At 38.6% G+C, this 63258-nt stretch overlaps 2 protein-coding genes across 10 annotated transcripts; both read right to left on the bottom strand.

Moving 5' to 3' along the window:
• Positions 1-2576: 2576 nt before the first annotated feature.
• LOC109168191 lies at positions 2577-20935 on the bottom strand. 9 transcript variants are annotated; one of them, XM_019317231.1, is made up of 15 exons: positions 20526-20935; positions 19056-19160; positions 18925-18943; positions 17646-17756; positions 17444-17572; positions 16536-16582; positions 14816-14873; positions 14466-14579; positions 14136-14255; positions 13050-13161; positions 12254-12351; positions 11945-12034; positions 11551-11762; positions 3108-3182; positions 2577-2810 (listed from the first exon to the last, which is right to left on the bottom strand). In XM_019317231.1, the coding sequence occupies exons 2-14, from the start codon at positions 19071-19073 to the stop codon at positions 3153-3155; spliced, it is 1158 nt and encodes a 385-aa protein (XP_019172776.1). In that variant the 5' UTR covers positions 19074-19160; positions 20526-20935; the 3' UTR covers positions 2577-2810; positions 3108-3152. The 9 variants fall into 9 exon arrangements, with proteins under 9 accessions (XP_019172776.1, XP_019172777.1, XP_019172775.1 ...); XM_019317232.1 differs by having other exon boundaries at positions 2577-2813; positions 19056-19155; XM_019317230.1 differs by having other exon boundaries at positions 19056-19155.
• A 10215-nt stretch (positions 20936-31150) lies between these two features.
• On the bottom strand, positions 31151-32788 carry LOC109168233. The gene has a single exon (XM_019317274.1). It carries the CDS (start codon positions 32786-32788, stop codon positions 31151-31153), a length of 1638 nt encoding a protein of 545 aa, XP_019172819.1.
• Positions 32789-63258: the final 30470 nt, after the last annotated feature.

The raw sequence follows: 63258 nt of genomic DNA, 5'->3' as shown, positions 1-63258 counted from the left end.
GAGCCCACGTGTTATTCGCAGGTTGTGCGGCATCCCGAGTGGCGTGAGGCCATGGATGCGGAGTTTAATGCTTTGCTACAGAACCATACGTGGCGTCTTGTTCCTTACACTCCGGGTATGAATGTTGTGGGGTGTAAGTGGGTGTTTCGGGTCAAGCGAAATGCTGATGGATTTGTTGAACGGCACAAGGCCCGGCTGGTGGCTAAGGGTTTTAATCAGGTTGCAGGGAAGGACTTTTTCGAGACCTTCAGTCCGGTTGTTAAGCCTACCACGGTTCGGCTTTTACTTTCCTTAGCTTATTCCCGTGGTTGGTCCATCCGGCAGCTGGATGTTCACAATGCGTTTCTGAATGGCTCCCTTGCTGAGACTGTGTATATGCGTCAGCCGCCTGGCTATGAGGACAAGTCGAAACCTGATTATGTGTGCTTCCTGCAACGCTTTCTCTATGGCTTGAAGCAAGCCCCTCGTGCTTGGTTCACTCGGTTACACGACTTTCTTTGTTCTGTTGGCTTTGTTCCTTCTAAGACTGATGTGTCATTGTTTATTTATTCTGATGGTGATGTGCAGTTGTATTTTTTGGTATATGTCAATGACATTCTGGTCATGAGCTCGGATCCACAGCGGGTCTCATGTATTGTGGCCAAGCTGGCTGCGGAGTTCAAGATTCGGGATATGGGGGCTCCGTCGTTTTTTCTTGGCATTGAGATTGTGCCACCCTCAGATGGTGTTCTGCTCTCCCAGAGGCGTTATATTCAGGATATTCTTAAGCGTGCCGGCATGGTGGATTGCAAGCCGGTCTCGACCCCGATTTCAGTTGTTCGGTCTGATGATGTTGACACCACCCCTTATGCCGATCCCACTCACTATCGCAGTATCGCGGGTGCACTGCAGTACTTGACTGTGACTCGCCCTGATTTATCTTATGCAGTTAATAGGCTCTGTCAGCACATGCAGTCTCCTACCACGGCTGATTGGAGTCTGATGAAGCGGGTGTTCCGGTATGTTAAGGGCACTCTTGGTCTTGGTCTCTGTATTCGCAGGTCTCTGTCTTATGCTGTTCATGCTTTTTCTGACTCGGATTGGGTTGGCAACCCGGACGATAGGAAGTCTACCAGTGGTTTTGCAGTCTATGTAGGCAGCAATCTGGTTTCCTGGTCGTGTAGGAAGCAGCGCACGGTGGCGCATTCTTCTACTGAAGCTGAATACAAGGCCTTAGTTGATGTCTCGGCTGAGGTTACGTGGCTCGTTTCACTGCTTAAAGAGATTGATTTTCTGCCAGTTTCTGCGCCAACTCTGTGGTGTGACAACTTGGGTGCCACCTATCTGTGTTCAAACCCGATGTTCCATGCCCGAACGAAGCATGTGGAGATTGATTATCACTTCGTTCGTGACAAGGTTGCCAAGAAGGAGATTCAGGTCCACTTTATTTCTACGAAGGATCAACTGGCAGACGTTTTCACCAAGGCTCTTCCGTCTACTCGGTTTTCTTTCCTACGAGACAAACTCAATGTTGCAGCTGCCCCGTCTTGAGTTTGAGGGGGAGTAGTAGGACTCTTATACTAGTAGTTCGTTAGGACTCTTTATCTACTCTCTATATCATTGTTTGTACAGACTCAGTTACGATTGATATTCAATAATCAAATCCTCATCTTTTGAAATATCTCTTCATTTGCAGATGAACCCAAACCTTCTCTCTCCTACCTTCTCTCTCCAATTTGTAAATATCTCCTAAATAACTACTGGTATTGATGTTCTAGCCTCTAAGGACAAATAGTCCTATCATGTGATACTTTGTTCCCAAATTCCATAGAATCAAACTACCATCCCTCCCCTTGAAAAACTTTTTTCTCAACTTTCAAGAATTCATTTTCCAATGCAAAATGAATTCCACGAACCAAAAAACATAAAACATCATTTTCCTTAACTTTTAGGAATTTTTTTTTCTTAAACAATATTTTCCATCCAACCAAATACTCCCTTAGTAAATAGAAAATTATCAAACTCCTCCTAACCAATACCTCAAGTAGGTAAAATTATTGAAAATAATGAGCCAATTAAACACAAAAAGAAGTTTATAACTAAATAGAGAAAATGCACTATAATTAATGACTAAAATGGGTATTAACTCATTTATACATTTAAAAATGTATAAGTTTGGTGACGTATCCAAGTCCCAAACATTCATATGTATTATGATATGATGATAATGAAAAATAGAGAAAATACTAGTAACAACCCATAGAGATGAGACAAGAAATATTAGGTGAATGAATGTTTAAAATGCTGCAAATGAAGTCTGTATCTTCTTGTGTGAACTGTATTGGAAGGAAATAGAATATGGTTTTGAATAAAAGCACTACATTTCCACCAAACAACCCAACCCAATATAATTGATGAATAATTCCTTATTTCCAGTAGCTGATATGATATGATAGGATAGGCCACCACTAATTGAAAAATACTGAAGAAGATTGAAGATTGAAGATTGAAGAATATACAACTAAAATGCCACCTAATTATAAATTGGAACCAGCTTGTTACTTTTTCCCGACCACAACACAACAAGATAAGCATTAGAAGAACCAAGTGCAAAACAAGAAACTTTTTCAGTAAATTGTACTAGTCTCTGCCATAATATTTCGTACGAATTTTATATAATTTTAAAATAATAAAGGATGACGCAAAATAGCTGCAAGCTGACAGTTGTTTGTACATTATGTCTGTCAAAAGGTAAAAATGACAGCAGTTCACTACCATCACCCAATCATGCTGGCTGCACCGCATGTCCAGGGAAAATATGTATGTACATCCTACTTAAAAAGAAATAGCAAGTGTATCAGTTAGGTGATCAAATAAGAAAGCACATTGTGCTCAATTAGCACATATGTGGCTCTCCTTGAGGAAGTCACAAGATCGAACATTGACTCTTTAGGTTATAACTAATAGAGAAAGTATATTGAACAGATACTACACTGTAATAGAGTCGATAATACTCAAAAAATTAAGAAAGTTGAAGAGTTTCATTACAAAAAAATGAAACGACCCAGTATAGTGCTTCTTTTCTAACTATTGTGCGGGCATACAGGAATGATGGAACACATACATACCTGACAAAACTAGGCAGATGCCACATACCCATACCCTTCCTTCATCTAATAAAATATATTCTCACTTCTGTACAACTGCAAAAAAATTTTCAACTCCGATCCCCCTTAGCTGCTTGCCTGCATGAGCATGGAAAGCCTAATAAGTAAGTCTAATTGCAAGCTCAGATTAGATGTTACAATAGTCCAAAAAAATAAAGAGACAGATATATGTTTAAATTTCATGCCTTCCTAAGAAACACATAAAATCTAGCTCCCAAAGTGATCGAATGAGACAAGTTACTTTTTCAATTATAAGAAAACATACGTACCCTTCACCTACAGGCTTTAACTACACTAATAAATCTAACTGCAAGTTTAATTTTCTACCTTATTTCTTCCCAAGTAGTAGGTAGTTAGTTAGTTTACAGGTAACTTAAAAACTATGCTCAGAATCTGGCAATCTACCATATATAGTACATTATGCAAACAACAAACTCATTGACATAAGAATTTGGCACCAGGTTGCAGAAAACTACATGAAATTGACCGGAAACAAATAAGAATATTAACACTTTCAAATCATCTCAACACAAGTATGAGGTTACATTGTAGGGCAAAATTCACAACATATATACTGAGATGAAATGAGCATGGCAGCCATATATAGAACATTCAATTCACTAGAGTTACATTGCTCAAAGTATGGTTCTCAACTTTAATTTGTCAAAGAAATTGACAAGGCTATGGAGTGGGTATAAATACATATACTAACATAGATACCAACAGATGGCAAATGTTTCATTATTCATCAGGGAAATGACAAGGCATTACAAGGAAAAAATGGCTTACATGTAAAATTCATGGTTGAAATAAACATACATATTACAGTTAAAAATCAAAGTCAAGAATAAAAATATATAAGTGATCAAGTATTCTACAACTGAAATTCAAGCTAATTAGATTTCCATGTCCCTGAGCCTAGAACTCACAAATCAAGAGCAGAAACAATAAAGGCACTCAAGAAGTCACCCCTACACTTTACATGTGAAGGGGGAAAGAGGTCAGACCTTCACAAACTACAATGCCTGCAAAAGTAAAATCTTATACAAGTTCATAATTTCTAGTAACAAAGAGAATGGGATAAACATGATTTTGCAAGTATGGTTTCATCCAATACATTCCCCTCAAGCCAGGATCCCATCAAAGACAAAACTGGTAATAGACTAGTGTAGCATATATCCTCAATGGGCATCAATACTGAAGTTCTTACATGTAATTGTATCCTTGAAAAAGGAACAATACATTGCTAGCTCATTGAGGAAATTTCCGAAAACAGTTTAGTTCAGCCACATTGAAACATAAACTAACATCAATGAAATGTGACATTCAAATTGCAGTCGCTTTCCTTAAAATGATAGGATTTTTTTTCCTTCTTACTTGTTCCAACACAAAGGTATTTCTCTCTCACAACTCACCTATTTTTCTATCTCCTGCCAATCTGACGTTAACTACAAATGCAGAGGAGAAAGAAGCTGAAGATTGGAATCAACAACAGAATCAAAGGCAGCAAAAACAAAGGGCTTTCCTTATGTAACACCAAGGACTTCCACTTTGTAACTTCATGTATTTCATATCTTTCAATAAAATGGAGACACCTATTTATACAAGACTACATGTACTAACTAAGGAAAATAAATCACTAAGAATATACTTTAGAATCCCTAAGATTAGTCAAATATAATCCTATCAGAATATACACACAATCCTTAAGATTAGCTGAATATAATCCTATCAGAATAATGTCTAACACTCCCCCTCAAGTTGGAGCATAGATATTGATTATGCCCAACTTGTTACACAAATAATTTACTCGAGGCCCATTCATGGCTTTTGTAAAAAGATCTCCTAATTGTTCTCCTGTTTTCACAAACCCTGTAGAGATTAAGCCTCGTTGTATCTTTTCACGAATGAAATGACAATCAACTTCAATGTGCTTGGTTCGTTCATGGAAGACAGGATTGGCTGCAATATGGAGAGCTACCTGATTGTCACACCATAGCTTCGCAGGGATAGGAGCCTTGAGTCCTATCTCATCCAGAATGTGATATATCCACAAGATTTCACAGGTTGCTTGTGCCATTGCTCTATACTCTGACTCTGCACTTGACCGTGAGACAACACTCTGCTTCTTGCTTCTCCACGAGATCAAGTTCCCACCGAAGAAGACACAAAATCTGGTTGTAGATCTCCGATTCTCCTTAGACCCTGCATAGTCTGCATCTGCAAAACACTCAACCTTCATATGTCCATGGTTTTGATACACAATTCCACGCCCTGGAGCCCCTTTCAAGTAGTTCAAGATTTGTTCAACAGCTCTCCAATGATCAACAGTTGGTGATGCCATAAACTGACTTACAACACTAACCGAGTAAGCGATATCAGGACGGGTTACAATCAAATAGTTTAGCTTACCAACCAATCTCCTATATCTTTCTGGATCATCAAATGGCTCAAATCATTTGGATTGGAAACGAACCATTAAAATATATATGCGTACATTCATAATTGGAAAATAAAGTATATTTTCACATTCTATGTACTGAATGCTCACATTTAGAAATTCACATTGCATTTCAAAATATTCAAATTGTATTACACATGTCAGCACAAGGCACACAATGCTATGCGAATCTTGGTGTATGGTAGACCAACTCCAACATAACTGCAAAAGACACCCACGTACGATCATCAAACCTCATTGATACTGAATTCTCTATGCAAGAAAGGACATATGATCATATGTATCCATTACACACAGACTCATCATCTAAATCGCAGATTGAGAGGAATTGATCGAAATCTAGACAAGTGATACAAAACACTGCATAAGCTCATCTTCCTTCAACTTGAGTAAATTAGAACCCTGAAGGGATCCATAGAGTTACAACAATGCCACATTGTAAGATTATTTCACATTTGGAGAATGTTAGAATTGTTGAAACACAAAAGTTGTGTCTGTAGAAATATAGTTGTTGAAGTTGTGTAGGGTTGTCTGTAGGATTGTGTCTCTTAGTCTGTATATATTTATCTGTTGTCTCCCCATTGAGACAAGGAAGTAATATAACAAATCTTTCTACATCTCTCTCAACATGGTATCAAAGCCAACAATTTGAAAAAAATTTGAAATTTTTTTTCGGTGAACAGTAACAATTACTGTTCATCCGAAATTAGTTTCTCAGATTACTTCCTAAAGGTGTGCTCTTTTGTCAAAATAATACTACAACCCTCCTCTCCAGTCTCCGGCGACCCCGACCCATCTTTTTCGGTCGCCGGAACACCGCCCACGCGCCTTCACGCGCCACCACGTCGCCGGCGCTCCGACACCACGCGCCGGCGCGTGAGTCCATCTCCGGCGGGTTTTTCTGGTGAGACTTCCCAGTCCGGCTCGTCGGCCCTCTGCAATTTCGTCTGTACCATCAGATTTCATTTTGGTCACAATGTCTTCCGACGAAAATTCTTCGGGTATTTCTCCTGCCAATAATTTACCTACTTCTTCGAGCTCTGTTTATGTGCCTAATCTGTCTGGAAACCCGGTAATCACTTCTAAAAGATTATGTGGTTCTCAAAATTACCACTCTTGGTCGGATGCCGTAGAATTTTGGTTTATGGGCCAAGGTGTTGTTGACCACTTGCAAAGGAGTGGATATGATACCGGAAAAAGAAAAGACAGTTTGGCAAAGGTTAGATGCTCAACTTTGTAATCTCCTTTGGCAGTCTCTTTCTCCACAATTGTTGCCTTTATTCCGGCCTTTTAAGACATGTGTCGAGGTGTGGAGTCAGGCTCAATCTCTGTACACTAATGATGTCTCTCAATTCTATAATGTTGTTGACAATTTGGTTAACTTGAAGAAAGATGGTATTGATATGGAAACTTTTCTTGGCAAAGCCCAAAGTTTGATTGCTGAGTTTGGTACACTCATGCCTATTGGTGGTACACCCGCAGAACAACTTACCCAACGAGAGAAATTCTTTGTAATACTTCTCTTAACCGAATTAGGTCCAGAATTTGAAAGCATCCGGAATCAAATTCTTGGAAGTAACACTGTCCCGGGGACCACCGAGATGTTCAAACGGCTCTTGCAGGTCACCTCCATTCCAGGTACTCACACATCCACTACCGAACAATCTGCTCTAGTCATACAAGGAGGTCGTGGACGAACTAACAATCGTGGTGGACAGAAAAGCACTAGAGTTTGTGATTATTGTAATAGAACTAGGCACACACGAGATCAGTGTTGGAAACTTCATGGGAGACCGGTACGTACCCAAGCAAGTGTTGCTCAATCTCAACCTGGGGAACCAAATTCTCGAACCATTTCCGATGCTGAGTATGAAGAGTTTGTTCGATTTAAAGCCACTCCCAAAGCTTCTGGTTAACTCCTGCAGCCCACACTGATGGAACTCATACTGCCCTTGTATCACAATCTAGCCTGAGCGGACCATTGGTTATCAATTCAGGTGCCTCTGAGCATATCTCTGGTAACTCATCTTTATTTTCTCATTTCACCAAGTCTAAGTCCCTTCCATCTATTGTTTTCGGTAATGGGTCCAAGAGTACGGCTACTGCAATTGGAACGGCTTCCCCCCTTCCTACTTTGCCTCTCTCTTCAATTCTTTATATACCTAACTGTCCTTTCAATTTAATTTCTGTTCATCAACTTACAAAATCTTTGGACTGTAGGGTCACTTTTTCTTCTGACTCTGTCATTATGCAGGACCGTCGTTCGGGGAAGATGATTGGCTCGGGGTATGAATCAGAAGGACTTTATCGATTATCTACCCCAAAACCTTCTACAGTTTGTACTGCTACCATTCCTCCTTCCCTTGCCCATGACCAACTAGGACATTCTAGCCTTAATAAATTACGGCGACTTGTCCCTAGTTTATCTCACTTATCTACCCTAGAGTGTGAAGCCTGTCAGCTTGGCAAACATTCTAGGACATCGTTTCCTAATCGTGTTAATAAAAGAGTTGCTTTCCCTTTTTCCTTAGTTCATACTGATGTTTGGGGACCTTTTCGTTATAATTTAATTCTTGGTTTTAAATATTTTGCTACCTTCACTGATGATTTTTCTCATTGTACATGGGTCTTTTTAATGGAAAACCGTTCTGAAGTACTTAATGTTCTTCAAAAATTTGTTAATGAGATAAAAAATCAGTTTGGAGTGTCTATTAAAACTTTACAAAGTGGTAATGCTGGAGAATACTTTACAACTCCTTTATCTAACTTTCTTGATTCAACAGGCATCCTCCATGAGTCATCATCTTGTCCCAATACTCCACAACAAAATGGGGTATCTGAACGTAAAAACCGGTATCTCGTTGAAACAGCCCGCACCATGATTCTCCACTACAAAGTCCCTCCAGAATTCTGGGCAGATGTTATCCTTCATTCCTGTTATTTAATAAATCGTATGCCTTCATCTGTTTTACATGGTAAGATACCTTATAATATTTTATTTCCCGATAAGCCCCTTCATACTCTTCCTTTAAAATTTTTTGGGTGCACCTGTTTTGATAAATTTTCCCCAAAATCCTTAAAATGCATGTTTGTTGGGTACTCTAGGTTGCAAAAGGGTTTCAGATGTTATTCCCCTGAGAAGCATCGTTTTTATGTATCTTCTGATGTTACTTTCTTTGAATCAACACCTTTCTTTTCGTCTAGTTTACCGACCTCCATCTCTCATTTTCCTGATGTTCTTCATGTTCCTACTTTTCAAGGAGGGACCGAGGTACATTTACCTCAAGACCCGTCATCACCTAGAAATCCTAGTTCCCTCACCTACTGAACCTCCTTTACAAAACAACAGTGTTACCCCCTTTCCTTACACTTATCATTGCCGCTCTCGACCACCCGCGACTGTTCAAATCGATGAAATCCCAACTGATTCATCTCTCGAGCTATCTATGCCCTCGAACCCGGTTCCAACAACAAGCTCTCCTATCGCAAGTCGTGTAGGTAACAGGTCATCACGAAACCCCTTTCCCATATACAACTTTATTTCATATAATCGTCTCTCACCTTCATATAATGCTTTTATCACATGTTATCTTCTGTTTTTGCCCCTAAATCTGTTAAAGAAGCCCTTTTCCACCCTGGTTGGCGTCAGGCTATGGTTGATGAAATGGTTGCTCTTCATTCATCGGGGACTTGGGAGTTAGTTCCATTACCCGAAGGTAAAACAACTGTTGGTTGCCGATGGATCTATACTGTGAAAGTTGGGCCCAATGGACAGGTTGATAGACTTAAAGCTCGACTGGTAGCCAAAGGATATACACAGGTTTTTGGGATTGATTACACTGACACCTTTTCACCAGTAGCTAAAATTGCTTCGATCAGAATCTTTCTTTCTATGGCTGCCGTTCATCATTGGCCCTTGCATCAGTTAGATATTAAAAATGCCTTTCTGCATGGAGATTTAGAGGAAGAAGTCTACATGGAGCAACCTCCTGGGTTTGTTGCTCAGGGGGAGAGTAACTTGGTTTGTAAGCTCAAACGTTCTCTCTATGGTCTAAAACAATCTCCTCGTGCCTGGTTTGGACGGTTCAGCATAGTAGTGCAAAATTTTGGTTTAAATCGAAGCAAAGTTGACTATTCCGTCTTTTATAGACATCAACATGGTAAGAGCATTTATCTTGTTGTATATGTTAATGATATTGTCATTACAGGAGATGATGTTGAAGGAATACAATAGTTGAAACAACATCTATTCCAACATTTTGAAACAAAAGATCTCGGGAAGTTAAAATACTTTTTGGGAATTGAAGTAGCACAATCCAAGCAAGGAATTTGCATATCACAAAGAAAGTATGCATTGGATATACTAGAAGACACATGTATGATGAATTGTAAACCTCTTGACACTCCTATGGATCCAAATATCAAACTCCTACCAGACCAGGGGGAGCTTATCCAAGATCCGGGAAAATATAGACGATTGGTTGGAAGATTACTTTATTTAATTGTAACTCGACCTGATATCTCTTTTGCGGTAAGTGTTGTTAGTCAGTTCTTGGCATCTCCACGTGAAAGTCATTGGAAAGCTGCCATTCGGATTTTACGATATATTAAAAAATCTCCAGGCACTGGTTTGTTATACAAAGACCATGGAAATCTTGAAATTATTGGGTACACGGATGCAGATTGGGCAGGTGCATGGGATAGAAAATCAACATCTGGATATTGTATCTTTCTTGGTGGTAACTTAATCTCTTGGAAAAGTAAAAAGCAAAATGTTGTTGCTCGATCAAGTGTAGAAGCAGAATATCGATCTATGGCCGTTGGAACATGTGAACTTGTGTGGTTGAAAAACCTCCTTACCGAACTGCAGATTTGTACAAAGGAGTCCATGAAGCTCATTTGTGATAACCAAGCAGCTTTGCATATTGCATCAAATCCAGTTTTTCATGAAAAGACAAAACCCTTTGAAATTGATTGCTATTTTCTTTGAGACAAAGTTACTTCTGGAGATATTACTACATCTTTTATAGGCTCAAATAATCAATTAGCTGATATATTTACTAAAGCTTTAAGAAGTCATAGGATTGAATACATTTGTAACAAGCTTGGTGCATATGATATACATGCTCCAGCTTGAGGGGGGGTGTTGAAACACAAAAGTTGTGTCTGTAGAAATATAGCTGTTGAAGTTGTATAGGATTGTGTCTCTTAGTCTGTATATATTTATCTGTTGTCTACCCATTGAGACAAAGAAGTAATATAACAAATCTTTCTACATCTCTCTCAACAAGAATGTCTTATTTATAAAATATATTTTTTTAAAACAATTATCATGTTTCGGTACAGATTTCTGGAATAAAACCTCATTTTAACAAATATAGTAATAAGTCGTAGTATCTCCTAACTAATTCACCTAAAAGCTTATCACAGCAAAAGTGAAACGGGATCCAAAATTCCAAATAAACTAAGTTTCCTTGGTAAACTTTTCATGATTCAAAGAATACATAAACTCCTAAGCCGGAGAGCCCGAATTGTGGCCCAATGTAATATGACAAGCTATTTCATAATAAGTGATTGAGATCATGTTTACAGGTCAGGTTTCCAGAACTTGGGCAAATAAACTAAATTTCATCATAAGTTGTAGTATCATCCTAACTAATTCACCTAAAAAGCTTATCACAGCAAAAGTGAAACGGGATCCAAAATTTCAAATAAACTAAATTTCCTTGGTAAAACTTTTCATGATTCAAAGAATACATAAACTCCTAAGGTGGAGAGCCAGAATTGTGGCCCAATGTAATATGACAAGGAGACAAGCTAATTCATAACAAGTGATTGAGATCATGTTTACAAGTCAGGGTTCCAGAACTTGCCATATACATTCAACAAGGACACAAAAAGGCATAACTAACCAGTGGAAATAGAAATAGATCAGTTGCAAACCTTTTCCAGCTGGATATCAGGTAGCCCTTCGTGAAAGTTGGTGGGACATAATTTTTGTGAGGGCAATTCAGTTTTCTGTAATGCTTTAGGACTAACACAGTCACTGCTGCTATCCATACTTGATGCCCCAAAATATAGATGGTTGAGTGCTGATCTAAGACGCTGATTTCTTAGAGAATAATAGATTTTAGTTGCAACTGGATGCGGAACATCTGAATAGTGTTTGCAGAATTTCAGTTTCACAAAAACATATAAATAATGGGAAGTTTAATGGGTACGCTAGTCTCCAGAGTTGACATGCATCTGGCTGACAGATTTTCATGTGTTTAAAGTAAATGCAGATTTTGTTTCCTGACACAGGTCATTCCATTCCAACCATAGATACACAGGTTACCTGTGATAGCATGAGCTTTTGCAGGCATTTGAACCCCAACAACACAATTGCAAATTTGCTCATTTTTTGTGCTGGACCTTGCCTCTTCACCTTTATCATTATAAGAGAAGGTACATGTTAGTCAAGCTCTTATAAACAGAAAATTCCAACAGATTGTACAATATGAGCAATATTAAGATTATATCCAACGTCCAACCAAGGTAATATATGAAATCTTGAGAGTTGAGATAGCCAAGAATTATAGGATCATGTTTTTTCTGCAATATGAAATCTAGAAAGTATGAAGAACTGATGTAGACTGTGTCTTACAAGGAATTGTCTCTAGTGCAGTGGTACTACAAAGACCATAAGTTACAACACTTGCTGCTTCAAAATTATCCAATAGCTGTGGACTCCCAGTAGCTGGCCTAAAAGGATAAAGAATGGCATTACACTTTCAAAAATCATATCTGTGAGCCTAATAACCACTATTCTGTCGGAAATAACTGACGTATGCACAGTAAAACTTCCCATCTGCATTTGTAAATTTTAAATGAAGTAATCATTTAGTTTACAAGAATTAATAGTAATGATTAATGTATTCATATGAGTATTCATGGAGAAGTGATGTATGTCTATGGCATGCATAAAATGGGTCAGTGGGATGAGATCACGAGGCCCCAGCATCATGAAGGGCACTGGGAAAGATGTCACTACCTTACCTGTTACCTCTATTTACAAAAAGGTTGTTTGATGTATAAATTAAGTAAAAAATAATCAATATTTTAAAAATTTACCCAAAGCTCACATATCTGTCTGCACAAGCAATTAAGAATTGATTTCTTACTGAATTAACATTTTCACAGAACCAGTTGTCAGTTCTCTATAAATAGCCAATCCCTTGTGCTGAAAAAACTGTTTTCAAATAGCTATAATATCTTAAGAAAGAAAATAAATGAGAAGTTGAGAACACAAATAACTATATACATACAAACAAGCACATGCATGCATAAGATATAAACACACACATACAATCTATATGACAGAAGGGTCAAAAACCAGGAAAATGCAGTGCTCTTCTAGGCCATTGACTGATGGATAGTTACAACCAGAGGTGAATGCCTACATCTTGGATCGTTTTGTTTGACGTGATTTTGCACCTTTTATGCAATCTATAGTTGCAGTACTGACAGCAGAACCATCTGTCAGAACAGCTCCATCCAAGTGCGGTGAACTTCCTGCAATAAAATAATATACAGAGTGGTGAAATGTGAGAAACAATGAAATTACTGTTTCAAATTCAAGATCTTTCACTCCAAAAATCAAGGGGCAGATCTTCCAGTGTTAAGATGGGCCAAACAGATAGGAATAGAAATCCAGCGATTCAGAAACTGCACCTGGCAGGGAAGCTCATTTATTTTTAATTTAAACCTATTAGAATCCAGGTATTTGTTATTGACCTTATGTTAGTGCAAGGGAATGGCATAGCCCCCTCAAAAATTTCTATCTCTTGCTCCCTTTTTCTACAGATTCTTTCCAACCCCGATCCCAACTTAGAGTGTTATGTCCTCACGTCACAGGCAAGAAAACATAAGGAAAAAAGAACAAAGCATAATAGTTGGAAAAGGAAAAGAAGAAAACATTGGGTTTGCTTGAGACCCAAAAATCCCTTAGACCCTTTTTTGGGTTTGAATTTCTGTCTGTTCTATTATTCTAAATAACACTCCCCTTTATAGGGTTGATTACAAAGATTGCTAAACTAAGAATGATTAATTATTTGGTAGTTTCCAAATAATTAAACTTCCAAAAGTAATTCAAAAACTAAGAGTAATAAGTTAAATAACTATTCAATAGTTTCTAAATAACTGTTTAGTAGTTTCTTAATATCCAAACTATGTAATGTAACTGTAATAAATTAAGACTTCCCAAATAATCATGGCCCCAACATGTATCATAGAGCCATAAATTTTTGTCATCAGGCACGCACGCACAGTCGCACACACTCAATTTCTATCAAATTTCAAGTTGTCCAGCACTAAATTGCAGCCCCAGTTCATAATGCAATAGTCAAGACAGTGAGTTTTAGCATAAAAAAAATGTTAAGACAAGTAAACGAAAGTATGACTGTGAACCAAAAATGTTAATGGGAAGTATCATTAAGCCAAATGAAATGAATGAGAAGGAAATTCTACTAAAAGTATAGGAGTGATACTTTTTGCTTCAGCAAGGATAGTTGAGGGAACCTTCTCCTCCATATTGGAATCTAATGCAGAAAAATAGGCATCACCAAATGATTGTGGCTTTTCATTCTCCCTGACAGCCACAGCTTGGTCTTCGGAAATTAAGGATTAAAATCAAGTGAGAACAATAGTTATCTGATGTAACAAATAGTACATACTTTTCATGACTTAAAATGAGATCTGCAATAAGCTTTTAACTGTTTTTGTTGATCAGATGAATTTCCATTTTAATAAATTACAAAATATTTTAGAGCCTAGTCTAAATTGTACCATTGTTCATCATAAAGGGGTAGAAAGGATACTTGAATACGTGTTGAGTGACTTTCTCCTCTGTTTCCTTGGGGGTTTCTTCTGCCTTGTGCCGCCATCAAGCTCTGGAATAATTTCATCCACAGAATTTAATGACTTGCAGATCTCTGAAAGAAAGATAAAAGCAATAGTTTTAAGCAAAGAGGCTCTAGAATTAAAAACTAGAACTGAACTTTATTTTATTTCATTATGAAAGCCACAGACAAAATCCAAATTTAAGAGACACTTTTCAACTTTTCCACATAAAAGAAATCAACAAGTGAATGTTTGTAAACAGAGTCTAGCTAAATAAAAGAAAAGCACAGGCACAAAAATAAGTTACTACAAAGGGAAAGGAAGGAACCTGCATGAGCAACATATTGGCTGACCTTTATAGGCTTCTTACAAGAATTGCAACAAACCTTGAAATACATATTCAAATAATCAATCATGCACAAACATGAGAAGCATATAAAATATCATGGAAGTTATATTACAAAGTTTAGCCAGTGTATAAGTCTATCAAGTTATAAATTGATAAAACTTCTATACATTAAGTATATGAAGAGTTGTCACTGCTATTAGCCTATGACTAGAGCTTCACTTTGACAGATGTTCAATGTTCAATGTTCATTCGTTCAACTTCCAAATATTGTGTTCTGATTGGTAGTAATTTGGTAGAAAATATACAATTTGGTGAATAAAAAATTAATCATTACCATATTATTTTTGTTTATAATAATGGAAAAAAAAGAGGGAAGTAATTCAAATATGTGAGCTAATATTTGTGGAACAAAATTAATAAAATGACTAATAAATATGATATGATTAATTAGATTGTCATAATATTTGCTTTAATAAATGCTCCTTAACTATTACTCCATACTATTTAAATTTTAACAGGAGTTTAACAGAGTTATAATGGAAAATTGGAAATACGGAATGAGGGAAATTATGTCCAGCTAAAATGTATTTAAGCATAATGTACAGATCTCTTAGCACTAAAAAAGGGTCAAAAACCATGAATATAACCTAGATTCACACAAATAACATTTTTAAATATTAGTTGTATACTACATCATTACTTAGGTCATTATTTTGTTGATTTTATCATCTATTTTGTAACTTTAGATGATGAACATTTCTACTACAAATTCCACTACATAGAGCTCTGCTTCTCTCAGCCTTTTTTCCCAAACTATGGGTTTTCTCATACTCTAGTTAAACAAGAAACAATAATACTGGAACATGGTAAACTCAAATCAATCCATACAAGGAAGGCAAAGTGTGCAAGATCATACATGAAAAGGAATCTCTCTCTTTTCTCCTTTTTAATAATGAACAAAGAGAATGGTCGAATAGACAAGGTCAAAGCAATAAATCCAAGGAAAATGAAGGCAAAAGGGTGGGAGATCATATAAGAAAAGGAACCTCTCTGACTCTCTTTTCTCCTTTTTAATAATGAAGGAAAAGAATGGCCAAGTGATCAAGGCCAAAGCCATAAATCCAAAGAACCTGAGGACTAGGGCAAATTATGCTATGCAACGGTGCACACGGAATTGGATCCATAATTTCTATACTATAGATCCATAATTTCTATACTATAGATTCATAATTTCTGTACTATAGATTCATAATTATTGAACTCTATATTCACAATTACAAAACTCTATGTTCATAATTTTCAATGTTTATATTCCCAATTGTTGAACTCTGTATTCACAAATCACTAAACTATATGTTCATAATTTGATAACTATACAGTATAGAAATTATGAATCTATAGTATAAAAATTATGAATCTACAGTATAGAAATCTGAAATTATGAATCTATAGTATAGAAATTATGAATCTATAGTATAGAAATTATGGATCCAATTTCGTGTGCACCTTGCATGGTGCACACGGTTGCACAACATAACGCTCCGAGGACTAGAGGTTAGATGCTGGCACCACAATGCCAAAAAGAATAAAACAAAAAAAAAAAAAAAACAAACAAAAACAAAAACAAAAAAAACAAAAGATCTACATGAAATATATGGGATGAACATTTTATAGCACAGTTTGTTGATAGAAGTCTTACCAAATGTAAAGGATCTGTCATTGGCCTCAAGCCAAATACATGCATATCTGCCAAACCAACAGAATTCAAAATATTAAAATAAATAAATACATAAATAAATAGTAATGGAAGTAGATACATAAACTCAACATTGGATTTTATATATTTTACTTGTCTTTCAGACTTCAACAAAGTTCAAGACTGGAGGAATTACTGTAGTAATTTTCATATTAAACTGAGAAAAATAGAAAATTAACTGAATAGGACTTCAGAGAGTATGCAAACCATCTAAGGCATCAATTTGCACAAATCTCGTGCTTCATGGAAAATGTTTTTTTTCTTTTTTTATTCTTTATACACAGTTCTCTATTTTCAAAAAAGGGCATGGTTCAGATAAATCATATATATATATATATATATATATATATATATATATAAAATACACTTTTAAAATCCCAGTTTTGGGTGCACGTTTACGTATCAACGGTTGAAATTGTAGTTGTTGCACATTGCATGTTCATAGTTCTCACAGGAAGCATGGTTCTCACCAGTATACATATATATATATATATATGTATATATATATATATATATATATATATATATATATATATATATATATATATATATATAGAGAGAGAGAGAGAGAGAGAGAGAGACAGAGAGAGATTTATGTTACTTGATTATGTTTACTCCTAAGAGAACTATATAGATTTTATTGTGAAGATTATAGTTTCTAAGCTAGAATTGCTTTATTTTGTTCCTTAGATTTGCATATTAATGGGAAATATATGAAGAATGAATATTAGCCAAAAACACAACATACACTAACTAGTAGCCAAATCAAGATCCAAAATAAAACCTACATTTGCTTATCCATTCTTGCCTAGTTGCCTCAAACTAGCAAAATAGCTTGACAACAAGATTACCTTCTTCATCAATCAAATTTGCTTCATCTGCCTCCTTTAGTTCTGTGCAAATATATTGAGCAGCTAACTTATGGCGGCCAACATCCTCTGCCAAGCCAGGAAAAGTCAGAAAAATGAAAGGTGGAAAACCTGCAAAGTAAGGTAGCCTAGTGGGATAGGATTTAATTTACAAGATAGATATAATTTCTAACATAATGGTTACCTGAAATAGTCTGTGGGATACTTCCAGCTGCCAGAAACCTGGCCATGACTGCCATTCTCCCAGTTCCAAGTGCACATACCATCAAATTGTAATAATCTGTAAGGCAATGTACTGGTGTAATCTTAATTATTGCTAAGATTATCAATAATTTTGCAAGAAAAGAAAACAGAAGAAATAGCATGGAGAATGAATATAACAGATTTTCATCATCACTCCCATGAATCCTGCAGCTATTTTTATATTTTGGCATGATTATTGGTTTCTAATCTTATACGGTATTGTATTTACAGGATAAAGCTTATCATCAAAACTCCAATTGAAGTGCTTCAACTAAATGTCACACTAAGTGATCAAAACCATGTTACAAATTTACAAAAAAAAAAAAAAAAAAAGAAAGAAAAAAAATTTCTGTGACAAAGCTTCAATTCAATTTTCATGAGATGATTCCAATACATAAAACATTTGCTTGTTACACACATGCTACTATCCCCCACATAAGTTTAATATATTAGTAGGAATGCAAAAAGATGGTCAAAAGATGCAGGCAAACATATGAAAATTGTAAAATTTAAACTTCAATTTTGGAGTTCGAATTACTTTGTTTGGATAATTATTGTATATAATTTGAGATCATTAATCTTTAAGGAATATTTAGTATTGAAATTCTGAAAACTATATGCATTAATGTAAAGAATTGGACAAAAAGAAATAAAATAAAGGAATGAGTGAGAGTAATTGTCTCCCAACCTATGTCTTTATTATTGTACAATAAGCAACCTATAATTACAAAACCTACAATCGGGGGATTCCAAACTGATACAAAATTACCTAAATATTTATCTTACCATATTCACCACTACTTCTCAAGCTGGATCTTACATGCCATAAACTCCTAGTGTGTTACATATGTATTCTACCATTGAGCAACTAAGGGACTTGGTGAGAAGATATGCAAGTTGATAATCTGCAGCAACAAATGTTGTGATGCAACCTTCACCCAAGTGATTTAGGAGCACCATTTCACGGGATTTCATGACTTATGATACCAGTTTTAAACAAACAAAACATTTATTTTCCAAAACTATTCATGTAGATATGAGACTACTTTTTTTAACTTATCCAAAATTAAGAAATTATCTCAGGTTTCTCTAAATCTTTTCCAAGCAATCATATGCAATGCTTTTCTAGGTAACCATATTTCTTTAACAAGCCAACTGTTTTTAAGAAAACTTGAGCCAGCCAGCCATGATTTGAAAAATGTAAGTATAATAGACTGTACTTTCGGTGTGGGGGCATGCCTGTAGACAGAAGAAGAATCTGCAATCTCCATTATAGTAAGCACACTCCAGGGAAAGAGGAACCCTTAGCAAAAGAGGGAACTAATGAAACAGAGTGGTTGTTTACCCATACCACTACTTTTCTGTGCATAAATTGTACCAACTTTGGACCCTTCACATTATCTATTGCTTTTGGCCATGAACATTCATGGCATCCTAAGTCACAGGTCCTTCTTGACTAGTCATAAGAAAAACAAATTAATATTTTGTATGCACAATTACAAGTGGAAATGAATGAGAGAAAAATGAAAAAACAATTACAAGTATGCTCATATGTGGAGGTATCAAACTTGTTTGTTGGGTTACATTTGGGCAGGTTAAACTTACTTGAAGAAAAATTAAGACGGCTTAGTATATACATAACTAAAGATAGAAAGCTTGTCGGTTGCTTTAATTTTGGGTGGGGTTGACGAAAGAAGGGTAGTCCAGAAACTGGCTAAGAGAAAAGTAGGTCAAAAGGAGTGGGAACATGTTTAGCTAGTTTTAACCTACTTCCAAATTTAATATTTTCATTCACATTTTATTATTTGTGACTAAAGATGTAGAGCTAAAATATTATTAATGAAACAATGAGATATAACAATTTATATTTATAGAATTTTGCAAATTAGAAGTCTACAACTAATCATTCACGAAAAATTCTTCAACCTCAACAATACCACAAATCTCAATAAGTCCGCCAATAGTCACCAAATAAATTTACACAGAAACCCCAACAACAGCAACACTCACACTGATACAAAATAAAAAGTGAGATTTGAAGCTAAAGTCTTATCTTAGACAAGGGACTCTATATACCAACTCAATAACATGGGTGTTGGAAGGAAACAACATAGACTACTAATAATAAGAAGATTTTTTAGTTATTTGATCGGGGGCAGAGAGAAATTAAGAGGGCTAGAACTAACAATCACTCTAAAACTTAAAATTGGTTTTCTTATTTATGCATGGGAATGGGTTCATAATCCCACAATCACAATCTGGCCTGGATCCAAGGCAAAAGGTTTAATCATGATATTTGGGGTGCCAACCTAGCTAATGACAACAATCAATTCCAAGACATCCTAATCTTAAACCTCACCAGCAAACATGAGATTGTGAGCCAGAAATACAATTGCAATCTGAAGGTTATACTATAGACTATAGCTAACCTCTGTTTATGTGTCTATAATCACTAAAGAGAGTGGTACTAATGTTAGCTTCCATGTCACCTGCTTTTAACCTTTGCTTCTCAACATGGTTTGACCCTTCATTAAACTAAAGCAATTTCAACCCGCCAAGCTTCACCCGGCATAGTTACAATGTCACCAAAACACATAGGCAAACAGCATAATGCAGCACAAAAGACACAATACGTACTGTAATTACCTATACCATCGTACATTTATTCAATACACCACAAGAAATCAGAATAAAATTTCATGTCAGCATGAAACTTGAAAATGCATGCGAGTACAACCTCATTTTCACACACATGAAGTTGGAAAACAATAGAAAAAAACAATGAATCAAGAAACCCATTGATTGGTAAGCATCACATTACCGAAACCCAATTAGGACGACGACCGTGAGAAAATCCTAAAAATTCCTAAAACGCCCGGAGCAGGAGAAATGGAAAAGATCGAATTGAAGAGGAATTTGAGGAGTTTGAGAGAGAAGTATCCATCGAAGAAATGGAAGTGAATTGAGAGGCGAAGAAGAAGTGCAATGTCGATGATCCTCACATCACTCAGAGAGAAGAATGAGAAGAAATTTGAGAAGAAATTTGGAATTTTCTTAAACTGGGATTGAGAGAGCAGTTGGCGTGGGATAGCAAGATGGAAAGCCAATAGGAGAGGCGCGTTTGGATGCGCGTATGTTTTTCAGTTGTCTTACTTTTTTCCTTTTGCTGACACGTTGGATCTGGTTTGCTACTTGCCTACTTGCGACTTGCGAGCCTTTCCTTCAAACTTCAAACTTCAATTGTTATACGCACAGGATGCACAATTCAAAATTCCATGTTCCGTGGATACAAAATTGTACGGTAGAATACACATAAACTATTTAACATAATACATATAACTAATATAATACATAATATACATAAACTCTTAATATAATACATATAAATACACAAAAAAAAAAAAAAAATTGTAACGGCTGGATGGACGGAACCGTGTCCGTCGCGTCAACTCCCCACCAACTTATAAAAACGACGTCGTTTTGGGTCAAAGCGCCCTAGTGTACGATATAATTTGCCACCGACTTTACTAACAGGAAAATTTCTACAATTTTTTGAAAAACTGAAGAATTTGATAACAGAAAACATGTTTACTAATACAGTTTTTCATTTTTAAAACAGGAAATAATTTTTCAATTTTTTAAAAAACTAGAAAACTTTTAAAATTTGTTTTCTAAATTGAAAACAAAATCATCTATAATCTATTTGACTATATGTCACTATAACCATCTCACCATTATCTACTTACATATTTATTTATTACTATGATATGATTACATTAATTATTATATTCTTTACTTATCAACATCTTTTATCTTTTCTACTTGCATTACTTATTTAAATATAACTTATTTGCTTACGCTTAAAGTTAGACATTATTCACATTATCAAAATTAAAAATTGAACTATATACCAAGTTTTAGATTTTGAATGAACTCAATTGATTATTGGTTTGGATATTTTTAGTTATGTTATATCGTAATACAAATTGGTCCGAATATCGAATATTGAAATTACACATATATTAGAATTCAAAGTAAAAATTATATATTTATTTACATGTCATTTAAATGAATATATTCAGAAAAATTTTAAATATTAATTAAAAATATTAATATTATCTAAACTAAATTTTAGGTAAACTTAATATTAACCAGGACTATGTGGTCTAATGGTATCCGGGTTGGACTTCCATTTGGAAGGTTGTGAGTTCAAGTCTCAGTGGAGGCGTTATTGGCTCTTTGTGTTTCAGTAGGTTGAGAAAGTATATGAACAGGTACTACAATGTAATAGAGCTAGTAACATTCAAAAAAAAAAATAAAATTAGGTAAACTTAATAGGTTATTGGTTTGGATATATTTTTAGTTATGTTATATACATATATAAATTTGGTTCGGATACCAAATGTAAAAATCTTACATATATTAGACTTAAAAGTAAAAATTATATTTGTTCAATTTAAACCCAATAATATCTTAAAATATTTTAAATATAAGGTCTAAAAATCACTTGAAATTAAACTTGTGTTAATTTGATAACGTTAATCTAAAAAAGTAAATTTAGTAAACAAGTTTTCTGAACAGAGAATGAAAAGTAAAAAATTAGAAGACATAAAAAAATTTCCCTTTAGTAAATGGGAAAATTTCCAAGCCTTTCTTATTACGAACATATGAGGAGTTGTATTTTTAAGGAAAAATGATCAAATTAACCCCTTAATTAAGTGGCTAAGTCAGTAAGTCAACTGGATAGTGCAATTAGGTCCAAAAAAAAAAAAAAAAAAAAAAAAAAAAAAAAAAAAACTTCCATTCATATCACATAAACCTATAAAATTGTTCAATTGAGCCCAAATTAACATGTTTAGCATGTGAACTCTTCCAGGCTTGACACATGTCATTTTTAAATATTTTTTACTTTTGTTTTTTTTTTTGTTTTTTTTAATTTATTAAATTTAATTTTTTTTTAAGTACAGCCACCAGTTGTCTGCCGAGGACGCCTCCTTCACATACAGTCGTGGCTATCCTCTTTGATATATAGTCACGGCGATCAAAGATTAACGGTCATGGCTGTCCAGGGCTGTCCCCAGATAGTCATGTCCGTCTAAAAAAAATCAAAAAAATATTTAGACGACCATGGTTGTCCATGGTTATCTGGGGACAGTCCTGGACAACCATGGTCGTGGCAGCGGCCTTCCAGATATTTGGAAGACGGTTATGGCCGTCAATCTTTGACAACCATGGATGTCGCAAGGATAGCAATAGCTGTTTGTGAAGGAGGCAACCACCGACTGTCTTCGCCGAACACGCGGTGGCGGTACTCTTTCTTTTTAAATTTAATAAATAAATAAATAAAATTTAAAAGTTTTCAAAAAAAAAATAAAATTTAAAAAAAAAAAACAAAAAATAAAAAATATTTTAAAATGACATGTGTCAAGCTTCGAAGAATTAACATGTTACATTAGTTCTTGAACAAAAGGCAACTAACCTAATCCTTACAAAGGTTCACTGTTTAATTCGAATTACATCTTAAAACGAAACAAAGTTTATAAGAAAACAAACTTAAATAGCCATAGCGTCCCGCTGCCCACACTGAAACTATGTACTTTACCCGAACCCACACTGCACCAGTTCATCCCAACCGGTCAGTCACATGCACCACGCAATATCTAGCGTTTCTAGGTATATGTACACGAACATAGCTCCTTCCCAAGTTGTCCACCCTTTAGCCAAGGCCGCGCCTGCCTACCAGCCTCAACTCATGCCGAGTCTACACCCTTCTCGATCGGCAACCATGCTGCCCATCACCACAGCACCCCTCACATGCCAAAGTGACATGTTTACACAACTTGTAATGGACCATAATACACCACGGGTGAACGATTATCATCCTTTGGCTCGTCTTCCTTCACGACATTAAATTTTTGGTTATTGGGACAATTACGTTTCATATTGGAGCTTGTTATCAGTTGCATCATAATTGTAGATAATCAAAATTTGATCACCGATGGTATCCATTTGTCACTAGAATACAATGCAACATCAATAATAATTTAAGAAACAATCCAAAGAGAAATGTGGTTGAAACTTGTCATTTTTGCTAGAATCCTCATAACTATTTGCTACTGTGAATTAGTAAAAATTGTTCTTCTGTTGTCTAATGTCAACACAAGAAGGAATAATTTTTTTTTTTTTGTTAGGCTTGAATTCAAACTTGGAATGACTTTTGTATTCACGGTTGATTGGGTTGTTTTTACATATTTGCCATTAGATTTAACACTATCTATCTATTAACCCATAACATCAAAGACAAATCATTATTGTATAGACTATGGTACACACAAGTTGTGTGGACTATATTTTGTTTACTGTAAAATAATGTATATTGTATTCAGGAGATGTACATTATTTTTGTTCTGAATGTACATTATATTGTATAATGTACATTCAATACAAAAACAATGTACATTTAGTACATTAAAAATGTACTTTTTGTTATGGTCCACACAACATTGTGTGGACCATGGTCCACATAATAATTTGCTATCAAAGGCCAATGGCACCAGTTCGGGAATAACAGTGGGGTAAAATATGAATATAGTCAAAACATAAAGACTGAGATGTCACTACCAATATAACTCTAAACAGGGCGTTTGGTTGAAGGGAATTTAAATTCCCTTTTCACTTAATTCTCACCTAATTCCAAAGGTCACAAAATTTCCTTGTTTGATTGAAAGGAATTGCAATTCCCCCATTTTCATGGAATTAAAATTTCATGCCCCTCCTGGGATTTTAATTCCTGAGATTTTAGGAAGAAAAAAAGATAGTGATGAGTCAAAATTACCCCTCCATTTTTAACCTAAAATTAATGTCTGACAACAACAATGGACATTTTGGACATTATACTACTTATTCCCTTTCAATTCCCATGTATACCAAACATTGGAATTGAAATTCTCAGTAATTGTATTCCTGTAAACCAAACACTAGAATTTAAATTCCCACTTTATTTCCAGTAATCCATCTCCCATGGAATTGCAATTCCTTTCCCACGTAATTCCCCTTCTCCAACCAAACGCCCTGTTACTGGTACAATATTCCCTTTACTCATAAACATAGAGAGTAAAGACAAAAATGATATAGAGAAGAATAATAGTTTCATTCCACTAACTAGCATCCATATATTGATATACATATTGCAAATCTATATCTATACTATAATTAAAAACAAAATCCTATTTACTTGATTTCCCACCCAAACAATAGTAAATAGTACATGTAAATTAAAAAAGGAACATAAATATTTCACAATAATACTCTACATCATCATCAATTAAAAATGGAACAAAAATTAGGTAAATTATAAAAAGAAATGAATACTAATAATTGACTGAAAATGAAAAATGGAAAAAGCAACGGAAATTAGGTTAATTGAAAAAAAATGAATATTAATAATTGACTGAAAATTAAAAAAAAAAATGATCCATAATTGACTAAAATAGAAAAGAAAATGGTCAAATTATTGCATTTTAATTTTTCACAATAATATTACACAGTAGAATAAATCAAATCACAATCATATCATAAATCTTTCACAATTTTAAACAATGGAACATAAATTAAAAATGGAACAAAAATATTTCAAATAATAATATTCTACATCATCAAGTAAAGGTAAATTAAAAATGGAAAAGAAATATTTCAATAATAATATTTTACACCATCAATAGTAAAGACATATTTTAAACTATTGTAAAGGTAAACTAAAAATGGAACGAAAATATTTCAATAAAAATATTCTACATCATCAATTAAAAATGGAACGGAAATTAGGTAAAAATATCACTTCATCTGATATTCTAATTGACTGAAAAAAAAAAGAATAATTGACTGAAAATGAATCTAATATTACTAATTGACTAAAAATATAAAAGGAAAAAAATATTAATAATTGACTACAAATAAAAAATGATCCATAATTGACTAAAATGAAAAAAGAAATTGTCAGATCACTACATTTTAATTAAAAATGGAACGGAAATTAAAATTTTGGAGGGAAATATTTCAATAATAATATTCTACATCATCAATAGTAAATGCATATTTTAAACAAAAGTAAAGGTAAATTAAAAATAGAACAGAAATATTTCAATAAAAATATTCTACATCATCAATTAAAAATGTAACGGAAATTAGGTAAAAATATCACTGCATCTAATATTTTAATTGATTGAAAATAAAAAAGAATAATGGACGGAAAATGAATATAATATTACTAATTGACTGAAAATATAAAAGGATCACTAATTGACTGATATTCTACTATTATATATTTTCGTCCGAGTCACCCATCCTGATGGACTGAAGGTGTTAGCTCTAGACGAAGATGGACAAGATTGTGTTACTACTACCAATGTTGCAAAGAGGTTTCAATAATGTGTAAATACAATCCGTGATATTATGTTTTTTTAAATGGCAAAATTGCTATATATCTAGACAAAAAATATATTTTCCATACAAATGACTTAAGATATCAATTCATTCTTATAACTGAGTTGCTAGAGAACGAACACATTTGCCTAATTTATAAAAACATTGAACAATGATAAATAAAATCTTCAAAGTTACAGCATCGGATGCGTACATCTACACATTAGCTATTAATTTGAGCAATTATTTACTCAAATTCAAGCAATGATAACATAAAAACACATAAACGATCTAAACCATACCTTCAATTGCACTATATAATATTTGATGTTCTAATTTAAATAATTATATATCGATCCAAATATTCTTAATATATTACAACAAATCTATTCCGTGCATCGCACGGGTAAAAATACTAGTATGTTATTAATATTATCTACGATGTTGGGTTGAAAACCATTTTACAAAGGATGTGTTCATAGTGGTGGTTAGTGTTACTTGGTGTGTAATTAGATTTCCAAATGATGTCTTTAAGAAAGCCCTACCTTGGTGGTGTGCGTTGGTTTGAGAAAATGAACTTAAACTCTTATTTTGGAAAAATCTCTTGACTTAGTGTGAGTTGCGATTATAGACTCTTTCTCTTATATTTTTAAAAGACATCTTATTTGGGCAAGTATTGACTTAAGGTAAATGTTTTTTTTATATGTGTGGTCTATTCAAGTCTCAAAATCTTTTTACAAAGTATATTTATTTTCAAAAATTATAAATGTAATTATTTTATAGGGCGGAGTAGAGCTTACTTAGCATTTTATGCTAATTCTTTTATCTCGTGTTTTCAAACCTTATTGATTTCAGGATCTGAAGTTAGTGGCTTGCTTTGAGAGCGCGACGTAGAGCTCGTAGCCTTAGATTTGAATTTGGAATAGATTGTTTAGCTTTAGAACTTGAACTGTTGAATTATAGATGACATGTGATTTGGATAGTGAAATATTGTATTATGGGTTTTTAGATAAAATCTTTGTAGCCTATGCGTTTGGGCTTTGTTGGTTGCCCAAGCGTGACGTAGTACCCCTTGTAATATTTATTTACTTCTTGATTTCATCTTGTTTTGATATAACTCCAACTAACTATTTTTGTGTTTAATGAAAATACGAGTTTTTTATGGTGGTTGTAGGTAGAGTTGTCAAAACGGGTCGGCATGACGGGTAAAAAACGCCCGTTCTTTGGCGGGCCTAGGTTTTGCTGGCCCCGCCCATAACCCATAGGCTAAGTAGGCGAGGGCAGACCTCGTAACGCCCGTAGGGCGTTTGAGGTTGCGTTGCGCCCGTCCGGCGACAGGTGAGGTCCGACCTCATGTCGCCCCTAGAACGCCTTAGCGATTCTTGGGATGGAGTCCAACGACTCGCGTCCCGAATCCTTCCGTTCGGCGGTAGGCGAGGGCGGACCTCGTACCACCCCTAGGGTGTGTGTTATATCCGATGTGGTCGCCGACCTCCAGGTCTGGCTGACCTCGTGCCGGCCGACCCCCCAGGTCTGGCCGACCCCGTGCCGGCCGACCTCGGGTAGGTCGGCCTTGGGTTGCCTTCGCTTGTCCGCCATTCGGGACAGGGTAACTTGTTAAAAAAAAACTTCTTATTCCATTGCGAATGTAAACAAACATTATTGTGGGGAACCTGGCCTTTTATTGGGAAGGGGGACAGGCCATACAAATGAATGTCTACTGGTAGAACTTCAACAAGTGCTCTGAGTTCCAAACCCTGTCTACCACCTTGCCCGATGTGGTCCTTAGCTTGTAACTACCCGGTCGTACTATGGCCTCAATAACATACGGTCCCTCCCATTTCGTTGCAAATTTTCCTCCATCTTGGGGTCGGCTTGCCTCCCTCCTTCGGAGGACGTAGTCACCAACCTGGAAGTAACGGGGTCGGACTCGGCTGTCATAGTAAGCTTTTGTCTGGCATTGGTAATTTTCTGCGCGGGCCATGGCCTCCTCCCTTCTGTCGTCGATGAGGTGGAGGTCGGCGGCGTGGTGTTGTTCGTTGAGGTCGGGGTCGTACACTGCAACTCGATAGGATGGTATCACGGCTTCAGTGGGAGCCCGTGCTTCGAACCCGTATGCCAGCGCGAACGGTGTCTCCCCGGTGGCCCTTCTTGGGGTGGTGCGGTATGCCCATAGGACGGTGTCCAACTCCTCTACCCATGTTCCTCCGGCTGCGTCCAGGTTCTTCTTGATGCCGTCGATTATAGTTCTGTTGGCGTTCTCCACCTGCCCATTCGCTTGTGGGTACGCCACCGCCACGCGGGTGTGTTTTATGTACCATTGGTCGCAGAATGCCTTAAATTCCTTACTTTCGAATTGGCACCCATTGTCGGAGATGATCTGCATGGGGACCCCAAAACGGTATAAAATGTTCCTCCGTATGAACTCCGTGCACCGGGTGCTTGTGATGGTGGCGAGGGGTTCCGCCTCCACCCACTTTGTGAAATAGTCTATGGCGACTATTATGTACTTCCTCTTTGCGGACCCCATGGGTAGGGCCCCGACGATGTCGATTCCCCAACGTGTAAACGGGATTACCGTGCTGATTGGCGTGTAGCTGGTAGCCGGCCGTCCCGGCTCCGCGTGAAAGTGCTGGCAAGTCGGGCACCCCCGGGCGTACTCTGCACATTCCTTGGCCATGCTTGGCCAAAAGTACCCCTGCAATAGGGCCCTCCTCGCCATGGTGAAGGCTCCTTGGTGTGCGGCGCAGGTGCCTTCGTGTATCTCCTCCTTGACGGACTTGGCTTCGTCTGGGTATAGGCATCGGAGGAGGGCACCGTTGTAGGACCTTTTGTAAAGGGTGTCCCCAAGGAGGACGTATGTTGGTGATCTCCTCTTGACCGCCTTGGCGGCTGCCTCGTCTGTTGGTAGGGTACCCGTTCTCTTATACTCGATCAGGTGGTCCAACCAGCACGGGGTCCGTGTCTGTATGGGGAGGACGGGGTAGGCCTCCAGGCTGGACCTCTGGAGGTCTTCAATCCGTGCTATCTTAGAGACATGCTCCGGGGTGCCGAGGCCGAGCTTGGAGAGCACATCCGCGTCCCCGTTTTGACTTCGGGGTACCTGCAAAATTTCGTAGAGCGTCAATTGACCGAGGACCTGGAGCACCATGTCGCGGTATCTCCGCATTCTCTCCTCGTTGGCCTCGAATTCACCGTTCACCTGTTCGACCACCAGTCGGGAGTCGCACCGCACCCTTATTTTGGAGGCCCTCAGACCCAATGCCAGCCTGAGGCCACCCAATAGTGCCTCGTATTCAGCCTCATTGTTAGACAGCTTAAAGTGGAAATGAAGGGCGTAGTAGGCCCGGAACCCCTCCGGGGTTACGAGTACCACCCCTTCGCCACACCCTTTTGGGCCGGACGAGCCATCCGTGGACAGGGTCCACCAATCCTCCTCATCGCTCCGGGCTAGTTCGGCGGCCTCACGAGCGGTGCACTCGACTATGAAGTCGGCGAGCGCCTGCCCCTTGATTGCCGGTCGGGGCTTGAACTGGATATCATATTGGCTCAACCACATGGACCACTTGACCAATCTGCTTGCCGACCCTGAGGCCCTCAATACTGCCTCGAGGGGTTGGTTGGTGAGGACCCGTACGGGGTGTGCTTGGAAGTAATGCCCGAGCTTCTTGGCCGTGGCGTCCACGGCGAAGATTGCTTTCTCTGTGGGTGAGTACCTGAGCTCGGCGCCTCGGAGGGCTCTGCTCACGTAGTACACCGGGCGTTGGGTTCCCGCATCATCCCGGACCAGTACGGAGCTGATCGCGACCTGCGAGATGCCCAAGTATAGGTACAAGACCTCCCCTTTCTCTGGTTTGGCTAGGGGGGGTAGCGTCATGAGGTACGTCTTGAGGTCCTCAAAGGCTTTCTGGCATTCGTTTGACCACTCGAACCCCTGGTTCTTCTTGAGGACCCCAAAAAATGGCAGGGACCTCTCGGCTGACCTTGAGAGGAATCGACCGAGAGCTGCCAGCCGACCATTGAGGCGCTGGACCTCGCGGAGGGACCTCGAAGGTTCCATCTCCAGGATGGCCTTTCCTTTTTCGGGGTTGGGTTCAATACCCCTCTTTGAGACCATGTACCCCAAGAATTTCCCTCCGTGTACCCCGAAAGTGCATTTCTTGGGGTTCAAACGTAAATCAAAATGTCTCATAATGGAAAATACCTCGGTCAAGTCGGCTGGGTGTAGGTCGGCCTCCGTGCTTTTCACAATCATGTCGTCCACATAGGCCTGTAGGTTCCGGCCGAGGACCCTCTTGAACACCTTGGCTACCATTCTTGTGTATGTGGCTCCCGAGTTCTTGAGCCCGAACGCCATGACCCGATAGCAAAAGACCCCTTCGGGGGTGGTGAACGCCGTTTTTTCCTCGTCTTCCTCGTGCATGAAAATTTGGTGGTACCCCCGGAAGGCGTCTAGGAAGCTCATGAGTGCGCATCCTGCCGTTTCGTCCACCAGCTGGTCTATGTTGGGTAGTGGAAAGGGGTCCATGGGGCATGCCTTATTGAGGTCCGTGTAGTCCACACACATCCTCCACGTAGGTGGTTTAGGTGCGAGGACTACGTTCGCGAGCCATGCCGGGTATGTGACCTCCCTGATGTGCCCGATCTCGAGGAGGGTGTCGACCTCCTTCTTCACAAACTCCCGTCTATCAGCGGCGAGGTAGCGCTTCCTTTGTTGGACCAGTTTGGCTTTGGGGTCCACCGCCAGTTTATGCGTGATGACCTCCCGGCTGAGGCCCGACATGTCTTCGGGACCCCAAGCGAACACGTCTTTATAGCTGCGGATGATCTCGACAATCCGTCCTCGGAGGTCAGCTGGGAGGCCGGTGCCCACCTTCACCATCCTGTCAGGTCGGCTGAGGTCCAGGATGACCTCTTCCGTCTCCACCACGGGTTCGGCGCGGGGCCGCTTCTCCCCTTCCCGGAGGGCCCTCTCGGTTACTGTGTGTACCTGGAGGTCCTTCTTCGTTATTTGGCGGCAAGCCTTCAAGTAACAGCTTCGGCTGACCTTCTGGTCCCCCCTCGCGGTGCCCACTCCGGTGGGAGTAGGATGATGTTGTGGGCGCAACTGATCTTTACCACCACGAACTCTACGTCCCATGTCTTGACGTGCGGCGGGGTGCCGATCTGCGCTTTAAGGATGACGGACCCTTCTGTCTCAATGGAGTCTCCGGTGAAGCTGGATAGCGGGGTCCGAACCTGGGAAAGTTGTTTCCTGGATAACCCGAGTTGCGTGAAGGTGTCATAATACATGACATTCACGGAGCTCCCCGTATCTACCAGTACCCGGTGGACGATGGTGTCATTAAGGTCCAAGCGGATTACCAATGCGTCCCGGTGGGGTAAGGGTCCATCCGGGAGGTCGTCGTCGGTGAACGTTATGGGCTCCCTGCGTGTCCTCTTCTCATGGGGTGCTCTGACGACCTCCCCAACGTATAGGCTCCGCGCCCACTTCTTCCTCTCAGCGGGTGTGTCCCCTCCCTCCGGGCCGCCGAAGATGACATGGATGACCTTCTTCTTTGGTGGGCTGTCTGGCTCGGTCCCCTCGTCCTCCGTGAGGTGGTCGAGCTCCCTCTTGCGCGGGGCAGAAGTAGAAGGCCCGGTGCCATCCTTCTTCTTTCGGGTGTTGTCAGGGCCTTTTGCGTGATCCTGCCCGGACCTCTTCACGTATTGCCCCAGGTATCCTCGTTGAATGAGCTCCTCAATCTGCCTCTTGAGGACCATACATTCGTCGGTGTCGTGTCCACGTTGCCGATGGAAGCGGCAATACTTCTTCGGGTCGGCTTTGGGGGAAATCTTTAAGCATTCCTCGGGGAACGACACGATGCCCATGTCCTCGGCATGGTCCAGGATTACGCTAACAGGCTGTGTCAACGGGGTCAAGTGTCGTAGCGGGGCTAGACGGGGACCCCGGTCACGTCGCGACCGGGGAGGGCGGCGATCCTCTTGAGGGTGAGATGCCCTGTCACCCTGTCCGCGGCCTTCCTCCTCCTCATTCTTCCGCTTCTCTGCTGCTTCCGCATTGGCGTACCGCGCGGCGCGGTCCATCAGTTCTGCATAGGTCTTCGGCTCATTCCGAACAAGGTCGCTGTGGAAAGGGCCCGACCTGAGGTTGTTGGTGAAAAACGGGATGTCGGACCTTTCATCAAAATTTGTTACCCCCATAGCTTCTTTCTTCCACTTACTCAGGTACTCCGCCAGAGATTCCGACTTGTCTTGCTTCAGGTAACATAGGTCGGCGAACTGCTTTCGCCGTTGTACGCTGCCCGCAAAGTGCGACAGGAACTTCTTGGTCAGGACCGCAAAAGTGGGAATGGAGTCCCCCGGGAGGGACCCGAACCAATCCTGGGCCTGCCCATCCAGAGTCGTGCAAAAACCGCGACACATGATGGCGTCATTTATGCCTGTCATCATCATGACCGCCTTGTACATGTTGAGGTGGTCCCGCGGGTCCGTCGCCCCCGTGTAGGGTTTGATGGTCGGGAATCGGAAGTCCCGGGGTAAAGGCTCGGCCATGATGGCCTCTGTGAAGGGTGTGGCCAGGGCGTCCCGGGGCTCCGGGGACTCGTCACGCGCCTCCATCTTGCGCTGCAACTCGCGGACCTGTCGACGCAACTGTTCCATCTCTTCGCGCTGGGTGCTCGGGGGTTGGCCTCTGGTCTCCCCTGAGCGTTCCACGGGTGGGGCCGGCTCCCGCTGCCTCGGGACACGGGGTTCGTGGCTCCGGGACCTCCGCGAGCACGATGACTCCTCCTGCCTGACGTGTGTGCTCGGCCCCGGCCCCAGGCGGTCTCGCGCCGGTACGCATGGACCCAACCGCCCAAGCGCGGAGGTGGTACGCGCCGGCCGAGTTCGCCCTTCATTTCGCTGCTCGTGTCGGCCTCGGGTGGCTTCCGCCCCGTCGCGCCTCCCAGAAGGTCGTGGTGAATTGACTTCCTCCTCAGCCGGTGCTGCGGGTTCCCGGGGCGCCTGAGTGCTGGGGCCGCTGCGCACCCTCGGAGGGGGCGGAGGTGGGGGCGCTGGGCCTCCCCGGCGCAGCCCTGCCGCGACGCGGTTGAGCGCGTTCGCCGCCTGTTCTAGTATGACGGCATCTTGTTGGGAGGTCGGGACCTGAGGTGGTGCGGGTGGCGCTGCCCCGCCGAGAGGGCGATTGTTGGTGAGACGGCTCCGAAGGTCCCCCACGGCCCCCTTGTCGACTCCCGTTGATCTGATCCCGGAGGTCCTCCCCGGCCCCTACGGACATGGTCTGTCGGCTCGCCACGATCCCGTTGGGGCGGTTGACGAGGGCGAGGTCGCGTGGGTTGCACGAGCCCTGCGAGTTGTGGGTGTTCGACCCGGATCTTGTCATTGCTGTTAATGCAGGATAATAGGGAGAGAATATGAATGTATTTTGTTGCGAGATATAGGTTGGAAAGCAAATTAAACTTGAGTGTTTAATCAGCTAGGAATAGATAGGAGAGAGAGCACGCTTAAGCTTGTACAGCCGCTCTCAACAAGAGCACCATTGATGGATTATATGAACCCGGGGGTCCGGATTATACAACCCGAATATATATTGAATACGAAGAACGGATAATAAAACGGTAAATATTGTATTGATTGGATATAAGACGCTATTACAGAGGTTCGGGACGTGTAATAACAAGGCAAATGCTGTAGGAAAAGTCCGAGATGTCTCCTTAGGACACCGGGGGGTGTTTATATACCCCTGACTGCCACGGGCCCCGGGCCCGCGGTTGGAGCCGCGGCGCGGGACTCGCTCCACGCGAGGACCCGGCCATTGGCAGTCAGGGGTATATAAACACCCCCCGGTGTCCTAAGGAGACATCTCGGACTTTTCCTACAGCATTTGCCTTGTTATTACATGTCCCGAACCTCTGTAATAGCGTCTTATATCCAATCAATACAATATTTACGGTTTTATTATCCGTTCTTCGTATTCAATATATATTCGGGTTGTATAATCCGGACCCCCGGGTTCATATAATCCATCAGCGGGAGTGGAGCTTCTTATATGGAAATATATGTCATTATGGAAAGTCAAACGCATGATTGGAGGTGAAAGGCGCATGGCAGGTGCAAGAGAGTTACTGAAGACTTTGAAATATGGCACGCAAATTGGGGAAGAGAGACGAGAATATGTCTATTTTAAATTCAAAACGCGTGGAAATATATTTGATCAAAGACAGGTTGGCCAGAATTTTGGTGAGTGAGCTCGCAGAATGCGTGGTCATGACAACTTTAGCAAGGAGACATGGAAAGTACATTTTTGACAATTATATTTGAAGATCCTTGGGAATCTTGAAGCCTCCGTGTGCAATCAAATGGTACGTAGCAATCCGCAAGGAAGATGCATGAGAATGAAAATTGTTGAGGGAAAAATAAAAAGCAAAATGGAGCTAGGTAATTAAAAGTCCTCGGGGTACGAAAATCTTTATGCACTCACGCATGGAAGTTCAATGCGAGACAATATGGCACTCATATGATAAACCTTCAACAAAGAAAATGTGATAAGCGTGGGAGACGGATTAAAGGGCAGTCTGCCAAATCAGCTTCAAGGCCGACTCCAAGAGTCTGACCGAGTAGGTCCGCCCATTCGCGCTGGGCCGACCACTCCGAGTCGGACATTGGATTGTCCGCCAAATCAGCTTCAAGGCCGACTCCAAGAGTCTGACCGAGTAGGTCCGCCCATTCGCGCTGGGCCGACCACTCCGAGTCGGACATTGGATTGTCCGCCCAATCAGCTTCGAGGCCGACTCCTAGAGTCTGACCGAGTAGGTCCGCTCATTCGCGCTGGGCCGACCACTCCGTGTCGGACATCGGATTGTCCGCCCACCTAGATTCAAGGTCAACCACCGAGCGGCCGGACCTTGGTCGGTTGACCCATCTAGTTATATGGATAGAAGATGAAGAAGGAGGAAAATTGTAAACATACAAAAAGTACCAACGATCTCTCCAAGGCCAGTGAAAATAAGAAGAATAGAAGGGGTACATATGTGGCATACAATATGGGAGCACGACTCGGCATGGAAATTTAGTGGCAGAAAATGAATATACATTCCAAAATATTGCTCATGGAATTTCTCATCCACAAGGGGCTATATAAAGGGAAGGAAAAGTAAAGGCAACAACCAAGAGTCACTCGAGTCAGTAAAAGAACCAAGAGTCCAAGAAGTTTACTCAGAGAAGAAGAATAGTAGACAGGAGTCGCCTCGAGCAGGGACTCGGCGAGAGAAAAAGAAAAGAATCAAGGGCCAGAACCCTTAGAAAAAGCCTATAGGGGTCACCTCGACTGAGGGACTCGGCGAGAAAAGATAGGGAACAAGGGCCCAGACCCTTAGTCGTTTCCGAGAAAAAGCCAAAAGGAGTCGCCTCGACTGAGGGACTCGGCGAGTATATAAAGAAACAACGGGGCACTGACCCTGAACCGTTTCTAAGAGAAGAAAAGCCTAAGGAGTCGCCTCGACTGAGGGACTCAGCGAGAAAAGATAGGAAACAAGGGCACAGACCCTTAGTCGTTTCCGAGAAAAAGCCAAAAGGAGTCGCCTCGACTGAGGGACTCGGCGAGTATATAAAGAAACAACGGGGCACTGACCCTGAACCGTTTCTAAGAGAAGAAAAAGCCTAAGGAGTCGCCTCGACTGAGGTACTCGGCGAGAAAAGATAGGAAACAAGGGCCCAGACCCTTAGTCGTGAGAAAAAGCCAAAAGGAGTCGCCTCGACTGAGGGACTCGGCGAGTATATAAAGAAACAACGGGGCACTGACCCTGAACCGTTTCTAAGAGAAGAAAAAGCCTAAGGAGTCGCCTCGACTGAGGGACTCGGCGAGAAAAGATAGGAAACAAGGGCCCAGACCCTTAGTCGTTTCCGAGAAAAAGTCAAAAGGAGTCGCCTCGACTGAGGGACTCGGCGAGTATATAAAGAAACAATGGGGCACTGACCCTAAACAGTTTCTAAGAAAGAAAAAGCCTACAGGGGTCGCCTCGACTGAGGGACTCGGCGAGAAAAGAGAAAAGAAACAAGGGTTCCGACCCTTAGACGTTTCTAGAAGAAAGAGAAGAGGAACCGGGGCACTGTCCCTTAGACATTTCTTAAAAGGAAAAGAAGATATCACCGAAGAGTCGCCTCAACTGAGGGACTCGGCGAATAAAGAAGGAATCAAGGGTCCGAACCCTTAGAAGTTTATTAGAGAAAGAAAAAGTTACAGCCAAGATTCACTTCGACAGCTAAAGAGAAAGGGGCTCAGAGCCAGAAGGTCACATCCACTGAAGCAGTCGGTCATACGGCAGACAAAGAGAAGTCATGAGAATGGAGTCGTGTAGAATGTTGAATAAAGAGTCGGCAAAAATCGAGGGGGCTAATAAAGGAAATTTTGTGGCAAGACAATATACTTTTCCATGCCCTGCTAAGCACAAGACATAGAAAAGTGAGGGACTAGTTGATGGGGTGTGAACCCCGTGGGCTCGGGGCCCAAGAAGAAAATAGATCAAGCCTAAGAAGAAGAAGCAAAGCCCAAGAGGAAAATGGAATGAGCCCAAAAGAGATACGGGCCAAGCCGAGGAGTCGGCTCGACCCGGGAGTCGGCGCGAGCGTGGGATCGGGATGGGTAGAGGGTCGGCCTAAAACTAGCCGTTAGCCCCTATTAAATTCCTAATTATCTACCCTTAAAGTCCTATTTACTACCCCACCATTCCTAACCTCCCACTTATTATCCCATCTTATTACCCCATTATTATTATTATTGTCCATAACCCCCTAATTATCACTCATCACTACCCTACTAAATGTCCAACGGACACTTTTGGGATGGGCTAGCTATAAAAAGGAGGGGAAGACAAGAAGAAAGGGGCATCCACTCATTCATCTATATGTGGGAGGACTCTCCCAAGTACTATTCTCCCACTCACTACTCTTTCTCCTTTAAGAAGACATCATTCATTCACACATACAAGCACTCTTCCTACACCACTCTCCCAAGAGAAGGCAATTCATATACACAACAAGAAGATTATCAAGAAGACTCCATTTTACCACAAAGAAGCATACTCCATCTCTATATACAAAATAGCCATACAACATGTACAAAAACACCTACAAAATACATAGTGGAATTAGGCTTGGCACCGCCCAAAAAGGCCCGTGGTTTTCACCTTTCGGTTTCCACGTAAAAATCATCGAGTCATATTTCTTCTATTTTAGTAGCCTTATTATGAAAGGTGAATCCACCAACCACAGGTTGTGTTGGACCTCCTTGGGCCCGAAAACCCAAAAACCAACAAGTAGTAATATTTTGTAAATAGAACAGTAATTTTACCTTTGTTAAACTAAAACATCAACGCAAGAAAAGGAAGAGGGAATAGACCGAGAAAAGTATTTCTTATTATTATCATCAATCTCAATCTCTGTACAACATTACAATAGTATATATAATCTCTATCATAATAGCTTTTAGGAATCCTACAGCATTAAGAATCCTACCATAAATATAAAGCCAGAATAATGTCCATATAAGGTTTTAGAACACTCCCCCTTGGACATTATTTTGTCATAATCATGCCTCGTTAAAAACTCGCTAGAAAAACTCTGTGGGAAAAATCTAGTCGAGAAAAGAGTACATGATATATTGATAACCATGTGTTGCATTAATTGTCTCATTAAAAATCTCACACTAAGAAAACCCAGTGAGAAAAAAACTTAGTTAAGGGAAAAATAGTACAACCATAAGCCTTCAAGGCACAATCTTCACGATTTTGGGATTTGTCTACTTAAGCAATTATTTTGCAACTTTTTCCCATTTATATTACTATATCATACTCATGCCTCGTTAAAACCCTCACTAGAAAACCCAGTGGGAAAAACTAGTTGAGGAAAAGAGTGCATGATGTATGTGTATTCTTGTTTTAGATTAGTTGCCTCATTAAAAACCTTAGATTTAAAGAAAAACGCCATGGGAAAAAAACTTAACTAAGGAAAAAGAGTACAACTATTAGTCGTCAAGACCCAATCTTCAGGATTGTAAAATGATACTCCCCCTCAAGAAGACAATCTTCAAATCCACACATAAAATATATATCCAAAATTGTAGAAATGGATTAGTCAAATCTTCTAGATTGTCACTAGAGTGAATATCTTGCACAATAATTTTGTGACTCTTCTAGATCTCGTATTGGCTGAATAATTTTGACGCTATATATGCTTTGTCAAATATTCTTTAACATACTCATATATCATTTGTGCAACTCAATTGTTATTGTCCTCATTTGAGACATTGGGGGTAATTCATTGTTTAACCAGTTTGGAATTTTGGCATCATGTGAATCAAACATATATAATAGCCAATACCCAAACAACCTATCAAAACCATACATTTGTTTCTCATATAAATGTCAAACTCTTTTGTAACTCGGAATATATATTAAACACTATTCCAACATTTCATTGTAGAAGGAGCCCTAGATGTTGCTAGCAATTGTATCGCAAATATCATGTTTGTTGCGATTATGGAACTTTTGGTTCTAAAAGGTGCTCCAACGACAAATGAAGTAAAGGACTGTTAAGGTATCCTTACCGAGTTTAAACGGTTCCTTATCTACTTCAAGAGATTATTAGACAACATATAGTTTGACAAAACCATGATACTTAACCATATAGACAAGTGAAAAATAGGTTAACTGGTGTATAAAATTCATTTAAAGAAAAACTCAAGTCGAGATAATACTTAGCTTTCACAAGCTTTTTATTTTAAAATCTCCGTCTTTAGATATGTGCTGACATCATCAAGCTCTTTATATATTTCATTGATGTTTACACCATTAATATTGACTAAAATAATAAATAATAAATAAGTTCATTATCATCCCTTTATCGAGCACATAATGCATGGTACATATTATTCCTTCTTAATTAGGATAATAACTCCATTCGCAACTCTATAAAGAGTAACACATAAATACATATTGGAGAAAAAAATCTCAGCCAATTCTTAATTATTTCAGGTCATATATATATATATATATATATATATATATATATATATATATATATATGGCCGCTAGACCGACTTTTGCAAAAGTGCGTACAGCGTCCTAGCGCTTCAAACTCAGGCGTTCACGCTGCAAAGCCAGGACCCCAACCACCAGACTACTCTACTTGTTAATTCCCATTCTCTGTATATTCCTCTTTATGGGTTCAGTGAAGAGGGGAGGCGAAGAGTTTTTCCAGCCATGCAACGTCCGAGATGAAGCCGTCGCTTTCCTTCGCCAGAGCTCTGTACCTTGCCGTTCAAAGCCATTAATGGCATTCTGGGCATCAGTTTCTGACTCGAAGAGAGCGCAGCAGCCGCATGCAACCACCGTGGCCGCTACCCCCATCATCACTATCCTCGCCATGCGTCACCGCCACTCGCCGCCGTCTTTACTGGTCGCGGCACCAACATTGTCGCCGTCGTTCGCGGTGCGGTGGGCAGGAGAGAGGCAGAGAAGACCCGGCACCGTGCCGCCACCCACCGTCGTTGCCTGCCTTGTTGCGTCGCTCCGTCACCGCAAACGGAGATTCATCCAGTATCCGTTGCACCACACTACGATTCCATCATCGGAAACCACATGCAGAAGCTGCCTTCGCCGATGCTGCCCACTGCCCCCGGCACCTGCTCAGGTTCATCAAAACGCTCCAATTCATAGAATCTCATGTCAAAATGAAGTTCACGATGGAGACCGATTGCATCACCACTTGCTTCTTAAAGATGGAAAAAGAGAAGTTAGGCCAAAATTTCTTTCTGATTCGTTGCATGTGGCGGTGGATATATTTTGTGCAAAGAGCAAAAGAAATAAAATATGAAATAGTGCATGCAAATAAGCTGTTTGGAGAAAGAAGACGGTGGAGTGCGAAATCCAGGGTGGTGAAAGAAAAAAAATAAATGCAAGCAAAGAAAATTAAAGTTCAGATGTTGCATGCAATCCCATTAGTGGGGGTGGCGGTGAAGTTTAGAAAGAAAAGACAAATGGCAAAGCTAATTGCCATTGGGTAAAGGTGGCGGTGGGGCTTGGAAATCGAGTTAGTGGGAGGAAAGTGAAAGGCTTTGTGGAGTCTAGGATTCCAGGGACAGCGCAATGCACGGATGATAAAAAAGCTGGAGAGTTGTGGTCGGTCACGGCATAATTCCCTTTCGTTCGAGCGTAAGTGAGTCCCTCCCGATCACCTCCAGTCATCACCAAATCTGTCCATTCTAATTTAACCAAGTAGAAGAAGAACAACAACCCGATCAGAGTTTAATTGAAGATGGGAAAGTTAATTTGAGAGCATATCATCATTGTGTTCCATTCGCTAGTGTTTGCCACAGTGCTGCGAGGCGTGCATTTGTCATTCTCATTCCAGTGGACACGTGCCATGCAGAAGGAGATTAGTTTACAATCTGTAAAGTTATATCACAATTGTAATCTTAATTTACAAATTGTTTCATTTCTAGACTGCAGTACGAAAAGTTGTAATTTGTTTAGTATAGTTTTATATTTTAAATGTATATGCTAGATTATAAATTCGAAGGGGTCATTTGGTTCACGGAATGTCAGATTACCTTAGGGAATGTTATATTGCTGGGAATGTTAGATTACTGGGAATGTTGGATTCCTGTGTTTGGTAAAATTAGAGTATGTAATATAGTCATGTTTGGTTTTGGGTTATCTTTTATACACACTACAATATCCTTAACATATTTTCATACATTTTAATAAATTTAAAAATTAAAATAAATAAATAAGATAATGGTATCATATATAATTACATGATTTTAAAATATTAACTAAAATCTTCAACTTGAGAAACAAAATTATTTTATATGCTAACATAACATAATAAAAATAAAAAAAATATATAATTACCAAAATAATTATATATATATAAACTAACATAACCAAGGTTATCTTACATTACCTAAGATTTTGAAGGGAATCACATTCCCTTCAAAATCCTATGTGGATGGAATGTGACATTTCTTGGGAATGTTAGATTCCCTAAGATAATATGAACCAAACACCGGATTGTGAGTTTTGGAATGTCACATTCCCTTGGTTATGTTATATAACCTGAACCAAACGCCCCCTAAAAGTTATAGACTTAGGCTTATACTTAGAAATTGTAATAGTTAGAATTAAGTTGTTATAAGTCCGATTAGGTTGGTAATTTCCACCACCGTACCGGCACCCTAAGCTCGGTTAGGTCGGCCACGCCACCACTGGCATAGTTAAGCCCGGGAAAAGTCTCGGCATCAAGCCCTACTACGTAGGCACTTTTGGTCTTCGGACCAATCGGACGAGGCTCCGATATTACGACCGCAATGTTGCTTAAACTTGTATCGGACGAGGCTCCGATCTTATGACCGCAATGTCGAGTAAACTTGTATCAGACGAGGCTCCGATCTTACGACCTCAATGTCGCGTAAAGTTGTATCGGACGAGGCTCCGATCTTAGGACTGCAATGTCGCGTAAACTTGTATCGGACGAGGCTCTGATCTTACGACTGCAATGTCGCGTAAACTTGTATCTGACGAGGCTCCAATCTTACGACCGCAATGTCGAGTAAACTTGTATCGGACGAGGCTCCGATCTTACGACCGCAATGTTGAGTAAACTTGTATCGGACGAGGCTACGATCTTACGACCGCAATGTCGAGTAAACTTGTATCGGACGAGGCTCCGATCTTACGACTGCAATGTCGCGTAAACTTTAAAGTATCGAACGAGCCTCCGATCTTACGACCGCAGTGTCATGTAAATTTGTATCGGGCGACTCTCGCACCTAAGGGAGTGGGGGCCTACATCGGTAGAGTAGCTCGTTCGTTTCTCACGATCGGTAAAGATTGATCGCTTGATCGCATCTGAAACCTGATCGCTTGATCGGTAGCACGCAAACCCTCTATCATACTAAAGGTCCGGTCTCTTGATCGGTAAATTTAGACTTCGTAAATCTTCCAAATCCTACAAGTTAGGCAAAATCGGTCGGTTGTACACCGGCACTGTGAGCTCGATCGGGTTACTTCCCGATCATCGGCACTATGAGTGTGTCCCGGTACATTGGCATCGTAAGCTCAAAATCGGGTCACTTCCCGATCGTAGTCAAAGTTAAAAGGTGAACTCGAAAACCCTTCGTATCTACTCCCTTATGCTGACGATTCTCGCACCTAAGGAAGCGGGGGGCTACATCGGTAGAGTAGCTCGTTCGCTTCGCTAAAGTTTTTTCCCGAGTAGATCGGTCGAGTAGCTCGTTCACTTCGCTAAAGTATTTCCCGAGTAGCCAAAGCGCTTCCAGAGTAGACCACCTTAGCTCGTTCGCCAAAGCACTTCTTGAGTAGACTGACTTTCCCGGTCCCGTCGTCACTTCCCTATGAAAAGAGTAGATCGACCTCCCTGGTCTCGTTATCGTTAGACCACCGGGTCTCCATGTGTCTCTTTGCTTGGGACTTTCGATTCGTAAACTGAGCGCATCTCACTATCGTTAGACCATCGGGTCTCCTAGGTTTAGATTGTAGAAAGTTTGATACCTAAATCGCAAACTAATCCGACCTCCGAGTCGTACCCAGCAACCTGGTCGGTAGACCGGTAAAGTAAACCTCTAGGTCTCGGCTAACGCGATCTCCCGATCTTAGCTAGCTTCCCGATCGCCAGATCGGTAGATTCGACCTGTCGAATCGTATTGCAAAACTGAACCCTAGGTCGGGCAACCCCCTTTTTTTAGTCCACCAAACTGCACTTGGCGTTGTACTCTTTTTCCTTCGCTGAAATTTTTTCCCACTGGATTTTTATTTGCCTAAGGTTTTTAACGAGGAAACTGACGCATGTCACGGATCGCGTAACCAGTTTTTCCAGCCCGAACCCTTCCTCGTTAACTCGTCGTTAGGGCACGGACTTGGGGGGCTTCTTGGTAGGATATATACCCCGGGTCCGTGTTCCCGCTTATAGTCGGGTCGGGGTCAAGCGGTTCGGTCCCGGTCTACGGGTTGAGGTCAAAGGAAATGGGTCAAACCCGCTACCTCCTTGCCCCTATAAAAGGGCTTCTAGCACTCTAACTTAGGGGACTCCTCCCTCCCCACTCTCTCTCACTTCAAAGTGCTCTACCTTCTCTCTACAAAACTACATGAATATCAATAAAAGAATACTTGAGCTACATTCTATTGTCTACTATATTGTTCATACACATACATACGGTACATACATTCCACGTACAGCCCAGAATTAGTACTATCAAGATCCAACTTAAATTTTAAGATGAAACAATTATCAAATGAGTTGAAGAATTAAGTGACATAAAACTTGCCTGTAGGCTAAAGATTTACTCAATAAGATTCATTACAACTATTATGATAAAACTTAAGAAATCATATTCCTTTTCTTAATCCCTGTGGGTAAATTAAGAAATATGATCTAAAGTTTATATCATAAAATTAAACTTTATGATAGAGATGAGAATTATTTACAAATAACAATATAGTAAATAAAATTGATTTATTTCTATCATCACTGATAAAACTACTAAACTACTAAACTACATTCTGATACATAATTGTCTGTGGGCTAAATTAAGATCATAGTTTAGTATTTCATCATGATTAATCATACAAATATAACGAAATTGCATGTGGGCTAAATTTCATCATATTACATACACTTAATCACAACTGATATGTCTAAAACTATGACCCAACAACTCCATATATAATTTTAACTAATTAAGGATGCTGTGGCTACTCCCCAACTCATTAAAATTATAAGATCACTAGACAATTATCATTGTCATCTTTATGTGATTTGAACTTTAAGACAATTTTTAGAAAATTAAAAATGTTGTGGCTACTCTTTAATTAATCTAAAATTGTAATCACTTGGCAAAAGGGGAATTTAAAGCCTAACAAACAAATTAAACCAACACACGATAGACAATTATTAGGTATACTCCCAGGAAAGATGGTCGAGATGGAACTCAGTTAAATACCAACTCCTTAGACAGAGTAGCGTCGCAAGGGGACTAGTAGCAACAAGGCTTTTAAGCTAGGGCCATAGAACTAGTATCCTCCCCAAGAAACTTCCCTAAGTCAAGCGTTTTCATGTTTGAAGTAAAATCGTTTGGGAGATCTATAAGATTGTAGATTCACATATGTATAAGGCTTTAAATTGATGAACTAAATTAACGGACTAAACGTGCTTAAATTCAGGCACTACCGCAACTAAAGTTTATGCATTAGTCCAACTTAAGTAGGAACTAATATAATTCCATCCCAAATTTATGCATTTCTAAAGGGATAATAAGAATATTGCATAATTTAAAACAAAATATTATGCAAGGCATAATAAGAATATTGCATAATTTAAAACTAAATATTATGCTTAGGACAAACATGCATAAAATTAAATATTAAACTCATATATTCTAATAAAATTCCATAACTTAAAGCAATTTACAATATGAGATTTCAATAATTTTGAAATTTTAAACTGTAAGCCATTGCCAAAATGTTTTAATGCATAAAGATCAAATTTATGAGAAATAACTGAATTTACAAATTCTAACAATATCAAGCCAAAAGTATATGTTATCATTTTTAAATCAAAATCTCACAAACTCTAATTAGATAATTAAACTTAATATTATGCACTTAATATGATCACATTCATAAAACAACAGTCCAAAGAGTATGAATCATACATAACCAAATATGGGCAATAACATTGATCATAATTCAAAGACTAAATGAATTATGGAATAAATGGACAGTATTGGCAATAGCCAGTTGTCTAAAAAAAATATTTCTTATCTGAAGCATTGCCACATAAACATAATTGGAAACAATTCAGGATTCATAAATAAACCATAATAATAATGTTATCATTAAAGTATTAATGGTAATAAGTAACTTTATAATCACCATTTACATTTAATAATAACAACCAAAGTATGGTAATACACCTTCTTAATGTTTCCATTTTCTTAAATAAAGAAATAAAATGTGACAATTTCAAAATATAGCGGTCAAACTATAACTGTAGCACTAATTACCAAAAAATAATGATAAAACTTAATGACTTACCTTAATGATGCAAACCGCATCTCCCATAGTGCTAAAATTCTCCCATCTTCACCGTCAGTAACCTCAATGCAACGTCACGTAACAATAATCACCAAATAGGTAATCTTTCCAAACACAATAGATTACGAAGCAATAATAATTATTATGAAAGGTAATTACCAAGATTAGCCCCTAAACTTAATAACAGTAATTAATATTGTCATTTATTATAACTACTAGTTCTTTTACGCGCTTTGCGCGAATGGAATAATGCCCAATGATTATTTTTAAATAAGTATTTCAAAGTATATCAATGTAATATTATATCGGAGATGTTCATGCATAGGTAAATAAATATTGAATTTGTTTATTTAAATTGGTAATTTAAAGTATATAAATGCAAGATAATATATGAGAGATTGATTATATTGTCACTAAAATAAATGTTTGCAACTTTGTAATAATGCTAGTCTAAATACTTAGTCTCAAAATGATAGTCTAACTAAATACTACTTTTGGTTTAAATTTCTCTAATTCCTCTTAATTCTCTTTTGTGTAGCATTGTCGTTGTCTTCATCTTCAGTACATGTCCTCTTTTTATTTATTTATTTTTATTGGTAATGTGTCATGTGCAATTGGGTTACTGGTGGTAGCATAGATGGATTCGTCGTGCAATGAGATTATGGTGTAGGAAGCTTTAGATTTGTCTTGTTGTGTATATAATGAGATCTTAGTTGCACTATTAACTCTTTATCGTACAAGCACCTATTGATATTTGATAGTGGTAGTTTTTTCCAAACATGTTTCATGCGTTGTGAGATGTGTGTCGTAGGTTATCATGTGAAAGAGTTGAGCAAAATATTAATATTTATTATATTTGTATAAAATACTTGGTAAATAAATATATATAACATATTTTGTATTATAACTTTGATATTTAATTACAAGATAATGTAAAAAGAAGACAATGGACAATATAGTGAATATAATAAATTTGAAGGTAATGAATCTTTGAATTATAGAAAATAAAGATAATATAACTAATGAAATTATATCTCTTTTTAAATTTTTTATAATGAATAGTTTTTTAAATAAAGACATTATAGACATCTAATTCTAAATTAATTAAATGCATATGTATTATTTTTGTTGCAGCTAAAAATTTATTTAATTTAATAAGTGTAATAAATTGGCGTACATACTTTTCATCAACAATAATGCAATCATTGATTTTTTTTTAAAATTTACATTATTTGTTGTTGAGACAAATTGTTTTGAGAGTTTGTCAATGACAATTGTTACAATTACTGTCAATAGAGGATGATAATAAATAATTTAAAATATATAGTTACAATAGATATTGTTATAATGATATAGTAAAAATTAACTTACAAATTTCGTTTCAAGTTTTCGTGCATTGATAAAATTATGATGTGTAAACTTGTTCAATTGAAGCCAGTGGGATGTCAACATTGCCAATTCTTTGGAAAATGGTCCTACCGTTTTAGAGTTCAGGTGTAATTGTATTTATGATAACAACTTTGTAGTTAGGCCGCGCAGGTCTGACTATGATGTAAGAACAATTTTGTATGATAAAAAAAATAATAGTATAATATTTGCAAAGCAATGTACAATTGTACCATTTTAAAAATACATACAAAAAATATTAATACAATTACGACCTAAATCATACCAATAATGCAAAATATATTGAAATATTAAGTTTTGTTCTGACCTAAATAATCAAAAGAAGATTAATTAAACGAAAAAAAAACTTAACCCAAAAATCAAATGCATAAAAATCAAATGATTTTTAAAGTTCTTGATTTATAATCTTTGATGCTTAACTTTGAATGTTATGTATTTAGCCGGACTAATTATTTGGCCAAAGTTTATGTTAAATTTTATATTATATATATTTTTAACATATTCGTAGTAAATGTTTAACAATTATTCCAATTCTAACTGCGATGGGGTTCGAACCTAAGTTCTTTCTTATAGAAATTAATGAGTAAGTTAAAAATATTAAATAGTTAACAGAATATTCCGTTATTAAAGTTTATACTAACAGAATTTACGATATTTAAGGGAGGAAAATAATATAATAGAGGGTAATTAAGGAAAATAATAATAATAAAAAAATACTAAGATCAAAATAATATGAACCATTCATTTTAAGAAACAATTGTACCGACATTTTTTTGTTCCAGTTAAGAGCCTAACATTATGAGCTCTTATTAAAATTGTAGATAAAATAAAACTATAATAAAAGGCAAAACTATAATTAAAGGGATACCGAATGCTAGTCTCATATTACCACATAATAATTAACCAAGACTATAATGTCTTTAGGGAGACTAAAATTAGGGTAATAACCAAATTACTATTTCAAAGTCAATATACCAACTATATTGCTTTTGCAATAAACTTGACTTATTATATTACTAAGGCCCTTAAAACTATTGGGAGATTAAAAAAAAATAATCAACTTAAACAATAGTTATAATCTTTAATGGCCAAAATAATAATTTTAACCTTAATGGCTCAAAAATAAACCTAAGACAATAATTATAGCACTTAATCACTCAAATTAGGCCCATAAATTCAATGATCCAAGTGAGTTATGACATGAATAGAAAATGGTCTAGTATTGAAATATATCTAAACTTAATATTATTACCAACGATAAATACCATTAACAAAATATGGTATTCAGTAATAATTAAGACTTAGTGAATATGTTATGCATAATAATCAATATTATTACGATAATAATAAACATGAGAAAATTTCAATTTTGGTCATATGACTATATGAGCTTTGTTAATTTCAGCACCTGGCTTTCAAAAGTGTCAATTTAGTACCTTGACTATGTAATTTTTATCAATTTTGGCCACTCCGGTCAAATTATCGGCCAAATTTTGCCGAAAAATTTTAACAGTTAAAATAATAAGGGTATTTTTGTCATTTCACATTTCTTCTTTCTTCTCCAGCGAATTATTTTTTTCCCGCGAAGAACACCAACGCCGCGATCCGGGTCGCCCCGACCCGCGTCAAACACCCCGAGGCTCAATGCCGACGATGTTCATGCCAAACAGCCTCAGTTGCTTTGCAGCAACCTTGCCTTGGACCACCGGCACCGACTCGTACACCATTGCTCAGGTGCGCTCTCTACGACGCTGTTTTCTCTACTTCAAATCCTTCCAAAACCACTACAAACACAGAGATACATACGTGCACGGACATGGTTGAGGGCGATGCCGGTGTTATTGAAGGCCTGCTGAACCGATGGCGAGATCTTGGTAGTATCCTCGTAGGCGGAGATGGAGATGGGCCAGCAGTAGTTTAATTTGACCAACGCCAAGCTAGTATCCTGCGCGATCGTATCGCGTGCGAATGGAGTAACCAAAATTCGCCCAAAAAAAAAGAAGAAATCGCCGGAGAAGAATGAAGAGATGTGAAATGACTAAAATACCTTTATTATTTTAACTGTTAAAATTTTCTGACGAAATTTGGCCTGCAATTTGACCGAAGTGACAAAAATTGATAAAAATTGCATAGTCAAGGTACTAAATTGACACTTTTGAAAGTCTGATGTTGAAATTAACAAAGCTCCTATAGTCATATGACCAAAATTGAAATTTTCTCTAATAAACATGTTATATGTCAAAATAAAACAACTATAATTATTATTAAAATATCAATCAAAATGATGGGATCCATACTTTAATGACCCAAGATAGGTCCCAAATAGCTTGTTCAAAATAGATTTTAAAGTTTCAATTGAAATATATGACTAAAATATGCTCAAAATTAAATGAGAAACCAAACAAGTTGCCTTAATAGGTCATAATGTCCAAAATTGACCTATGGATCCAAAGTTGAATGATATTTAATACATAGTCTATGAGTTAATATATAATATGTTAAATTCATTCTTGAAACATGCTTTTCTAAATGCATAATTATAACAATAAAATTATAAAAATAATTAGCATGCTTGGATTTTGCATTTTAATATATATTAACTCATATATATACCCTAAACAAATTGTAATACTTCAGGCAATTTAATATACACTTTAATATTAAATTAAAATTCAAATAGCAAATTCAATACTTAATATTTGCTCAAAATTGAATAATAATTTAATTATGAATTTAATGCCAAAAATTAAAAGAAAACTGAAGGGCAGTAATATTCCAAAACAAACAATTACCAAAAATTTACCATTTGCCAAAATAATATATAATATAATATTAATTAAGGTAACATAATATGGCAATATTAAACTAAATTATTACCATTTACCAAAATTTATATATATATATATATATATATATATATATATATATATATATATATATATATATATATATAGATTTTGGATCCGGTGAGGCTACCTTTGTCAGGCGAGGTGGTGAGGCTTGATCTGGTGCGTTTATTTGAGTTTTTGGATGGATTAGATTTGGCTGAATATAATGCCTTGTGCGTGTGATTTATTTGCATGTGGGGGTGTTGTTGTCTTTTTGGTAGTGTCTTAATTAGGGTGTAATAATTAATTAGCAGATTTTATGGGCTTGTGCACTACTTAATTATGGTATTGTATCGGGTGTGTGCAATGTATTTTCCCGTGTGTGCATTTGGCTTCAATTCTTTGTTATGCTGTGTGTGCAATTTGTTTTCCCGTGTGTGCGTTTGGCTTAAATTCTTTGTTATGACGGGTATGATCAATCAGCGGTATGGTTGTGGTTTTTGTTGCATGCTGATTCCGTTATTCAATTTAAAAATTAATGAACAGAAGTTTGCGTTGTGTTATGAAGTTTTTCTGTGTGCATTTTATGTGTTCGGCTTGTGCGTTGGGTCACAAATAGGTTGACAAGTTTTCAGGCCAAATATCTCTTATTTGGACTGTCAACTAGAATTGAGGCAAACTTTTACCATATTTTTATAGCTTAGTTTTTGTTTTTTTACGTAAAGCAATTTTGGTATGTATTTTAATTGTAACATGTTATGATCTATTAACGGTTGGCGTGTTGTTATTTTATATATTTATTTGGTGCTTTTTATTGTTATGGTCTGTGCGATTGGAGTTTACAAGGGGTGTGTGTGTTTTTTTTTTTTTTTTTTTTTGAGTTTAAAATTTATACTGGATTCTAGTAGGTCTGACGTTTGTTCGGTTTAGTTTTTGGGCTTGTGCGTTGGGTTCTTAATTCAACGCACCGACTCAACTAAATGGCTGCACAGACAGAACATAACCCATAACACACTTCTATTAAGGTTGCACATACCTCTTTCCGGTTGCACCTTCATTGTTGAGGAGATATCCCATCGCAAAACACTATTGCTGAGTACAAATGTTTAAATACAACTCACACTCTATCAACAATAATTTATAACCGTAAATATATTATTTTTTTGAAGATCAAAGATTAATGTAATAACCGTAAATATATAATTCAACACCATAATTAGTTGATCCTTAGCATGGAATATATTCCAATCTATTCCTAACCATATATAGCTCTAATATTACAATTACTTATACACCCTTATGCATAGACTACTACCATAGATGGAAAATAAATATCTTTCAATCTCACCCTTTGATCTGTTATGATTTAATGGATGAGATGAGGCCCCATTATCTCACCCATCTAAGTAACCTCATGGGATCCGAAGCCTATATATATATATCTTGATAGTTTCCCGCCTATGCACCTATGTTTGAGATAGGTGTGGCATAACATCTATCTGGTTTTTAATTAAGTTTCCGCTATCGTTTATCTTGTTGTTTAGATGCTTACCTATGAAATTAAGCTTTAAAATTTGTTGAAAAATCGGGGGTGTTACAGTTTAACCCTATTCTGCAGATCTACCATTCAAGAGGCAATACAACAGGATATCAACTATGGCTAGAGGTCTACCGTGCTTCCGCTTCCGCTACTACGAGTTAAGTTTCTCGTAAATTATTCTCTATACAGTTAGATCATATTTAGATCGCTCATTTGGTATCAGAACCTTTATCAATCCCTGTCTGGTTTATTGTTTTGCCTAAAAGAACAATATTAATTTTCATATACATTATTTTGTATATGATTTTTTTGACTCCTGAGGTTTTGTAGATGATTTATTTTTTGAAAAATTTTGCATCGACTTAGTGCTTACTGTTTGTTTTGCTGGAGAATCACCGGTTACGGTCTCCTATTTTACGGCGTGACTTGGAGTCACTGGCAGCGACGCACAACGTATGTGGACAACGTTGGCGGAGGTCGCATCGCGATTTGGAGAAGACGGTGGCGATGAGGCTGTGCTCCCGGCGACGTCCGAGTATGTGCGTCGAATAATGCTGGTAACCCATCAATACGCGTTAAATAACATATATAGATAGATATAAACAAAACCATTTGGAACGGGAATATCATATATATCATTTTAAAACCAAAGAGAGAAGTCAACATCAAAGACTTATCAAGCACTCTCAATAGAAACGAGGATCATCATCCTCACCATAACCACAAGACCACAAACATGAGAAAACAACACAACTCAGGATGCATTCTACTGATCACAAAGTAGAATACATCAAGACATGCTCATAAGAAATCACACAACAAGTGATATGGAAATCACAAGAAAGGCACACTCTCAAGGAAATAGGTAGACTTAAGAAAGGTTACCTGCAGACTCTTCCTCTACCAAGCCCTCAGTCTCGGCCTGCGACGGGCCCATCACGAACACCCTGCCCGAAGGCTTTGTCCCTGCTACACCTCGCCCGGAATTCCCTCTAGAAGGTCCACTAGGTCTTGTATTAGATGGCAAGGCTCTTTAGTTGGTTTGAAGATGACACTCGAAAGCTTTGTGGCCCCTTTCCCCACACTTGAAACATCGAAGCGCAAGCCCTTGGCAATCTTTCCCAACGTGATCCTTCCCACATCTCTTGCATCCAAAAGTCCTCACTTGTGCTCAATTCTCGACTCAAGTTGATCCTTGAGACGGAGGAGGCGCGGGTCTGGCTCTGAAATCTTTTCTCGGCTTCTTGAAACTGTGGGATCCACTTCCTTCACTTCTCTTCTTGGCAAACTCAAAAGACCCCCGCTGGAGCTGTTGCACTCGATACAAATCTGCTGCACTCAGATAGGCCTCATTCAGCGTCCTAGGCTTGCTCACAGTCAACGCCTTCCAGGCTTCGTAGTTGAGCCCCGCCACAAAATTCTCCACATTTGCCAACTCGGTGGGAACCAACATCCGAGCAAAACAGGCGAGCTCCAGGAAACGCTTGTGGTATTCCACCACGGATGACGACCCCTGCTGAAGATGTAAGAACTCCTCGTATATGGCCGCTCTAACGTGAGATGGGTAAAACCACTCCCTCAACTTGTCCTTCAGAGCTGACCAGTCGAATCCAGGCTCTTCTTAGCACGTGGAGCCTTCGTGCACCCACCAGAGGTCGGCCTCGTGGCTAAAGTAGAAAGAAGCCAACTGTAATACCCCGAAAATTTTAAATTTATCTAAGTAGGAAAAATGTTTAATCTTCATGTTTATGAAAAATGAAATTGGTTATAACGAGTTTTGAACTCTAAACCCTATCATTATTGCAATAATAAGACTCTTACTATCAAACTATCATAACTATCATCTCTTTATCCTTATTTGATATTATATTAGTATAATATTCAAACTATTTGATAATATAAATATTTATGCTATGAATTATTTTTACTATATAGTAAAACTATAATATGGTTATGTGTACTTTCTTTATTTATATGTATAGACGTAAGGTAGTATATATATATATTAATTATTCATAATTAAATAAATCTATAGTGTATGTATATATATGTACAAAATGGTGATGTGTATATGTATATGATATATATTGAATAAAATAAGATACGTAGCCTTCTTCTTCAATCGATTGGTCTTCTCCCTCTGTCATTATCGGGTTCTCTCCTCTGTTCACCGTAGGGATTCAAGGATTTTATTAATTTTGGAATCCAGGTAAGATTTATGTCCATCTAAATTCTTTTTACCCCAAATCAAAAATCTTTTCCTAAGTGCTTGTGTGAAAATCTTTTTCCACCAAATTCAATTTTGTTATTTTGATAATTGATATGTGATTCATGATCTTGGTGAATATTGTGTATAATATTTCAATTTTAAAGGATTAATTATATATGTTTATAATTGTGCGTGAGTACACTGTGTATAAGAGAATGATTAGGAAAATTTATTTGGTTTTGTAGTCTGTTTATATAATTATATATACATTGTGTACGTAATATAGTGACATCAGCGTATGTGCTTTGTGAATTAGTTTATTATTTCATAGTTCTCGTACTGCATACAGACTATGTATTTTAGTGTATCTATTGGATAGTTGGGTATAAGATACTAGTATATTATATGGTGTATAATATCTGGTACATGGTAAGCAAAGTGGTGTATTTGGAGTAATTTTATATACATTGTGTATGTTTGGACAAGTGTGAAAGTGTGTTATATTATACATATGTTTATATATATTTGATTATGGTGGAGAGAACAAACTAATTGGTATAAAAATAATATTTAATTCATTTTGGTCATGGAGGATTTATACTTGGATTTTTCTCGTGACGTTGGTCTCTCACATTTGATCATGGATATTAATGTGGGGTTGGTCTCTCACATTTGGTTCTGGATTATTATTATATACCTTGTGGGGTTGGTCTCTCACAATCGAGTTCGTTCTACCCATTGGGGTTGGTCTCTCAATGGGGGTATGCATACTTAAGGGATTGATCTCGTGCCAACTGGGTTGGTCTTTGGTTGGTTGGTTTTGGTCACTGAGGCCGAAGTAATGACTCTTGCCTTGTATTTTTCCTCCTCATTGACTTGGTGGTAAATAATGGATTAAATCTTAATATTGAGAAAAGTGGTCAAACGTGGAAGTTATTGTATTTTGTGTTAAATTAATTGATGATATGGTAAATTCTGGGATGTTATATGAATTTTAATTTATACTTATTATGTGGTTGACTTGGGAATTGGTAATTAAACGTGAAGAAATGGTAGGAGGGAATATTGCAAGTATAATATGATTAAGGGGTTAATGTGGAATTATGTGCTCCAAGGTGTTATGTGTTATGTGTAAAATGTTTTCCAGGGTGGAGTAAGTCTTACCAGCTGTTGTATGCTGAATTTGTCCCCCCTTTAGTTATTTTGCAGGTAATGTGGCACGAGTATCTGGAGCATGAGAGCGATTCATCTTTTAGAACTTTGAAGTTTTATATTATTTTAGAAAAATCTAGAAGTGAATTCTTAGACAATTGTATTTAATGCGTTGTAATAGAACAAATTATGGGTTGTTTTTAGTAGTGTTGTTTTTAGCCTGTGCGTTTGGATATAGGTTGTTATCTAAACGTGGCGGTAGCATCCCTTTTTCCTTTTGTTTTGTTTAGCTTCTGCAACTAAAAATGGTTTTTAATAAAATAAATTCATTTTTATAGGTTATTTTGGTTAATGGAAAATCGGGGTGTTACAAATTGGTATCAGAGCCGTTCGAACCTTTGGGAGCCTAGGCTATTAAATTTTGGATATGGGATGTATAAGAGCCTAGGTTGTGAATTTTTGAGGATATAAGAAAATAGAATTGACTAGGAATTTGAGAGTCTGGAAATATTGTATTAAGGATGTGGGGTGTTGTATAATTGTTTCATGTCTATCTTCAATGATTGCTAATATTTGCAGGTGGTGTTATATGACTCGCTGAGAAGTGAACAATTTGGGGGTAATACTTTATGTTATAGTTGGAATAAAATATTTGGAATTGGTGATTTTATGGACGTGATTTATTATGGTGAAAGTTGGTGATATTAGCGCTTAATTACTAATTCTGGAGCTATTTTATTAAGGTATTCTTTTAAGTTACGAGGACGTAACTATATTTTTAAGGAGGGTAGAGTTTAACACCGTGTTTTCTGTGTTAAATGTGCAACCTGGGGATTTAGTTTGAAAAGTTTGGCTTTAACTTAGGAGCTTCGGGGACGAAGCTTTCTTTTAAGGAGGGTAGATTGTAATACCCCGAAAATTTTAAATTTATCTAAGTAGGAAAAAAGGTTTAATCTTCATGTTTATGAAAAATGAAATTGATTATAACGAGTTTTGAACTCTAAACCCTATCATCATTGCAATAATAAGACTCTTACCATCAAACTATCATAACTATAATCTCTTTGTCCTCATTTGATATTATATTAGTATAATATTCCAACTATTTGATAATATAAATATTTATGCTATGAATTATTTTTACTATATAGTAAAACTATAATATGGTTATGTGTACTTTCTTTATATATATATGTATAGACGTAAGGTAGTATATATATATATATATATATATATATATATATATATATATATATATATATATATATTAATTATTCATAATTAAATAAATCCATAGTGTATGTATATATATGTACAAAATGGTGATGTGTATATGTATATGATATATATTGAATAAAATAAGATACGTAGCCTTCTTCTTCATATTCTCCCTCTGTCGTTATCGGGTTCTCTCCTCTGTTCACCGTAGGGATTCAAGGAATTTATTAATTTCGGAATCCAGGTAAGATATATGTCCATCTAAATTCTTTTTACCCCAAATCAAAAATCTTTTCCTAAGTGCTTGTGTGAAAATCTTTTTCCACCAAATTCTATTTTGTTATTTTGATAATTGATATGTGATTCATGATCTTGGTGAATATTGTGTATAATATTTCAATTTTATAGGATTAATTATATATGTGTATAATTGTGCGTGAGTACACTGTGTATAAGAGAATGATTAGGAAAATTTATTTGGTTTTGTAGTCTGTTTATATAATTATATATACATTGTGTACGTAATATAGTGACATCAGCGTATGTGCTTTGTGAATTAGTTTATTATTTCATAGTTCTCGTACTGCATACAGACTATGTATTTTAGTGTATCTATTGGACAGTTGGGTATAAGATACTAGTATATTATATTGTGTATAATATCTGGTACATGGTAAGCAAAGTGGTGTATTTGGAGTAATTTTATATACATTGTGTATGTTTGGACAAGTGTGAAAGTGTGTTATATTATACATATGTTTATATATATATTTGATTATGGTGGAGAGAACAAACTAATTGGTATAAAAATAATATTTAATTCATTTTGGTCATGGAGGATTTATACTTGGATTTTTCTCGTGAGGTTGATCTCTCACATTTGATCATGGATACTAATGTGGGGTTGGTCTCTCACATTTGGTTCTGGATTATTATTATATACCTTGTGGGGTTGGTCTCTCACAATCGAGTTCGTTCTACTCATTGGGGTTGGTCTCTCAATGGGGGTATGCATACTTAAGGGATTGATCTCGTGCCAACTGGGTTGGCCTTTGGTTGGTTGGTTTTGGTCACTGGGGCCGAAGTAATGGCTCTTGCCTTGTATTTTTCCTCCTCATTGACTTGGTGGTAAATAAAGGATTAAATCCTAATATTGAGAAAAGTGGTCAAACGTGGTAGTTATTGTATTTTGTGTTAAATTAATTGATGATATGGTAAATTCTGGGATGTTATATGAATTTTTATTTATACTTATTATGTGGTTGACTTGGGAATTGGTAATTAAACGTGAAGAAATGGTAGGAGGGAATATTGCAAGTATAATATGATTAAGGGGTTAATGTGGAATTATGTGCTCCAAGGTGTTATGTGTTATGTGTTATGTGTAAAATGTTTTACAGGGTGGAGTAAGTCTTACCAGCTGTTGTATGCTGAATTTGTCCTCCCTTTAGTTATTTTGCAGGTAATGTGGCACGAGTATCTGGAGCATGAGAGCGATTCATCTTTTAGAACTTTGAAGTTTTATATTATTTTAGAAAAATCTAGAAGTGAATTCTTAGACAATTGTATTTAATGTGTTGTAATAGAACAAATTATGGGTTGTTTTTAGTAGTGTTGTTTTTAGCCTGTGCGTTTGGATATAGGTTGTTATCTAAACGTGGCGGTAGCATCCCTTTTTCCTTTTGTTTTGTTTAGCTTCCGCAACTAAAAATGGTTTTTAATAAAATAAATTCATTTTTATAGGTTATTTTGGTTAATGGAAAATGGGGGTGTTACACCAACTCCACGCGACGATCTTCTGGGCAACCCACAACAGCGAAGATCTTGTCGAGGGACCGGATCCACTCTTCAAGCATCACCGGATCTTCCTCTCCGACGAACACCTGCGGCCTATGCCCCGAAACTAAGCGTCCCACGTCCCGATTCCCGACAGGCGGCGGCGGCGGAGGAGGGTTATTGTTGTGCAAAAGGGCATCACTCAGCGCCTACATCGTTTGGGTCAGATGCTGTAGGTTCTGAGCCAGCTGCTCGTTGGTCGGCGTCTCGGGGGTACGGGCACGATGACGAGGCGGAGCCATGGAAGAGTTCTACAGAAACAACACGGTTATGGAAGGCACAAACAAACAACGCCCCTTACCCGGCGCTAACGGCGAGAACGTTAAAACTAAACAAAAACAACGAAACAAACACAACAAACAACAAACAACTCACAACTTACCGCGCGTCCAGAAAGTCTTAAGTCTTAAACACTTAGGTACTTAAAGGTCATCTTATGGTCTCAAACCACACTTAACTTCTTAAAGTCCAAATCCTAACATCCTAGGCTCAAACCTAGGCTCTGATACCAAATGTAACACCCCCGATTTTCAACAAATTTTAAAGCTTAAATTCAAAGGTAAGCATCTAAACAACAAGATAAACGACAATGGAAACTTAATTAAAAACCGGAGAGATGTTATGCCAACCTATCTCAAACATAGGTGCACAGGTGGGAAACTATCAAGTCATCAAAACAGAAAACGTCTGGGCACACAAGCCCCTAGTCTAGGCACACAGGCCGCTAATCTAGGCACACAGGCCAACAAAAGGTAACATCTAAACATGGTAGCTACTCTATCTAGCATCCACATCTAGCGCGCTCGGTATTTACTCAAAACCTGTAAAACATGGGGATAACACCCGGTTAGCGAATAATGCTGATAACCCATTAATACGCGTTAAATAACATATATAGATAGATATAAAAAAAACCATTTGGAACGGGAATACCATATATATCATTTTAAAACCAAAGAGAGAAGTCAACATCAAAGACTTATCAAGCACTCTCAATAGAAACGAGGATCATCATCCTCACCATAACCAGAAGACCACAAACCTCAGAAAACAACACAACTCAGGATGCATTATACTGATCATAAAGTAGAATACATCAAGACATGCTCATAAGCATGGAATTCACATTCACACAGTGACTGTAACACCCCGTGTTACGGCCTCTAACCCAAACTAATTATTTAATTGCTTACCATTAAAAGAGAATTGAATTCCCTTAATTAATTGAGAAGGGTCCACCATGGATCATGGACCCTTATCCCTAAACCAAACCCTTAGTCCTATAAGGAATAGAATAAACGGATCCCTACCTTTCAGACCTTAATTAGGACTCTTAAATATATATAAGGACCTAGGAGGCACCTAGAAATCACACCACAATAGATTCCACCACACAAGAATTCTCAAGAATTCCCCTATCACCAAACGTAGGAGAAGTCACGAAGAGGAGATCTTAGAGAAAGAACCTTAGTAGCCAAGGATTCTAATTAAGGCTAAGAGGTAACCCATGTCTCAACAAAATCTATTTTCCTTGCTATAATCTCCTTCTTTGGCTCTTTTGATATGCGATTCCGAGTTTGCATCTTGATAAGGACTTTCCTGAGATTGATATGATGATTATGAGATGATCTTGATGTTTATGAGATAATCTTGGTGTTTTTGTGTTGATCTTGATGTTTATGAGATAATCTTGGTGTTTTTGTGTTGATCTTGATACTTATGTGATAATCTTGATGTTCTTGATTCTAAGATAAATTATATAAATGATCTTGTGTTTAATTATGACTAGAGCCGTAAGGTTAAAACATAGATTTCATAATGTGTTATTCTTGGTATGTTTGGGAGGGATTTTGCATGTTCGGGCATTGAGTCTTGACATGTTTAGGAGTCGTGTTAGGACGTATTTGATGTGAATCTTGGTTTTAATCCATTACTAGATTACGTGGTGTCATTGTTGTGTTTAAATGTGTCTGGACATGGTTTCGGGTTCCACGAGGGATCCCGGGACCGAATTATTACATAGGAGTCAGTGGGAGGTAGGTGGGGGCTGGGGTACCCGCCACCTACCCGCTGCCCATAAACACCGCCTGGCAGCGAGAAGCTGGCGGGTGGCCCTCCACCCGCCGGCCACCCGCTGGAATCCCAGTGTGGATTGTGGTGTTTTTCCCCGTTTGATGTTTCCCCATGTCCCGTAGTGTCTCGTCGTACCCCGTTTGTCATGTATGAGTCTAGTTTGATGTAACAGGTATCGTTCTTAGGATAAAAGAAGTCTTGTATATTGCATACTAGTTGAATTGGTACTTCACTACTCGGTTTAGGTAGGCCTTGGCTAGTTGTGTCATTGTCCATGCTTCTTTCATGGCGATGAACCATGCTGTCTTGGTTAGCCGGTCCACTATTACCCAGATTTTATCTTTGCCTGTTGGTGTTGTGGGTAATCCCCCGACGAAATCCATGGATATGGAGTCCCATTTTCCTTGTGGTATCTCAAGGGGTTGTACGAGTCCTTTGGGCTTGCATCGTTCGGCTTTTACCCTTTGGCAGTTTAGACATTTGCCCACGAAGTCTGCGATTTCCTTTTTCATGTTGGGCTACCAAAACATCTTTTTTCACATCTTGGTATAGTTTGTCGCCTCCGGGGTGCACCGAGTATGGTGAGTTGTGCCCTTCTTCCAGGATTTGTTGTTTTAGGTGGGGGTATGTCGTGGGTACGCACCATTTTCCTTGATAGCGGAGGCTACCATCTTCGCATATTTCGAATGGTCCGTCCCTTCCCTGAGTTAGGTCGAGCCGTATTTTATCTAGTTCTGGGTCTTGTTGCTGCCCGGCTTTGATTTCTTCGAGTAGGGTGGGTATGATTCTGACATTGAATAGGTGAATCTCAGAATTTGTTTGTCCTTGCTCTACTACCTCCAAATTCAATCTTTGGAAGTCCTTGCATAGCTCGTCTAACAGGATCCAGGTGGTGTTGAGGGAGTGGTTAGTTTTTCGGCTTAGGGCGTCTGCCACGACATTAGCTTTCCTCTCGTGGTACTGAATATCTAGGTCATAATCTTTTATAAGTTCCAACCATCTTCTTTGTTGCATGTTTAGATCCTTCTGGGTGAAGATGTACTTCAGACTTTTATGATCTGTATAAATCTTGCATTGCACTCCGTATAGGTAGTGCCTCCAAATTTTCAGGGCGAACACGACGACAGCTAGCTCAAGGTCGTGTGTGGGGCAGTTTTCTTCGTGGGTTTTGAGTTGTGTGGATGCGTATGCTATTACTTTGCCCCTTTGCATTAGTACGCATCCCAGTCCCTTTTTGGAGGCGTCACTGAAAACTTCGAATCCTTCCACTCCAGAGGGAAGGGCTAGGACGGGTGCTGTGGTTAGTTTTTCTTTCAATTCTTGAAAGACTGAGGTGCAGTTGTCTTCCCATCGAAAGGGGGTTTCCTTTTTCATGAGTTTAGTGAGGGGTTGGGCTATCTTGGTAAAATCGGGTACGAACCTCCTATAGTAGCCTGCTAACCCTAGGAAGCTTCTGACTTCCGAATGTGATTTCGGTGTGGGCCATTCTTTAACGGCGTGGATTTTGGTTGGGTCTACCCTGATCCCCTCTTTGGTTATCACGTGACCTAGGAAGGCCACATTGTCCTTCCAAAATTCGCATTTGGAGAATTTGGCGTATAGCTGGTGTTCCCTCAGGGTTTGCAAAGTTGTGCGGATGTGCTTTTCATGTTCCTCCTTGTGTTGGGAGTAGACCAGGATGTCATCGATGAACACGATGACGAAGTCATCTAGTTGGGGCCGGAATACTTGGTTCATGAGGTCCATGAATATATCGGGTGCATTGGTGAGTCCGAAGGGCATTACCGTGAATTCGTAGTGGCCGTAGCGGGTTCGAAAGGCCGTTTTCTGAATATCTGGGTCGGCCACTTTTATCTGATGGTACCCGGATCTTAAATCAATTTTCGAGAACACCCCTGCTCCTTTAAGTTGGTCAAACAAGTCATCAATTCGGGGAAGAGGATACTTATTCTTTATTGTGACTTGGTTTAGTTCCCTGTAGTCGATGCATAGACGCATGCTTTCATCCTTCTTCTTTGACGAATAGCACTGGTGCTCCCCATGGTGAGGTGCTAGGGCGTATGTATCCTTTATCTAGTAACTCATGAAGTTGTGCTTTCAGTTCCTTCATCTCTTTTGGCGCCAGTCTGTAGGGTGGCTTCGAGATTGGGGCAGCGCCAGGCATTAAATCTATGGTGAATTCGACTTCTCTGGTTGGGGGTGCTCCGGGGATATCGTCTTGGAAGACATCGGTGAATTCGTTTACCACTAGAATGGTTTGGGGTTCGGCTATATATTTTGGTGTCGAGATCTTTGACTGAGCATAGGAAGGCTTCGTGCCCTTGGGTCAGATATTTCTTCATTTTCATCATGTTTACTAATTTGATTTCCGGCTTCTTGTGGGTTCCGTGGTAGGATACCCGTTTGTCGTTTGGTCTCCGCAAGGCCACTTTTTGTTCGCCGCATAGGATTTGTGCTTGGAATTTCCCTAGCCAGTCCATGCCCAGGATCACTTGTATCCCATCTAGTCTGAATTGTATTAGGTTGCTAGGGAATTCCACTCCTTCGATGGTGATCATTATATCCTTGTACATGCGGTCACATTTTATGATTTCGTCGGACGCCACTTTGATTTGCAGTTGTACTCTTGTGTTGGTGTTCAGACCGAGTTGTGCGGTGAATTCGGCTGCTATAAATGAGTTGGTAGCTCCTGAGTCAAACAATACGGTGGCGGGGGTGGTGTGTATGAGGAAGGTTCCGGAGACTATGTTGCTATCTCCGATTTTGGCTTTGCTTATGGTAAGGATCCTTCCTTGAGTGGCTCCCACCTTCCTTGTGGGGGCTGGTGTTATAGCTTTGTGGGGTGAGGTGGCCCTGGCGGTTTTTGGCTCCCGGAGGAGGTTTGCGTGGTTTCCTTCGATTTTTCTTTTGTGTCCCAGGTGCGTGTCCTATGGCTTGCTTGGTATTTGTTGTAGTTGGAATGCCTTGGCATAGGCTTCTTCGAGAGTTCTTAGTTTTCGTATGGTTAGGGACTTTTGTTTTTCGTGGCTGAGGCCCGTTATAAATTTCTCGATTTTGATTGACTCTGTATGTACTAGTTTGGGTGTGAGGCAAGTTAGCTTGATGAACTGGCGGTAGTATTCTGCGATTGGGGTTGCTACTTGTTTTAGATGGAGGAATTCTTCGTATATGGTTGTTTTCACGTGAGTGGGGTAGAATCGTTCCCGTAATCCTGTTTTTAGGGCCTCCCAGTTGAATCCCGGGCTTCGTTCGCAACTGGGTTTCTCATGGACCCACCAGATGTCGGCTTCGTGCCTGAAGTAGAAGGAGGCTATTTCTACTTGGTGATTTTCCAGGTATCCTGTTGCTCTGAATATTTTGTCAGAGGTTCCGATCCATTCTTCGAGAATTGTGGGGTTTTCATCCCCTGAGAAGGTAGGTGGTTGGTGTTCCGAGATTTGGCGGTGGATTTCCTAGTTTCTGTTTGGTGGTGACGGTTGGAGGACTGTGTTGCTTAGTGTCTGGGCAATTTGGGCCAGACGTTGCAGATTCTGAATCAAGGATTCTTGTGTGGAGATTTCCGGTGCTTTTGCCTGTTTCCTTTTCGGTGCCATCCTGGGGGTTCATAGGCCGATATTATTTTGCATCCTTACCTTGATGCTATGAGTGTAGGGGAAGTTCTTTTAATTTTAGTGCGAATTAGGGTGAGGGAAAGTTTAGGGTCTCACAATCTCACCACGCGTCCTATGATCCCTAAATCCTATCTTACTGAACTC

The sequence above is a fragment of the Ipomoea nil genome, unplaced genomic scaffold, assembly GCF_001879475.1.
Source record: "Ipomoea nil cultivar Tokyo-kokei standard unplaced genomic scaffold, Asagao_1.1 scaffold3195, whole genome shotgun sequence".
Lineage (NCBI taxonomy): Eukaryota > Viridiplantae > Streptophyta > Magnoliopsida > Solanales > Convolvulaceae > Ipomoea > Ipomoea nil.
The sequence above is the reverse complement of the archived record's forward strand: the minus strand, read 5'-3'. Positions and strand labels throughout refer to the sequence as shown.

What these genes read in the sequence shown, in the direction of transcription:
- LOC109168191 (XM_019317231.1), bottom strand. An exon ending in CCAATATGTTGCTCATGCAG is followed by an intron (nt 14,580 to 14,815) that starts GTTCCTTCCTTT and finishes TCTTTCTTTCAG; the next exon opens with AGATCTGCAAGTCATTAAAT. An exon ending in TATCCTTGCTGAAGCAAAAA is followed by an intron (nt 13,162 to 14,135) that starts GTATCACTCCTA and finishes ATTTTATTGCAG; the next exon opens with GAAGTTCACCGCACTTGGAT.
- LOC109168233 (XM_019317274.1), bottom strand. Translation starts at nt 32,788, where the DNA reads ATGGAACAGTTGCGTCGACAGGTCCGCGAGTTGCAGCGCAAGATGGAG.